General features: G+C 39.6%; 3 protein-coding genes and 1 non-coding gene across 4 annotated transcripts; 2 read left to right on the top strand and 2 right to left on the bottom strand.

The window, feature by feature from the left end:
- Positions 1 to 4163: 4163 nt before the first annotated feature.
- Positions 4164 to 6417, top strand: LOC133798233 (uncharacterized). The gene is made up of 4 exons (XM_062236458.1): positions 4164 to 4828; positions 4929 to 5090; positions 5214 to 5581; positions 5663 to 6417. Exons 1-4 carry the CDS (start codon positions 4192 to 4194, stop codon positions 6125 to 6127), a joined length of 1632 nt encoding a protein of 543 aa, XP_062092442.1. The 5' UTR covers positions 4164 to 4191; the 3' UTR covers positions 6128 to 6417.
- Positions 6418 to 29666: 23249 nt separating this feature from the next.
- Positions 29667 to 61786, bottom strand: LOC133798215 (uncharacterized). The gene is made up of 15 exons (XM_062236435.1): positions 61418 to 61786; positions 56061 to 61005; positions 55787 to 55972; positions 55369 to 55483; positions 52459 to 53512; positions 51703 to 52150; positions 51466 to 51519; positions 48481 to 51337; positions 48275 to 48388; positions 47952 to 48082; positions 46746 to 46838; positions 46267 to 46536; positions 45502 to 46162; positions 30663 to 30738; positions 29667 to 30579 (listed from the first exon to the last, which is right to left on the bottom strand). The coding sequence occupies exons 1-15, from the start codon at positions 61663 to 61665 to the stop codon at positions 30480 to 30482; spliced, it is 11352 nt and encodes a 3783-aa protein (XP_062092419.1). The 5' UTR covers positions 61666 to 61786; the 3' UTR covers positions 29667 to 30479.
- Positions 61787 to 66395: 4609 nt separating this feature from the next.
- Positions 66396 to 66502, bottom strand: LOC133813392 (small nucleolar RNA R71). The gene has a single exon (XR_009884406.1). It is a non-coding gene; the product is annotated as a small nucleolar RNA R71 (small nucleolar RNA).
- A 1095-nt stretch (positions 66503 to 67597) lies between these two features.
- LOC133822546 (uncharacterized) lies at positions 67598 to 68092 on the top strand. Its single transcript, XM_062254920.1, has one exon. The coding sequence runs from the start codon at positions 67598 to 67600 to the stop codon at positions 68090 to 68092; it is 495 nt and encodes a 164-aa protein (XP_062110904.1).
- Positions 68093 to 72089: the final 3997 nt, after the last annotated feature.

The following is a 72089-nucleotide window of genomic DNA, read 5'->3' as shown; positions in this document are numbered from 1 at the left end:
TGGTTGTGAACGGGACTGAGGCTCCTAATACTTGAGTATGTGTACAGTGTGATTGTACGATTGTTATGTATATTGGAATGAATGGCCTAAGAGTGTCAGGGCTGATGATAAGCGTACTGAACGCAGCTCGACCTAAGCGAGATGGGGTCAGCTAGATAAATAGAGGGCTCGACCTATGTGTGCCAACCCTGAATATTTGTGTAACTCGTTAAGATATGAACTTGAGATTATATGATTACCTTTGGTTAGTTTAATGCTTGTATCCTGTTATATAATTGAATTGGTTGTGTTAAGATTGATTGAATAATATTATTGTTATATGTGCTTGTTGTTTATGGTTTTCTTGCTGGGCCTTGGCTCATGGGTGCTACATGGTGCAGGTAAAGGCAAGGGGAAATTGGACCAACCATGGGTTGGAGAGCTCTGGGGGTGAATTGTACATAGTCAGTTGCTCGTTCGCCACGGTCGAGGGAAAGTACAGGGACAGAACCCTAAAACTTGTATTTTTCCATTAGAATGGCTTTTGGTTGTATTAACTTTTGGGGATTGTAAATTACCACTTATATCTTGTTTTTGGGATCCCATGTATCAAACAACTGGTTTAATGAAAATTAACTGTTTATGATCAAAATCTTTTAACCCTAACTTGATGGTTGACCTTAGGATCACATTTTTGTTCAAACGACTTGATTAGCAAGTCTTGCACTATTTCAAAATACACAGTGTAACGTTCTTGCTTATCCAGGGCATTACAACTTAGTATGAGAACCATCTAGGTTTAAGAGTTCCTGAAGACTGGTTGGGCATGTACATTCGCCGGTAAAGACAAGCTCGACTCAGGGTTTGGTAACTGCATTTATGTGATTGCATGCTTAAATTCTTAAATGAAATGTAAATGTTTTAATCTGTATGATTAATAGGGAGCATGAGATACTGACAGGGTCTGGCCCTTGACTGTTGTGTTATTATGATGAGGCATGATTGTTAGCATTGTTGCTGCATGAGAATGAATGTTTAAATGCTTGTTTGCATTTTGATTACATATTGCTGGTTGAGTTTCAATGGTGGACCATGGAAAGAATGTTAACCTGCCATCATTGCCTGACTACCGATTCATTGATTGTAGATAAACTTTGATAGTTATGCGTCCAAGGGGATCAATACGACTAGTCGGCACAGGGGTCGAGGCTAGAAATGATGAGCAGGGCCAGAACCCTTTGCCAGTCCCTGAGAACTGGCAGCAGATACTTGCTGATATGCAAGCCTAGTTACAAAGTCAGGAAGAATAGATTCGCCTTCTGAGACAGCAGGCTCCTTCAGGGAGTGCTGCATCTATTATGCCACGTGTTGTGGCACCAGCTGTACAGCCACCTGAAGTTGGGAGCAGGTGGGAGCCACTCTATGAACGATTCGGGAGACAGCATCCTCCAACCTTTGAGGGAGGACCAGATCCACTGAAGGTTGAATAGTGGATGAGTATGATCACCTCCATCCTGGATTTCATGAGGGTGGAAGGTAATGATAGGGTGGCCTATGCCACCTATATGCTTTGAGAGGATGCTCGTATTTGGTGGGAGGTGGCATCACAGACCCAGGATGTTTCCACTTTGAGTTGGGAATATTTGTTCAACCAAAATTATTATAACGTTGCCAATAAGGCTGCAAAGGTGAATGAGTTTGTGGGGTTGGTACAGGGCAGTATGTCAGTTACAGAGTATGCCCTGAAGTTTGATAGGCTAGCGAAGTTTGCATCAGACTTAGTGCCTATAGATGCGGTCAGACAAGACAGGTTTGTCCGAGGGCTTAATGCTATGATAGCCCAGGATATGAGGAATATGTCAGTACCTGGGCAGACGACTTATTCCCAGGCTGTTGAGAAGGCTCTTACTGCTGAAGAAGCAGAGAATAAGGTCTGGAGGGAGAATGTTGCGAGATAGGATGTTCGCAGGGCAGTGACTCCATACACAGGGTCTATTAGGGACGAAGGCCCCAGTGATTTGAAGATTAAGACCCCTGACGCTTCATCCGCTGCTGGTCCTGATAGGAGGGGTCGAGGTGTTCATGCTGGCCGTCAGGGAGGCGGTGAGACATGGAGAAGTTATCTAGAGTGCACGAGATGCAGGAAGCGCCATCTAGGCGAATGTCAGACAAAGGCTTGTTATCTGTGCGGGGTGGTGTAGAGGTGATTTCCTACAATTGATTAGATGGGCACCAGCAACCTGTCAATAACAAAAAGAAGAGAGACGAGAGTTCAATTGGGAGCACCGGTGGGGTGTCAGCCAAAGGGACTCCGACGCTCAAGTCAGTCGGGTTGTAACGAGAGCTAATAGAAAGTAATAAAATTAAGATATAAATAGTCGAAATGATGATGGATGAAGGAGTCGTAAAATGGTCAGAGTGACGGTGGCGATGACGGAGGAGTCAAGCGACTAGGTCAGGTCCAATCAGACTGACTAATTAGTCTTGCTTGACTGGATTGCTCAGAAATAGAGTAGCCTTCGTTTCAATTAGAGAGTAAAGAAAGTTCAGTGATTATTTTATGCCTTTTCTCAACCTCTGATGGTCTTATTTATTGTCCTCCTCCTCGTTCCGTCCTCCTCCGTCTTTCTCCTTCGCTTGACTCGCTCCAAGTGGTTTTATTCCGAGATTCTTGGCGAACGTGATGGGAGCCTTGACTGTTTCAAGGTCCCTGGCTGACTGAGTGTATCCGAATTCGGGTCCGGGTATGGTTTTGGGTAATTGGATGGTACTTTGTATATGCGAGCCTATTTTACATGGGCTTTGGGCCTTCTTGGCTAGTTAGATAGCTTATTGGGCTGACTGACTGCTTGTTGGACTATTATTTTTCAAGTATACGAATTTTGTCCACTACAGTTTGTCCCTCACTCTTTGGTATAGAATTCATTCTTTTATCAAAGAGTAAAAAAGAAATTAATTCCATCAGAATTTATCCATTTTCCCAATAGTTACAGAATATGCATTGACTCAATTTACCTTTTTCAGAAATTATTCACGGGGGTCTCGCTGTCCGAGTGGATTGCGGATGCGCGCGGGCCTGGTTGGCCGACCGGCTGCTTGGGCCGACTGGATGCTTGGGCCGAACGGCCTTCTGGCCTAGTGGTCCACGGGGTGGCCCTGAGGCATGGCCGAGTGGGTCACATGTTGGCCGACTGAATGGGCTGCACGAGCCGAGTGTTCCTCCGGGAAGGCCGAGTGTTTCGTTGGCATGGCTGATTGCTCCCCCGAGTGCTTTACCGGGGTGGCCGAGTGCTTTGTCGGCATGGCCGAGTGCTCCTCCGGGTGGGCCGAGTGCTTCGCCTGGGTGGCCGAGTGACTCGTGTGTTTGGGCCGAGTGGTCTGCCGAGGAGGTAGTGTGTCCAGGGGAGATGGCCGAGTGGGCCTAGTGCGCTCAATGTGAATTTTCATTTGTCTCTGAGACTTTAAGTGTCCTTAGGAAGTTAAATCCTTTTTGGTAGGGCCACCTGATGGTTGACACTTGGCACTAATCGGGTGGATTTGTGTGCCTATATAAGGGTGGTTTGTTTTTACTATTGCATTCATTTGAGGAAGGCTTGGAGAGGAGGTGCAAGGTGTGGAGTAAAAGAGCTTCTCAAGAGGTAAGTTTTCTCTCATTTGTTTTCCTTTCAATGTCCCTATGCATGTTCTTTGTGTTCTTCGTGTTCTTCATGTTCTTCGTGCTAGGTTAGTTTATTCAACTGTTATTTTTGTTTGATCCTGTAGATTTTCTGTTTGCGTTTGATCTGATTGCAATGGTGGCATATGAATTTCTGTTGTTTAGGCGTATGTCTAATTCATGTGTTTCTGTTCCTTGAGCTGAGTGGTATGTCTGACTGATTAGTAGAGACTTATAGGCTGACTGCTGTTTAACTGAATACTTTGTAATCTAATTTGATATAGTAGTCTGTTTTGCCTCGTTTAATCATATGTTTTTTATGTTTGGTCCGTCTGACTGATTGATTGATGAGTCGTCCAGCGCTTCTTGATTGTGTATCGAGCTAAATATTCTTCATGTCTTTTTTGTGTTCCTTAAGGCTTAGCTGTTGTTTTGCTCTAGGTGATCAGCTCATTATGTCTACAAGTAGGTGTGATAGTCACGCTGATTCAGTCTGTCGACTGTCTTGTTCGTTCAGTGAAGAAGATTTTAGTTCTCTCTTTCAAAGTTCTGCTGAGATGGTTGATTGCAACCGAATTACAGTAGTAGAATTGGGGGGTCGTCCTTTAGGTGATGTTACTGGAAGGGGAATAGATTCTAACGAACCTATTGATGGTGGTATGCCGGGTTCTGGTAGTATGCTTAGTTCTAATCCTAGGTCTTCCATAAGTTTAGGTGAGTTGACCTATCTTCGTCGTCATTATGAGATCCCTGATACCATCAGTCTGCATGCTCCTGCTAAGGCGGAGCGGCCTGACTGGCACTTACCTGGTTGGGTGTGTCTGTATGAACTTCCCTTCAAAGAAGGGCTTCGGTTTCCCATCCCCCGATTAGTCGTTGAGTTGTGTGAGTACCACGAGATTTCGCCCGGACAACTAATGCCAAATTCATGGCGGATTTTGATGTCTCTCGAAGTCCTTTGTGAAAGGCACAAGATAACACTTGGGGTGGCTGACTTGTTGAGAGCTTACTACTTGAAGGCACACCTTAATGACAAAGGTAGGTACCAGTTAACAACTAGGGGGAAGGACCCTCCTTTAATTATTAGTTTGAAGAGTGGAGATAAGAGGTGGAAGGACCGTTACTTCTTCGTCCCTTTCGTCTCGTTGGGGTTACCTGCTGATAGTAGGATACCTTGTTCATGGTCTCCTGCATGTGAGTCTTTTATGCTTGCCTACTAATCCGTTTCCTTGCATATACATGTTGTTGTTGTTTTTATTTTATTTTGTGTGCTGATACTTCTATCATTTTGCAGGTAGGCTTCGAGTTGAGTACCTTTGGGATTCGAGGGAGTCTTCTGGTCGACTTAAGAGTATTCTTGCTATTCCTGAGGCGGAGCGTGAGTGGAGTGATTTGCTGTCTGAATCGAGTCTTCGTCAGAGTTCTTTGTGGCGCTCTGTTGAAAAACTCCCTGAAGGTATTCCTCTTCTACAGAGTCCTGATAATCCTCGTGTTGTGTTTATCAAGAAAAGTTTAGAAGTCTTGGGATATACTCCCAATTTTTTGACTGAATTGACGACAAGTGAGCGGTTGTTTGCAGACGTAGCTATGTCCCGACCCTTTACACTTCCTCTAACCGGTTCCAATGCCTTGGAACGTTTGCGTCAAGCAAAGAAATCGTCCGTTGGGAGCTCAGAAGCTGATAGAGAGGTTGTTGTGCCTCCGGCTGATCCCCCTGTTTTGACGCGGAGTCAGACGAAAAAAAAGAAGAAGGCTGTGCGGGATGATTCTTCCGACCCATTTAGCGACACCGTTGCCCTTTCGTTCCCTTCCAATGCTGCGGCCTATAGTGAGATTGGGCCTCACTTAGGAGAGATTGATAAGTTGTTGTGGCCCGAAGATGATCACAGAATGGAGCAGGTTGGTACGGATGGGTCAATTGATACCACTGTTTCTCATTTGTTCCAGGTACGAATATTTCATTTAGTTTTGTTTGTGCCGACTAGCTGATTTCTCTTGTTGTCTTACATTTTCTTTTTTATGTGTCAGGGTTTGCAAGGGGTCATTTGGCTGAAGAAGAAAATCAAGTCCTTAATGGCAACTCTAAAGGAAGTAAGGAGTCAGAGAAATGATCTTCGGGGTGAAGTTAGTCGGCTGAAAGATTCCAAGAAGGAGTCTGATCAACTCATAGCTGATTTGAAGGCTCAACTAGAATCCAAGGAAGCTGATGTCGAGAAGCTGAGAGTGACTCTTGGTCAAGTTGATGATTTGAAAGCCGAGGTTGCTTCGTTGGAGAATCGGATGTTGGTCATTGGGCTGGAGGCTGAGATCCAATGCCGTGGCGTAATGGCTAGTGAGTTTCGGGATGGTAAGGCTGATAGCTGGGATGTTCCCAAATACATTGCTGATCTTGAGGAATTGGAGAAGATGAGGGCTGAAGAGATAACCCGGGCCGAAGAGTTAGCCACTTCTTTTGGCATCATGACTACTAATGATCTGGTTGTGGATGACTGATTCCTCTTCTACTCGTGTTCATTGTCGTGGGATAACAGAGTTTGTCGGTCCTTTTCTAGTTGTAGTATGAACTTTTTCTTATGTAGTATTGTATCCTGATCTAACTGACCTAGTTTTGTTGTATTATGGCTTGTTGTAGCTTTTGTTAGTGTTGTTTAAGTTATTGTTCTGGTAGCTTTTGTAGTCCTTGTATCGGATGCTGATTGGCTGAATGACTTATGGAGTATTAGTGTCTTATTCCCCCAATCTAAGTATAAAGTGACTTAGTCAATTTATATTTAGATTTGTTATTGAACTGTTCGTAGTATATATATAAAGAAAAAATGGTTGTGATAGGGGGCTGCGCTCCGTGGAGCTGCCTACATACCCTTTGCAGGGATCAAGCCCAAATGTAGTTCTGACACTTCCTGCATTATAAGTGTCAGTATGTTGCTCGAATGAAGATCTTGTGAGAATACTGATGAAAGAAAATGAAAGTAGACTGGGTTAAGTTAAGAGTGATACAGTCTCAAGTGGATAGCATTCCAGCTGTTGTTGATATCGCGTCCCTCCTTTGTTTGTAGCTTGTATGCTCCATGTCCGACTACCTTTGTGATGAGGTAGGGACCTTCCCATGTCGGGGCGAGCTTACCTGCTCCAGCTTCCTTAGTGTTCTGGAAGACTCTTCGTAGAACCCAATCTCCTACTTTGAATGTCCGAGTGCGGATGTTCTTGTTGTAATGTCTGGCTATGCTCTGTTGATAGGCTGAGACTCTTAAGAGTGCTTTGTCCCTTCTTTCGTCGATGGTGTCGAGTTCATGGCACATGTTTTCCCAATTTTCTTCGTCTGTAGTTAGCTCATATCTGGCTGTCGGAACTTCGCTCTCAGTTGGGATGACTGCCTCCATCCCGTAAGCTAATGAGAATGGTGTCTCCCCTGTCGCAGTCCTGGTTGTGGTTCGATAGGACCACAGGACTCCTGGCAACTCGTCAGCCCATCTTCCCTTAGCTTTTTCGAGGCGCTTCTTGATGTTGTTCATGATGGTCTTGTTGGATGACTCTGCCTGTCCATTTGCTTGGGGATACCTTGGTGTCGAGAAGCTGAGCTTGATGTTCCAGAACTTGCAGAAGTCTTGGAAGTCGAAACTGATGAATTGAGAACCATTGTCTGTCACAATTTCTTTTGGTACTCCGTACCTACAGATCATATTCTTCCAAATGAAACCCTTTACTTCTTTGTCTCGGACTTGGTGGAATGAGTCTGCTTCGATCCACTTGCTGAAGTAGTCGGTCACTGCAAGCATGTACATTTTCTGTCCTGGTGCGGTTGGAAGCTTGCCTACTATATCCATCCCCCATTTCATGAATGGTCAAGGGGACGTGATTGAGATGAGACGCTCCGGAGGTTGGTGGGATATCTGAGCGAACCGTTGGCATTTGTCGCATCGTCTGGCATAGTCAGAGGCATCAGCTCGCATGGTTGGCCAGTAGTAGCCTTGTGTTAGGGCACGGTGCGCCAAGCTTCGTCCTCCAGAGTGGTTGCCGCACTCTCCTTCATGCAACTCAGCCAGTACGTATTTGGCCTCTGCAGGGTTAATGCATTTCAAATATGGACCAGAAAATGAACGTTTATATAGTTTACCTTGTATAATAGTGAAGCGGGCTGACTGAGCCTTGACCCGACGTGCTTCGTTCTTATCTTCGGGAAGTATGTCATGTTCTAAGTACTCGACTATTGAAGTCATCCATGTTCGGTTGTTGGAGATGTCATTAACTTGCTCTTCTTCATCTTTCCAGACAGCTGGCCATTGGAGATATACTACAGGTATTGTCTTGGGGTCGGTTGTTTGGATGGAGGATCCAAGGTTTGCTAATGCATCTGCATGGCTGTTCTCCCCTCTTGGTACTTGGTTGATAGTGAACTCGTCGAAGACTGACTGCAACTCTTTAGTCTTGTTGAGGTAGGCAGTCATCTTGTTATCCCGGGCCTGGTAGCTACCTTGCATTTGGTTGACTACCAATTGAGAATCACTGAAGACCACGATCTTTTTTATTCCCATGTCTTTGGCTAGTCCGAGTCCTGCTATCATTGCTTCGTATTCAGCTTCATTGTTGGTAGCTTTGAACCCGCATCGGACTGCTTGTTCGATTATGTCACCTTGGGGTGAAGTCAGGACGAGTCCGAGTCCACTTCCTCTGGTGTTACTTGAGCCGTCTACTTGCAACTTCCAGATTCCGACTGATTGTCCCTCGGTCAGACAACAAAGTTCTTTTTCTGCCTGCACATGCATGTTAGGTGTAAAATCTGCAATGAAATCAGCTAATACCTGAGATTTGAGGGAAGTTCGTGGCTTGTATGTTACTTCGTACTCGCTGAGCTCTACCGCCCACTTGGTAAGTCTGCCTGACAATTCTGGTTTATGGAGGATTGTTTTGAGTGGGAAGGTGGTCAAGACCGTTATTGGATGGCACTGGAAGTATGGGCGTAGCTTCCTTGCTGCGTGGATGAGTGCTAGTGCAAGCTTCTCCAGCTGGCTATATCGGGTTTCTGCATTAAGCAAAGCTTTGCTTACATAGTAGACTGGAGACTGCTTGCCTTCCTCTTCCCGGACTAGGACTGCGCTAACTGCCGTCTCGGATACTGCTAGATAGATGAATAATGTCTCATTGTCTTTTGGCTTTGAGAGGAGAGGCGGGCTGGTCAGGTACTGTTTTAGCTGGCCCAGTGCCTCTTCGCATTCAGCTGTCCACTCGAAGGTTTTTGATTTCCTTAGCGTGTTGAAGAAGTGGTGACATCGTTCTGAAGACTTTGAGATGAATCGGCTGAGTGCTGCAATGCGTCCAGTTAGTTTCTGTACGTCTTTTATGCACGTTGGGGAAAGAATCCTTTGGATTGACTCTATCTGTGCTGGGTTTGCCTCGATTCCCCTTTGGGTTACAAGGTACCCAAGGAACTTTCCTGCAGTCACACCAAAAGAACATTTAGTTGGATTCAGTTTCATATTATATTTCCTGAGAATGTCAAAAGATTGTTTTAAATGGTTGATATGGTCCTCTGCAATGAGGGATTTGACGAGCATGTCGTCAATGTAGACTTCCATCGTCTTCCCCAGTAATCCGGCAAACATCTTGTTGACTAGTCTCTGATATGTTGCTCCTGCGTTCTTCAATCCGAATGGCATGACCTTGTAGCAGAATATGCCTAAGTTGGTCATGAAGGCTGTCTTTTCCTGGTCGTCTGGATGCATCAGGATCTGGTTGTATCCTGAGTATGCGTCCATGAAGCTTAGGAGTTCATGACCGGCTGTGGCGTCTACTAGCATGTCTATGTGCGGTAATGGGAACGAGTCTTTTGGACACGCCTTGTTGAGGTCTGTGAAGTCAATGCAAACTCGCCATTTGCCATTCTTTTTTTTCACAATGACTACGTTAGCCAACCAGTCGGGATAATGCACCTCCCTCACGAACCCATTATCAATAAGCTTTTGAACTTCTTCGTTAATGGCTTTGTTCCTTTCAGGGGCAAATTTTCTTCTTTTTTGCTTCCTTGGTGGGTAGTCTGGATCAACCTGCAATTTATGGACAATTATTTTGGGGTCAATTCCAGTCATGTCCGCATGGGACCAAGCAAAACAATCATAATGGGCAGATAAAAAGTCAATGAGCTTAGTTCTGATGTCAGGATCCAATCGTGATCCGATTTGGACTTTGTGATCTGGAAAGTCCGGATGTATCTGGACTTCGTCCAACTCCTCCATGTCTGGTTGGTTCAACTGGGAGTCAGTCAGTCTGTCTTCCTGTAATTGCTATAACTGAGCGGGTTTGGGTTTCATGGTAGTCTGGTAACACGCTCTCGAATCTTTCTGTTGGCCTTTAATTTCTTTTACTCCCCACTTAGTTGGGAACCTTAAAACTTGGTGGTATGTTGAAGGGACTGCCTCCATTTCATGTATCCATGGTCGTCCCAGTATCACGTTGTAAGCAGACGGAGAGTCTACTACCAGGAATCTTGTGCATAGATTGACTCCTTCGGCATAGACAGGTAGCTCGATCTCTCCTAGTGTGTTCTTTTGTTCTCCACTGAAACCGATGAGGATTGTAGTCTTCTTTATAATCTTTGATTCATCTATCCCCATTTCCCTGAGAGCACTTAAAAATAAAATGTTAGCTGAACTACCATTATCAATAAGTATACGTTTAGTAAGACAATTAGCAATGTAAAGTGCAATGACAAGAGCATCATGATGTGGGTTGAGGAGTCTGGTTGACTCTGTTGTTGAGAAACTGATGGTTTGAGCTGGTAGGTTGATGGTATTCTTCTCTGTCTCGTCGGACTCTCCTTTGACCCAGTTGGTCTGCCTGGCATGTCTTTTGGCTGCTGAATGGGTGACTCCGCTTACCTCAGAGCCACCAGTTATTACGTTCACCGTCCGTTCATGAGTAGGTGGTTTCGGCGGGGTTACTTCTCTTCGGACGACTGACCTGTCTGCCTCCTGCTGGAATGTTCTTTTGCCTTTGTCTGTAAGTAAGTCAGTCAGGTGACCACGCTTTAACAGGTTGGATACTTCGAGTTTTAAGGCAATGCACTCATCCGTTCGGTGACCGTGGTCATTGTGGAATTCACACCATTTTGCTTTGTCTCGCTGGTCAGACGGAGTCCTCATCCTTTCCGGCCATTTCACTTTGTCTCCGAGTCCTTTCAGTACGCCAACGACTTCAGCTGGTGAAATTGAAAGATTGTATTCTGGTATCTTTGGTCCATCTCGCAGACGTGTCTCGGACGACCGGTTGTACTCCCTCCTTCTGTTCTCTGATCTGTTGGGATATGGGTATGGCTCGGATCGTCTATCACTCTGCCGTCTGCCTGCCCTCGAGTCTCTTCGAGTGTCTTTCCTCGGAGAAGAGTGATAATAGTTAACTTCATCCTCCTCCCACTTGATCTGTGCCCAGGCTTTGGCGAGAACATCTTCCATCGTCTTGCAAGGATACTTGGTAAGTTCTTTGTATAGGTCTGAGTCGTACCGGAGTCCCTTGCGGAAGGCTGAGATGGCTGTGTCCTGATTACAATGGGTTATAGAAACCTTTTCTTTGTTGAAGCGGCCTACGTACTCTCGTAAAGGCTCACCCCGTCGTTGAACTATGATGTAGAGGTCTTCTGCAGACTTTTCAAGTTTCCTGCTACTAGCAAACTGCTCAACAAAAGTGTCAGTCAATTGTGCAAAAGTAGAAATAGAATTATTAGGTAAATTAGTATACCACTGGAGGGCTGGTCCAATCAGACTAGAACCAAACCCCTTACACATGCATGCTTCCCTCATATCACGTGGGATGGCAACGGTGAACATCCTCTGCCTATACTGTGCGATGTGATCATCCGGGTCAGACGTCCCGTCAAACATCTTCATATTTGGGAAGTTGAACTTCTTTGGCATTTCCACTAGTGCAATGTCGTCTACGAATGGAGAGTCCGCATAACAGCTTGCTGCACTCTTCTTAATCGGAGCCGGCATCCCAGGAATCCGTTGAATGAGCGCCTCCATCTCAGCTAACTTTCGAGCCAACTCAGGATCTTGGATTGGAAATGAGCTTGTGGTTGCTCGGCGGATTGGCTCGCTCAAGACTGGGTGATTAAATCCGATTGCCTGTTGCTCAGGTATATTCTGACCAGCTCCAATGATGATCTGGCTGGCTCCAATGGTAGGCTGACTAGCACTTGGAACCTGCTGCTGTCCGGGTCTAGTGACTGGCTGACTGGCTCCTGGAATCTGTTGCTGTCCGGGTCCAGTGGCTGGCTGACTGGCTCCTGGAATCTGTTGCTGTCCAGCTGCACCGGCTGGCTGACTGGCTCCTGGAATCTGTTGCTGTCCAGCTGCACCGGCTGGCTGGCTGATTCCCGGAATCTGCTGTGATCCGGGCGCAGATGAATGTCCATGTTCAGTCATGGTTACCTGTTCGCCTGTATTGACAACATAATTTTGAATGTTAGACATGGTGGGTGGAGTTTGATAATTCCTTACCGAGGGTGATGGAACTGTCTGATTCGGTCCATCACTGTTAGAGATAGGAGTGAGGTCTCCCAGAGGTTGCATAGGGCTGACTGGGCCTCGGAAGCGGGATGGCTGAGCCTCGGTGGCTTGAGAGGACATGGCCTCCATTCGTACGAGCAGGTCAGCATTTTCAGTTTCGAGCCTCCTCATTTTCTCGCGTTCTTCATTCATCTGGGCAGTAAGAGCAGCGAGTTGAGCAGACAGATCGGGTGTCTCAGTCACGTCTGACATGGCTCTCAAGTGAACTTTTTGATCTCTTTGTTGATCGTTTGATTGCTAGGGCCCCACGGTGGGCGCCAAATTGTAGAGGTGATTTCCTACAATTGATTAGATGGGCACCAGCAACCTGTCAATAACAAAAAGAAGAGAGACGAGAGTTCAATTGGGAGCACCGGTGGGGTGTCAGCCAAAGGGACTCCGACGCTCAAGTCAGTCGGGTTGTAACGAGAGCTAATAGAAAGTAATAAAATTAAGATATAAATAGTCGAAATGATGATGGATGAAGGAGTCGTAAAATGGTCAGAGTGACGGTGGCGATGACGGAGGAGTCAAGCGACTAGGTCAGGTCCAATCAGACTGACTAATTAGTCTTGCTTGACTGGATTGCTCAGAAATAGAGTAGCCTTCGTTTCAATTAGAGAGTAAAGAAAGTTCAGTGATTATTTTATGCCTTTTCTCAACCTCTGATGGTCTTATTTATTGTCCTCCTCCTCGTTCCGTCCTCCTCCGTCTTTCTCCTTCGCTTGACTCGCTCCAAGTGGTTTTATTCCGAGATTCTTGGCGAACGTGATGGGAGCCTTGACTGTTTCAAGGTCCCTGGCTGACTGAGTGTATCCGAATTCGGGTCCGGGTATGGTTTTGGGTAATTGGATGGTACTTTGTATATGCGAGCCTATTTTACATGGGCTTTGGGCCTTCTTGGCTAGTTAGATAGCTTATTGGGCTGACTGACTGCTTGTTGGACTATTATTTTTCAAGTATACGAATTTTGTCCACTACAGGTGGTAGGGCACCTCAAGAAGGATTTCCCAACAGCGAAGAAAGAGGAACCAGGGAAGGAAGACATTTATACTCCAGCTCGAGTGTTCACCTTGACACAGGCAGAGGCTAGTCCCTCGGTAATGACAGGTCAGCTTTCTAGCGCTGGCTCTTCATATACTATGTTGATTGACTCTGGTGCTACACATTCATTTGTTTCTAGTAAGGTAATTGATAGATTGTGTAGACCTAGTGAGTATTATACTGCAGGGTTTGGGACTATACTGCCTATAAGGGAACTGGTAGTTTCTAGGAGATGGATTAGAGCACTGCAAGTGATGGTAGATAGTAGGGAACTATCAGTAGATTTGATCGAGTTGAGTATGGATGATTTTGATATGATTCTAGGGATGGATTGGCTGGTCATATATGGGGCTACTATAGATTGCAGTTAGAAGACGGTGACCTTTGAGCCTGAGGGTGAGGATCCCTTTGTTTTGATGGGTGTTGTGCATGGACCCCGCATACCCATGATATCAGCATTGAGGGCTAGGGACCTATTACAGGGAGGTTGTATAGGCTTTCTAGCTAGTGTGATGGATACCACCAGAGTTACGCCAGTGGGGCTGGGAGAGACCATGTTGGTATGTGAGTTCTTGGATGTGTTTCCTGAAGATATACCAGAATTGCCGCTGCACAGGGAGATTTAGTTCGTCATCGAGTTAGCATCGGGTACAGAGCCAATGTCGAGGGCACCATATAGAATGGCTCAAAAAAGTTAAAGGAGTTGAAGATACAGTTGCAGGAGCTTCTAGACTTGGGGTTTATTAGGCCTAGCTTTTCGCCGTGGGGTGCTTCGGTTCTATTTATGAAGAAGAAGGATGGGACTCTGAGAATGTGTATAGACTACAGGGAGTTAAACAAGTTGACCATCAAGAACAAATATCCCTTACCAAGGATCGATGACCTGTTTGATCAGCTGCAGGGAAAGATGGTATTCTCGAAGATTGATCTTTGACCTAGTTATCACCAACTGGGTATCAAGGACAAGGATATTCTGAAGACGGCCTTCCGAACGAGGTATGGGCATTATGAGTTCTTGGTCATGTCGTTTGGTTTGACCAATGCCCCAGCAACATTTATGGATCTGATGAACAGGGTGTTCAAAGAATTTTTGGATCAGTTTGTGATCGTTTTCATCGATGACACTTTGGTTTACTCCAGTTCAGAGGCAGAGCATGAACTTCGACAGGTATTGCAGAGGTTGAGAGAGCATCGGTTATATGCTAAGTTTAAGAAGTGCGAGTTCTGGCTACCAGAAGTGACATTCCTTGGACACATTGTTGGAGGAGATGGGATTAAGATGGATCCAGCTAAGGTTGTGGCGATTAGCGATTGGTCGAGGCCAAGGAACACCTCGGAGGTTAGGATTTTTCTTGGATTAGTGGGATATTATAGACGGTGGAAGGTTTTTCGAAGATTGCTGCACCGATGACAGAATTGACATGGAAGAATTTGAAGTTCGTCTGGTCAGACAAGTGTGAGAATAGCTTCCATGAACTGAAGCGACGGCTGATTACTGCTCCTGTGTTGAGTCTTCCTTCAGAGGGAGGGAAGTTTGTAGTATATTGTGATGCATCGAGATTGGGATTGGGATGCGTGTTGATACAGAATGAGAAGGTTATTGCTTATGCATCATGGTAGCTGAAGGAGTATGAGCAGTGGTACCCTACCCATGTTCTGGAGCTGGCAGCGGTGGTATTCGCACTGAAAATTTGGCGACATTACTTGTATGGAGAAAATTGCGAGATATACACCGATCATAAGAGCTTGAAGAATTTCTTCACCCAAAAGGACTTGAACATGAGACAGAGACATTAGCTGGAGTTGGTGAAGGACTATGATTGTGATATCCTTTACCACCAAGGGAAAGCCAATGTAGTGGCAAATGCGTTGAGCCGGAGGGGCCCAGGACAGTTATTTAGCTCTACACAAATATCAAAGGAGTTGGTAGAAGAGATTGATAGAGCAAGGATAGAGCTGATAGTGGGCCGGTTAGCCAACATTACCTTACAGTTGACCCTTCTAGAGAGGATAAGAGAAGGTCAGATGGATGATGCACCATTGCAGGAGGTTAGAGAGGATGTCCTAGCTGGAGTGGCTAAGGATTATTCCATTTTAGAGACAAGTTTACAACGGTATAAGGGTTGGATTGGTATCCTGACAGATGTGGGTATTAGACGAGAGATAATTGATGAATCTCATACTACAACATACTCGCTTCTTCCAGGCACCACAAAGATGTATTAGGATCTACGGACTTTATATTTGTGGCCTGGGATGAAGAAGGACGTAGTGGAGTACGTGGCCAAGTGTCTAACATGTCAGCAGGTCAAGGCTGAGCATCAGTGGCCAGCGGGGTTACGACAACGTTTGGGTATTCCCGAGTGGAAGTGGGAAGACATCTATGGATTTTTTGGGAGGTTTACCAAAGACAATGGGGCTACATGACTTGGTGTGGGTGATAGTAGACAGATACACCAAGTCAGCTCACTTTCTACCAGTGAGGACGACCTATACTGTGGATCAGTACGTGGAGTTGTACGTGAGGGGGATTGTAGGTCTCCATGGGGTTTCTAAATCTATAGTATCAGACTGGGATCCCATATTTACCTCCAAGTTTTGGGGTGGTTTGCAGAAGGCTATGGGGACTCAGTTGAAGTTTAGTAAAACTTTTCATCCTCAGATGGATGGACAGTCTGAGAGAATAATTCAGGTGTTAGAAGACATGCTTAGGGGGTGTGATGTACTTTGAGGGGCCTTGGATTAAGTACCTCCCGTTGATTGAGTTTCCATACAACAACAGCTATCAATCAATGATTGGAGTAGCTCCATATGAGATGTTGTATGGAAGAAGATGTAGATCGCCCATTCATTGGGATGAGATAGGTGAAAGGAAATATTTAGGACCGGAGATAGTTCAAAAGACTAATGAAACTATTGAGAAGATCCGAACTCGAATGCTCGCTTCGCAGAGCAGATAGAAGATGTAATGCCCCAAATTTCCTAATAAGGTTTAGGACCTTGATTAGGAGGCCAGGAGGGCCATAATTGATTTATTATAGTATTTAATGATTATATGCATGTTTACGTGAATTATATTACTATATGATGGTGAATGCATGCATATGGGAGTATTTACTATTATAAGGGTATTTTGGTAATTTGGCCACTGTGGGCGTAATTGTATATTTTGGGTGCATGGTTGTGATTAATTAATATAGCCACATCATAAGGTGGATTGGTTTGAGCTATTCGACATGAAACGATCATGAGATGTAAATGTTCGGTCTAGTCATAACGGGTTTAAGTTCAGGGCTCGGGGTGAGTCTCAGGGTGAATTTAATGATTAGAGCATTACCGGGAATTAAAGGGTAATGGGATATGATTTATTGGTATTTGGGAATATTGAGAATAGCGGGAATTGGAGAGCGTTAATTATAATTAACGAGATAGGCGGGAAAGGACGGTTTTACCCTTGGAAGCTTTTAAAGGGGTTTATTTGGCTTAAGGGCATTATGGTCTTTTGACCCTAAGGATTTATATCAGCTTTTAAGTTTTTGGAAGGCTGTGGATTGATATTAAAACAGAGCCATCCTCATCCTCTCTTCCTCTCTCTCCCGTGCAAGCTTCTCCCTTCACTTTTCTTTGATTTTTGAGAGCCCAAATTGAGGAGTTGAGCTAGGAGATCAAAGGTGGGAGTTAGGGAACTTGATTCAGACATTTAAGGGGATTCAAAATCGTTTTTAAGGTGAGTTCTAGCCATTGAATTCAGGTTATGCTCTGTTTTCCTTTTGGTTTTCAGCTTGTGATTTTTGGTGTAGAAAGAGGGAATCAAGGGGAGTTTTTGTGTTTCTTTGGTTGGGTTTTGATGAGGGGGAGTTATGGGTGATGTTTAGAGGTTTAATTGTGTGTTTGGAGAAGGTTTGGAACTGGTTTGAAGGCTTGGTTCTAGGGGAAAATGCAGGGGAGGTCGAGCTGGTGCGTTGCTGATTTTTGGCTGATCTGGGTAATGAGCCGCGGCCTGGCTTTTGTGTGCCGCGGCCTAAGGTGGATTCTGAGGCAAATATGCCTCTGTCAGGGTGATGAGCCGCGGCATGGCTGTGGTGAGCCACGGCCCATCAGGGCAGATTTGATCAAAACTGTGTTTTTAGCTTAGGGATGCTTACCATAGGCCTCGGGGTTGATCCTAGTACCCGGTTAAGTGGGGATTGATGTCCCGGAGGCTAGATATTGATTTGGGAACTTAAGTTGATCATTTTTATTGATGATAGCTTATATTTAGTTATGACTAGGTGACCGCTAAAGGACTAAAAGTTGATCGTTCTCAAGGGTCGTTCTTTTAATCGTTCTAGCTCGACTTTGAGGTAAGAAAACTGCACCCTGTGTATATGTGACATGCATGGCTGTTATTGGTGCATGTTGGTTGATTATTGAGTATGACATTCATGGCTATTATGATGCATGTTGGTTGATTATTGAGTATGACATGCATGGCTATTCTTGATGCATGTTGGTTGGCTATTAAGCGTGACATGCATGGCTGGTATTGATGCACGTTGATTGCAGGATATATTGCATATGATGCATGAGAAACATGTGATTAGGGCATGCTTTGTATACTGGGTATGATATTGTTCAGAGCTTGAACCTCTGTGTTTATGCATAGTCCTAATTGTACTAATACCTGTTAAGTAAGCATGCTGAATACCTTGTTTATGGATAATAGACATGTGATATATGTTTGGTGGCATGGCTTACCTGTGTATGGCGCTGACTTATTAGTCAGAATCGAAAATGGTGTCAGATCCGTCTGTGAAGCTGTGACTTATTAGTTAAGTTCACCACGGGCTGAGCACTGGTCGTGTTTCACCGACCCAAGGGTCAGAAGTGGCAGTGCGTTGTGAACACCGGGCCAAATAAAGATTGGATCCAATCAAGGTCGGGATTGAATGACTCATATGGGGTATTAATGCTGGACCGACTGGAAGGTCAATGAGAACTATAAGCGCTTGCTTGGTCTATGACCAGATGTTTATAGCCAAGGTATATGACCCCGGTGACCGTTTGTCACATGGCTAAGGGACGTTGTCCATAGTTTCGACTCTAGAGTCGTGAGGAAGGTTATGTTGGTGACTAATCACCTTGCACCTGTCCTAATCAAACTTAAGAAAGAATCACTTATCAGTTAAGCCCTGGTGACCCTATCGTCACATGGCTAGAAGGAGCGATGCTCATTATTGTGACTTTTGGTTATTGTCACCTATTTGCTTGGATTGATAGTCCTGAATGGTTATTATGATTGTTGTTGATATTATATCATGCTTTATTGTGTTTTCTTGCTGGGCTTTGGCTCACGGGTGCTACGTGGTGCAGGTAAAGGTAAGAGGAAGCTGGACCATCCTTGAGTTGAAGAGCTTAGGTGATGATGTGTACATATGCAGCTGCTCGTCCGCCACGGCCGAGGTTTAAAGTGGAACTAGGGTTGAACCCTGTTTTGCCGCTTAGAACGGCCTGTTGTAAATATTTTCTGTAATAAACTCTGAAACTTTATTTTCGGGATCCCAATGTATATATTAAACGTTCTAGTGAAACGTTACCTCTTAACCAAAATGTTTAATCCCTAAACCGCTAATCATACTTAGTTCACGATTTTGGCCAAATGACTCGGTTAGAGAGTTTAGCACTGTTTACAAGGCACACAGTAATGGTCCCTGGAGTTTGGGGCGTTACAGAAGAGCTACGTTGATCCTAAGCGTAGGGACGTGGAGTTCCAGGTGGGGGACCACGTGTTTCTGCGAGTGTCACCACTACGAGGGGTGAGGAGGTTTGGGAAAAAGGGCAAGTTGAGCCTTAGATTCATAGGACCTCTTGAGATCTTGAAGAGGATCGAGCAGGTGGCCTATAGATTGGCACTGCCACCATCGTTATCAGGGGTTCACGACGTATTCCACATCTATATGCTTTGGAAGTACGTCTCATGTGTTGAGATATGAGGATTTGGAGTTACAGATAGATTTTTCATATGAAGAGCGACCCGTCCAAATCCTAGACATAAAATATAAAGTTCTAAGGAATAAGACGATTCCTCTAGTCGAAGTGTTGTGGAGGAATAGTAGGGTTGAGGAAGCAACATGGGAGCTTGAGTCAGCTATGCGGGATCAATATCCCGAGTTATTCAGGTAAATTTCGAGGACGAAATTCTCAGTAGGAGGGGATAGTTGTAACGGTCCAAAATTGCTAATAGGGTTTGGTGCCTTGATTAGTGTGCCGGGAGGGCATAATTGGTTTATGTATGTGTTTAATTGGTTAAATGCGTGACTATGTGGCATGCATAATTAATATGATTATGTTAGTATATTATATGCATGTTTATGAGTATTAAATGTGCATATGGGCCCTTTACTGTTCATAAGGGCATATTTGTAATTTTGGCCCATTAAGGGCATAAATGTGATTATATGTGATAAATGGTTGAGACCACATTATTATATTGATATATTTGCAGTATATGGCTCGAGATGGTCCTAGTGAGCAGATTAGCGAAATAGTCACAGCGGGGTTTAATACCCGGCTCGGGAGAGCCTAGGGGTATTTTGGGAATTTAGAAAATATTATGGGATTTATTGAGTAATGAATAAGTATTTAGCAATTAATTGGACATGACGGGGATTAATTGGTTAATGGTAGGAACACTTGAGGAATTAGCGGGAACTGGGAGAAATGATTGTTTTACCCTTAAGGGCAAGGAGGAGTTGATTTAGTCTAAGGGGCAAAATGGTATTTTATGGGTTAAGGATATACTTAGGAATTTTAGGAAGTGATCAGAAACATCAGGAATACTCTCACACTCTCCTTTTTCCCTCTCACTCACGTTCACTCCCTCTCTCCCTCTTCTGATGAGGCTTTGAGTTTGCTGAAGGAAAAGACTTGGTTTAAGGTGGGATTGGAGCTGAGTTTGGGATGGGTTAAACTGAAGAATTAAGGTTGGAAGTGGGCAGAGAATAGCTGGAGAATTCAAGCCATAAAATGAGGTAAATTTCAAATTCAATTGTTGAATTCTGTTGGAGATTATGCTAAAGTTAGAGCTTGCATGATTCTGGTTCTTAAGCTAATTTCAGGTGCTTAGGGGAGTAAGAAATTGTTTATGGATTGAATATGATGTTTAGGTTATAGGGATAAGTTTTCTGGGTTTGAATATGAGTTTGGTATGGATTTGGGAGTATGGTTAGAATGATTTTTTAGGTTATGGCTGGGTAGAATGCTGAGGAAACCCAGAGAATTCTGGGTTCGCGGGGGCGCGCCGCGACCCGCGTGCCTAGAATGCCCTAGGAGGGACAGAGCCCTAAAACTTGTATTTTTCCATTAGACTAGCTTTTGGTTGTATTAACTTGTGAAGATTGTAAATTACCACTTATACCTTGTTTTTGGGATCCCATGTATCAAACATCTGTTTTAATAAAAATTAACCGTTTATGATCAAAATATTTTAACCCTAACCTGATGGTTGACCTTAGGATCACATTTTTGTTCAAACGACTTGATTAGAATGTCTTGCACTATTTCAAAATACACAGTGTAACAGTCTTGGTTATCCAGGGCATTACAATTTCTGGGGGTGCGACCACACCAAGGGTAGGCATGACTGCGCCAGAGGCCCCGAAATGCTGAAATGCTGATTTTTAGGGCTAGGCCCGGGGGCTCGGGGAATCTGACTTGGGAGCCATCTTGCGGGCTCAAGGGACATTTTTAGCACCATTAACTGAAAAACCATGGTTATAAGAGTTAGAGTTCAATTTGGAACTTAGGTTCTAGGGTTAAGTCCTGATGAACATATACTTGTGTTGTGACTAAGGTTTCCCCCAAGCTCAGGTCAGGATTAGCGCTCGGGGTCGTTACATTATTCGCACAAGGATCGAGGTAAGAAAACTACACCCGATGCATGAGATGCATGATTGGGGCTTGGTCCAGCTATTAAATGTAATATGATTGGGCCTTGGCCCTACTAGTAAATGTGAACATGAATAGGGCTCGGGCCCAGCTAATGAGCATGATTATAGTTATGCATGTGTATACCTGTGTAAGTACATTGTAATGTGTTGTATCTATTATGATGAATGTATTCTATGTATGTCTGTTCCCGACTGGGAAGCTCGGCTTATAAGTCGAGAGTTTGTCTATTGCACCTAACTAAAAGCTCGGCCCGCTAGTCAAGGGCATATTTGGTTATAATGGCTCGACTTATAAGCTGAGGGTTTAAAAGGGCTCGACCTATGAGTCAAGGGTTTACAAGGCAAGACTTATGAGTCAAGGGTTTGAAAGGCTCGGCTTATAAGCCGTGGTTGGTATTATGTCCGCTGAGCGTAAGTCGTTATGGCTAGGCCACTCTGGGAGTGCATTATGCACTTGACTGGCTCAGATGCCACTTGAATAAATGGGAGTGGGACATGCACTTGTGTGACTCTATGGTCACTTACTTGTACATTGCGTATGCTTGGTTTCAGTTTATTACTGTTAAGCATGTTGTTATATTCTGTTGACTATCTGAATCTATTAATATGTTTTCTTGCTGAGTCTTTTGGCTCACAGGTGCTTTGTGGTGCAGGTAAAGGTAAGGAAAAGCTTTGCCATCCATGAGCTGGAGAGCGTTAGAGGCGATGTGTACATATGCAGTATGCTCGACCGACACGACCGAGGTATCGCAGGGGAACTAGGGTTGGACCTTGTTTTGCCGCTTAGGACGTCTTATTTTGTAATCCTTGAGTTTTAAACTTGTATTGTGGGATCCCATGTAAAGACTAAAGTTTTCTTTTAATTAAAATGTTTGTTCATTGACCATGATTTTTTAATACCTGAACCCTTAGTGGCTTAATCACATGTTATAGTCCAAATGATTCGCTTGGCAAGTCCAACACTAATTTAAACACACGTGGTAATGGACCCTAATTAGCAGGGCGTTACACAAGCCTTTGGGTAGGTCAGACTAATCTCAAATTAATTTTGAGACAATTCTCAAATCCATAAGTGAAAACTTAAAATCAATTATTTTCTCTTCTGACTTACGAACAACTGCTAGTTTGGTCAAGATTAACTAGTTCGCTAATAAGGCTAGTTAAACTTTGTGAGTGTAACAACCCATTATTTTATATTAATGACTTAACTCAAGAGTATGCCTTAGGGTTAGTCAAACTTGAAATACATCATTCAATCATATTCTTTAAAAAAGATAACATTGAATAATAGCACAGTCAGAAACCTTCCATAGGGAGACGCAAACAAAGGCGCCTCGAGGCCCATTCCATGAAACATTGGTGTTAACTAATAATGGAGACCATAGGGTTTATTGTTATGTCTCCTGCTCCCACTCACTATTTTAGAATATGTGTTTTGTCAAAACATCCTATGCTTTTTAATTAACCAAATAAATTTACCAAATGATATTATAATAATTACTAATCTTATTAAGCATTTAATCATTAAACAAAATTTAATCAAACTACTAAATAGGCCCCTAAACTATCTAGTCAATAAATGCTCTAATTATTAAGAATATTATTTGCCTATCTAATAAAATTAATTATCAAATATGTCTTGAAATTAACACTTAAAATTAATTTACCGCTTTGTTCTAGATTAATTATATGATTCATTAAATGCATATAATCAAATAGGACGTTCCTAATCAAAACATGTTTCTACTCGATATGAAATGTATGCTTTAATTAGATATTGTGTGGGTAATAGGTATGGCATGTTATAATGCATGACAATATTATTAAACATATTTAATACATTCAAACATTTAAATAAATAAATGCAAGCCGAGTGTTTTCGGTATTTCTAGAAAAATTACAACACTTGCAATAAATTATAAAATAAAACCAAGGCTTCATGTAGAAGCTTCATCTCCATCTTTTGGGCCTTCTATTATTTTTATGTCATCAATCCCAATTTTAAATTATAAATGACTTCAATAATTTTTAAACAATCTTATAAAAATATTGAACTTGGCTAATTAAAGCCCAATTGGTCATTTACGTCCATTTTGAACTTGGGTCACTTAATTCAAAATTTAATTAGAATTTTAAAATTCCAATTAACAATTTGGGCCAATCCCACAAATTCCAGGAAACCATCAACCACCCTAGGGCTCGGATAAGGAGCCAAGTGATTAGAGTTTGCAGTTTGTAGCTCACCTTGGTGGGGCGGCTCAAAGAGCCACCAACTCACCAATCTGCAAAGGTGAGGCACGGCTAGAAGGGGCATGAGGCACGGCAGGGGCGCGAGGGGCACGGCAGAGGCACACAGGGCTTTCTGGCAGGTGCACAAGGGTGCAGAAGGGGCACTCTAGTAGGTGCGCAAGGGAGCGGGGATTAGGCGCGCATGGGGCGCGGGGCTCAAGCGCTAGGTGTAGCTAGAATGCTGGGCAGTTGCAAGGCTTAGGTGCCTAGTGCGCAAGCAGCAAATTCCGAGGAAGCACCTAAGGGCTTGAGGCTGGATTTACACTTTTGCGAATAATTTTAAATTCAGAAAATGAAATTACAAAAAATCATATGCCCCATATGGCTTACAATTTTGTAGATCTAGAAAAAATAAGAACAATTCCTAAACCCAAAACACCATATAATTAACGATTATTAGGAACAAACATTCATCAAAATAAACATTCATTCATTCATCACATATTACAATAATATAAGAATGCATATTATACCGACACATTAATTAATGTATGTAGACATTAATGACTGCTTTGATACTAATTGTTGGTAACTGGTTTACCATATATGCAGCAGAAAGCACAGAGTGGTGGGCCTAGAGATTTCAAAAATAATTATTTAAATAACTGGATCCATTAACATGCAAAACATTAATCAAAGAGAAAGAAAAAAGACGATCAAGATTTACCAGTTGTGGAACAATCAAGAATCCTCGTTATCTTTTAGTACCTCCAACGAACATCCAATCCAAAGCAGTCTTTTGAATACTCAGACCAAAATCTTCCAAGATGTATCTCTACACCTCAAGACATGTGTGGGCACGTAGAGTAATAGTGAGAAAATTTATGATTCACAAGATGTACTCAACTCGTGAGATCTTGGAATATTAGGTCTAAGATAGTTTTCAGGGATAGGAAAAATATTACATTATATTTTTCTCTCTGTGAAAAGCTTATAATTTTCTCTCTAGAATATTCTCTCTATTAAGCGTATTATGAAACAATTTATATCTTATAGATTTATAAAAGAATTGATTAAATTCAAAATTTAAATTATAAACCAATTATTAAATAAATAAAAGAAATATCAAGATCCATTCTTGGACCTTGTTACACGCCAACTATAATGCATGCACTTTCTTTTAATAATTATTTATTCAAAAAATATCTAAACCTGATAACTTATCTTATCAGATTAATTAAATAATAAATATCATTTCAAATTCAAATCCAATTTGAATTATCATAAATATATTTTCACATTATTTAAATAAATAAAACTAATTAATTCAAAATTAATTATCTTAATTATTTAAATGTCATTTTTAAAATTGCCAATTAATTTAATAATATAATTTCAAAAATTCTTTTTTAATTAAAATACCAATTTCAAAAATTTCTATATTAATTAAATAATTTGTCTCAATTACATATTTGATCTTGAAGAATAAATTTCTTCCAAATGTCATTTCTCTTATTTTTCTCAATTTCAACTCTTACCTTGAATAGTGTTGATAAAGTCATCTCGAGGACCTATGGACCTATAATTTCAAGTTCCAAAAAATTTAGATTATTAACTAAATATCTTTAATATAATAACCTTAATTTATTAATCTCTATATTATCCCACTAAAAATATAAGACTGCACTCTTGTAATTATAGATATTTATTTATTGAGTACTTTTAAGTATAAAAAGTGTCCGTCGATTGAATCACTACATACAATTCAATCATCTATTAATAGTTCATAATTAACGTAGGAATTAATTACTATTTAACATCTTTAATTATATCTTGTTTCCTTAGGTACCATTAACTTTACAAGTGAATGTTAATTCATAAACTGATTTATGAATTTGAGCTCAATAACCTTTCAGTTCTAAAATTCAACCCTTAAAAGAACCATTATTCAATTCCATATTTGTATTTTATGTCCCCATCCATTTACATCAATGAGTTCCTAATCATTTTGACAAACTATAACGAGTGAATCAAAGAACTCATATGACATAAACAATAGTTCATAATAACTTCAGGATTAAGATTAATTTGTATATGATCATCTTATTGATATGTTTAATTGATACTTATAAAGTAAACAGTATTATTAAGTATTAATAACAAATTGGGTCTCGTTCATGTATAACCACTTTATACAAAATACATCCACTAAGATGTCCTACTACACCAGTAATCTGGATCTAGATTATATGTATTCATAATACTAGTGAACCGTACTTATAGTATTTAATCCAAAGATTCCATATAACTTTGTTTTACTGCAAACTATTTAAATTCGTTCCCTACAATCTTAATCATCTCGTACCAATAGAAGATTGTAGTCACAATAACGAATTTGGGAATTTTCTGATATTCATATAATATTATTCTAATAATAATAAACAATAAATATATGCTAAAAATTCATTTCATAAAACATTGTTCAACACATATGTTTTAAATGGCACTAATCCCAACATGCCTATACTCTATAAAAGTAGATGGTGTGAATCAATAATTTTCTATAAATTCACTAGTCTTACAATCTCATTGTCTTCATTCAACATCTCTAAATTCTCTCTCACTAACCATTAGTGTATTGATTCTTACTCGAACTATAGCCCATGTGTGTGATTTATTGAGACTATCTACTACATATGCTCTTCAGAAGGAGTATTGTTGCCTGGATGAAGTGTATTTGTAGTGGATAGCCTTAGTAAAATCATATACATGGGCCCCTAGTTCAAGAAATATTCAGTACACTACTTATTAGTGAGAGGGATTTGGAGATGTTGAATGAATACAAGGAAATTGTACAATATCATTGTCTTCATTCAACATCTCCAGATCCTCTCTCACTAACAAGTAGTGTATTGAATCTTACTCGAACTGGAGCCCATGTTTATGATTTACTGAGATTATCTACTACAAATGTTATTCAGAAGGAGTACTGCTGCCTAAATGAAGTGTATTTGTAGTGGATAGCCTTAGTAAAATCATATACATGGGCCCCTAATTCGAGAAAGATTCAGTACACTACTTGTTAGTGAGGGGGATTTGGAGATGTTGAATGAATACAAAGAAATTGTAAAGTTAAGAAAATTATTGTTTCAAACTATGTATTTTATAACAAGCTTCTGTCATAGGTTAGTGACTTTTTTTTTAACCATGTCGTTTTCAATGTTTATATTTATATTTCACACTTAATTTTTATTTTTTATTTTTTCAGGAAGAGATGACCCAAAGGCGAGCATCACAGACTGCGATAATGTCGATTACCCCCTCGATTTGGACATAGTCACTGATGTTTTAGGGCCCCGATCTCGTTATAAGAAAGAATATGGGGCGTTGCCTAGGCTGAAGGCAATTGGAGGAAAGTGCGTAGCAGCTTCATCTTCTTCTTATATGTCTACTGATCAACAGTCTGTTCCTGGGGAGACAATTATGAGAGAAAATGTGACCATCCACACCAAAAATGAGACCATTCGCACTGAAAATGAGAAACTTGAGAGAAATTAGTGCACCCAACAAGACATGTTGCATGTTTTAGTGCAACAAATGAGCACTATCGTACCGAGATTTGTGATGGGTGGACCACCGCTTGAGTTCGATTATGCTGCCCCGAGTCAATCACAAGCCAACAACGAGAACAAGGACGACAACAAGGCTACACAAGATGGCTGGTTAAATTAGATTAGATTAATTTAAATATTTCAAGACATTTGTAACTTTTTTTATTGTTTTAAATATAATTAAATTATAATCATATTATATATAATTATCTAGTGCATTAATTTTTGTCATTTTAATTTAATTTCATTGGCAAGTATAATAAAAAAATTAAATATAATAATAATCAATTATTAAATACTTTAACAAAAAAAACCTTTCCCATTTTAATTTAATTTAATTGGCAAAAAAAATAATAATAAATAAATATAACATAATTTAACTAAAAAAACTTTTTCCCAACGCAATGTTTTGCCGACAATGTTCAACCTTTGCGGGCGCTATTTTGCGCCGGTAATAGTCGACCTTTGCTAGCCTAATATTGCACCAATAACTGATGACTTTTGCCAGTGCATATTTACGCCATCAAAGGTGTGGACTTTTGTCGACACAAAATTGCTTAGGCAAAAGTCATTTCAACAACTACGTCATTCGATTTTTTCCCGACATCACTTTTTTCTCAAGGAAAAATTGCGTCGATGATGTCTCCTTTTGCCGATGCATTTCATTTTGCGCCGGCAAAAGTTGTAGTAGTGGCGGAGTTCTGATGATACCCTTTACCGACGCAATATCGTGCCGGAAAAAATCTCTATGCATTTCCCGTTGCCATTGGTATTTTTTGCTGGTGCAAAAAAACGTCAATAAAAATCACGTTATTTGTAGTGGCACCTAACAAATATATACACATAAGAAAAAGATCTGAGATAGACCTTTTAGGAAAGGGAGAGGAAGAGAGAAGTTTAGTCTTAAGGATGAAGAACTCACCAAAAAAATAACTAGAGGTGGCAATGATGAAGGCCCACAACAGTGGTGGTTGAGGCGGAGGGGCGGTGGCAGTGGTAGAAGCTTGGTGGCCGGTGGAGGTGGTTGTGGTGGCTAGAAAAATGGTAGATGGTAGAAAGTTTCTTGTTTGTGAGTGAAAATGAAAGAGAACTTTGTGGTCCAATAAGGGTAATTTGAGAAATTTCATAATAAAAATGAGTAAAAATTAACTAAATATATTTATGGTGTGTTTACTTATAGGATTGGGGAATGGATTTCATTACTCTTGTTACTTCACTAATTTTTGTTAAGAATGAGATATGTGGGTCCCACACTAATTTGTGATTGAGGAATGGGATTGGCAATTCCATGTTGTTTCCCACTCAAATTATAAAGTTTAACTTTAACCCTCATTTAAATTTTAAAAAAAATGAATAAAATTAAAATTTAATATATATATTTTATAGAATAACATATATAATTTCCCGAAATAAACATATATAATTTAGTAAATTAATAACTTGAATATTTGATATTTGATATTTTATTTTTTTAGATTCAATAAAAGATAATATAGCCATTAATTAAATATCTATCAATTTTCTTCCATATGTTATTTAAAATTTCTATTTTTTTTATTTATATTTTTTTTATGTGAAAAATAATTGACATCAAAAATTAATAGTTGTTACTTTTAAAATATTGTATATACGTGTATATATAATATAAATTTTAAATATTCATATTATTTTGTAAATATATTATTTTTAAAAATTAAAATCATTCATCAAAAATTTTTAGAAATAGATTTAACTTGCCTAACTTAACCAAGAATAGAATTGAAAATATATAGATTTTAATTATTATTTTTAAAGTGAAATTAATATTTATCATAAGGTTAGAGTTAACTATTTAAAGGTAAATATTAAAATTTTAAATAAGACTAAAATATAAAATAATTGAAAGTTCTTACTTGCAAAATAAATTGATTAACTATTAATTATACAAATTATAATTACATTATTATTATATTAATAAATAATTAGTTTAATTCAACAGCATGCTATAACTACCATACCATGGTTATGTAATTATTGAAAACTAATTTATATATATATAAAAAAATTGGTGGGGACATTACTTTTGCCCGTACCGTAGGAGCGTTTACTATTTTCAGCACTTGGAGAAATTATAAGTTTTTTTTGCATGATGGCGTGCATTGTGATTATAACGGGCATCCTGCCGATTTTCGGAAAATTTTGAATAATTTATGGTGCCGAATTCAGAGTTCAAACAGTTAATTGCACGTGTGCCTGATTTTTTTTATACGTGTAGGAAATAGACTATTTGAACTCTAATTTCGACACTGTAAATTTATCATAATTTTCTGAAAATTAGCAAGATACCTACTATAACTATTATGTACGTTGTCGTACAAAAAAAATTGAATTATAATTTTTCTATGTACCAAAAACAGAAAATACCCTTACGATTGCCACTATATATATATATATATATAAATATATATATATTAAAAAAAAAAAGAATTATCCCATGAGTTTATGTTGATATTTTCAGATTAGTTGATAAAGATAGCATTACCTAAAGTTCACAATTACCAAATGTCAATTGGAGAGCAGCAACTCGGCTCTCAAATCAATTTTTATTTTATTTTTCCCACTTGATGAATAGATTTGGACATATCTTTATAGGTAAAGATAACTTTAATTACGAAACAATAAAATTAAAATAAACGGAAAAAAATGAAAATGAAAACAAAACGTACATATAATTAACATTGGCAATTATCCAGTAGTTGAGAGGGGTGCAAAGATTATTGAATGGCGCCATACAGTTTTAACAACAGATTTTGCCCAAACAAGTGACTAACTCACAGTTTAGTTTAAGTAGCTTCAGGTCTCATCAAAACAAAAAAAAAAGTAGCTTCAGGTATACACAGACCAGACCTATACTGAAAATACGCAGATTTACATGTAATAACCTGAAATATGAAATTGTAATTCACGTACGTCCAAACAAAGTTTCCCAGAACAGATCATCACATTGCACGCTCTCCTGACTATGATCAGATTTAGTTGTTGGAAATGGCAAATTGGACGACCTCCAACAGCACTAGTACTGTGTGGCATGATTGGGCAAATTTGACACCATCACTGAAGTGTTCTTTCGCTCTCAGTTACATCTGGACTCAGTCCAGCGTCAGAACTATGTCTTGACTGTGACACTTCAGTAATTTTTACTTTCACATGACGCAGTCTGTCCTCTAAGAGAGCGCATGTACAGGCCAATAGAGCACCTGTCTACAGCCTCATCTTGTGAGAGAGAACCAGAGGACGTGAAGCTGAAAGTGAGAACAATGGAGCAGCAACCATCCGAACTTCCCAGTTGGGGGTTCATCTCTTTTCACCACAAAAGTGGATGGGATACCAGGCAAGCCTCTGCGGTATTGTAATTGTACCATGGAAATGAATGGAGCTATTCCATTACCTGACTGTATTCTGTTTAAATATTATTCAAGCCCATTGCTAATTCTGAATGTTCACCAAATGTACAAGTTCATATCCATGGCGTCCAACCTTCATACATGTTGCAGAGGTTGTCAATGCTAGTGGCTTGCTTAAGTAGATAATCCACCTGCTCCGAGATACTAATTTCTCTGGAAGTTTAATGTACAAACAAGGCTTAATGGCAGTAATTATACAAACTGAAGCTGAATAAAATTAAAAGACAATATGATACCTGTTATCAGAAATGTCTTGACCATCAAGTTTCATCTCTACTCGTCTCAAGACTGACATTGCATAAGGATTTTTGCCTACATAGAAAACAACTTTTATATAAGAGACAAAATAGTGGATACTATTTTTATATTCTATGCAAAAACATTTTAAGAACCAATATATAAAATTTGTAAGAGAAAAATTATTTTTCTTAATTCTGTATATATAATCGGTAAAACACAAGCCTATTTATATAGTTTACACTCCTAATCCTCTTAATTTCAGAATAAACAACAAATCATAAAGATAGCTACAAATCATCTTAAATAAAGAAACTATTAATTTACAGATATAACCAAATCGTGAGATTTGATTCTCTTATTTGTCAACACTCCCCCTCAGGCTGGGCTGTAAATATTGACGAGTCTAAGTTTGTTTACTAGTAAATCAAAACTCATTCGGATAACCTCTTTGTGAGGATATCAACCAACTATTGATCCGTCCGTACATATTTGATGCTGATAATTCTTTATCAATCTTTTCTTTGATAAAGTGACGTCTACTTCAACATGTTTAGTTTGGTCATGATATATAGAATTATGTACAATACTGATGGTATATTGATTATGACAGTAGAGCTGAATGGGAGCTTCATATTCAATGTTCAATTCCCCTAACAGGCGTTTGATCCATATTGCTTCGCACACTCCATGGGTCATGGCCCTATACCCGGCTTCTGTGCTACTTCTGACAACAAATGTTTGTTTTTTACTTCGCCATGTCACCACATTTCCCCATACAATTATGCAATACCCAGATGTAAAATTTCTATCATCAACTGACCCAGCCCAATCTGCATTTGTGAATACTACAACCTTTCTTTCGGTTGTCTTTTTGAAGAAAAGATCTTTTCCTGGTGTCTACTTGAGATACCTAAGAATTCTGTATGCTACATTGAGATGTTCTTGACATGAATCATGCATATATTGACTGACCAAACTTACTGCGAAGGCAATATCAGGTCTGGTATGTGAGAGGTAGATAAGCTTCCCTACTAGTTGCTGGTACCTTCCTTTGTCAACTGAACTTCCTTCAAACATTTTTTTTCTTGTCTCCGAGCTCGATAGGAGTTTTGTTGGGTTTACTGCCAAGCATTCCTGTTTCATTTAAGAGATCAAAAGTGTATTTTCTTTGAAATACAGAATTCCCTCTTTTGCTCCTAGCAAATCCCATTCCCAAAAAATACCTGAGTGCTCCCAGATCCTTGACTTCGAACTCTGTTGCCCACATTTCTTTGATCAGAATCATCTCTTAGTATGGTTGCCAATAACAATGATATCATCAACATACACCATCAGTATAGACATTTTTCCTGTTTCTGATTGTTTGATGAAAGAGGGTATGGTCTGTTTGGCCTTGCACGTATCCGAGTCCCTTTACTACTTTCAGGAACCGATTGAACCATGTTCAAGGAGATTATTTTAAACCGTAGAGAGATTTGTTTAGCTTGCAAACTCTGGTTGTATTAGGAGATTCTTCAAAACCCAAGGGTTGACTCATGTACACTTCTTCTTCCAGTTCTCCATTCAAGAATGCATTTTTTACATCAAGTTGATGCAACTCCCAATCCAAGTTGACAGCTAGCGAGAGCAATACTCTGATTGCATTGAGTTTGGCAACTGGAGCGAAGGTTTCAATGTAGTCAATTTTGTAGGTTTGAGTAAAACCTTTGGCAACTAATCGTGCTTTGTACATTTCAATAAATCCATTTGCATTGTATTTGACCGTGAATACTCATTTGCACCCTATTATTCTCTTGTCAGGTGGTAACTCCACTAATCCCAAAAATATTTTGAAACATGCATATTGAACATAATGGCATAGGCTACTTCTAAGAGATGACGATTTTTACTTTCGACTACTCCATAATGTTGCGAAGTATCTACACATGAGCTTTGATGAACAATCCCATTGTCTAGAAGATAGGGACCGATGGTGGAATTAAAATATTCAGTATCATTATCAAAACAAAGTGTCCGGATAGACGTTTGGTACTATGTTTGGATCATTTTGTGGAAATTTCAGAAGACTTGGCAGGTTTCAGATCTGTGTCTAAGTAGATAAACCCAAGTGATCCGCGTATGATCATCAATAAATGTGATAAACCAACGCTTACCAGAGGAGGTAGTGGCCTCTGACGCACTGTGAACAAGGGAGAAGGGGCTGGAAGGAGTATGTAGTTTTTGAGGAAACAAAACACGAGTATGTTTAGCAATTTGACAAATATCACATTGAAAATCAGCAACTTTTTATTGATAAACAAAGAAGGAAACAAGTGTTTTACAAATAAAAAACTTGGATTTCGTTGGATTTTGTGAATAATACTTCTAATTTGATTTTATTGATGAATAGTATGGCCTATATATAGGCTGAATACAAAGAGAAGGAAAAAATACAACCTAAACTTAACTGTCAATTACAACCTAAACTTAGCTGAAGGGGTGTTCATTGGATCACATCCAATGTTTTTAGGCCTATCCAATCCGATCTAATTATCCATTGGATGTTGAATTTTTAAAACTGATCCAATCCAATTAACTTGTCTCAGCCGATCCGATCTGATCCAATTATCCATTGGATTTGATCGGTTTTATCCATTGGATGTGTCCCTTTAGTTATGCATTTGATGAGATTGGATCATCCAATATTTTTTAACATTTATTTAGCTTAATTTGCTCAAATAACTCGTAATATTATAAATAGAAAGATTAATTTGTTCAAAATGATACAACACGATACATAAATTATAGGCATAATCCTAAATAAATAAATATATTTTTAAAATATACATACAATTGGATTGGTTCGGTTTTATTGGATTTTTGCATATATCATCCAACAATCGATCTGATCCAATTTGGTTTTTCAAAATGTGATTTGATACGATCCAATTATAATTAGATATCCAATTATTAGTGGTCGGTTGTAATTGGATTGGTCGGTTCTAATTTGGATTGGATAATTTTTGCACCCCCCTGGTTAGCAATACAAAATACTCTAGGTATTTACAATGATATTTCTACACTCTCCCTCAAGCTGAGTTGTATATGTTATACAAACCCAGCTTGAAATTGAATTCTTCAAAACTTGTTCTTGGTAGGGCCTTTGTTAGGATGTCGACAATTTGTTTCTTTGTAGGAATGTAGTTAAGTTCAATGATCTTTGAATTCACCTTCTCAAAAATGAAATGTTTGTCTATTTCAACATGTTTAATTCTATCGTGGTGAACCGGATTTTTAGCAATTCTAAGTGCAACTTGACTATCACTGTACATTTTAAAGGACTTGGGAGAGTCAAACCTCAATTCATTCATAAGCTTTTTGATCCACATCCCTTCACAAATACTTAAAGTCAAAGCACGATATATAGACTCTGCACTACTCCTTGAGACCACAGACTGCTTTTTACTGCACCAAATAACTAAATTACCCCAAACATAGGTGCAATAACCATTGGTTGATCATCTGTCGATCAACTCTCTAGCCCAACTAGTCTGTGTAAACTTCCAAGTCTCGGTTGTTGTGTTTTCTGAAGTGCAAACCAAGACCTAGAGTCATTTTCAGACACCTTAGAATACGATACACTGCTTCCAAGAGCTCCTCACAAGGACTGTGCATATGTTGACTAACAACGCTGACAGGGAAGGCGCTATCAAGTCTACTATAAGAGATAGATTAGTTTTCCTACTAATCTTTGATAGCTCCCCATCTCTACTGGAGTTGAATCATCTCTTCGATTCACTTTCAAGTTTGGATCCATGGAAGTGTCAACCGGCTTGCTCCCAGTCATTCCAATTTCCTTTAAAAGATCTAAAATATACTTTCGCTGAGATATAACAATTCCTTCTTTCAATCGAGCTACTTCTATACCAAGAAAGTATTTGAGGGTTCCTAGATCTTTGATTTCAAATTATGTAGCAAGAAGTCTTTTGAGATCTGAAATTTCTCTTAAGTCATCTCCAGTTAAGATTATATCATCCACAGACAATGAAAATTGCTAGCTTCCCTGTTGAAGAGAACTTGAAAAATAGAGTATGATCAACATGGCTTTGAATATATCCATGTTTGGCAACTAACTTTGCAAATTTGTCAAACCATGCCCAAGGTGACTGTTTCAAGCCATAAAGAGATTTGAGAAGTTTGTACACTACTTGACCACTAGAGTGTTTCTTCATCCCAAGTGGAATTTCCATATAGACTTTTTTTTCGAGATCCCCATTGAAAAAAACATTTTTTACATCCAACAGATATAAAAGTCAATCACAATTTACAGCAAGTGACTGTATTAAGTTCGGCAACGGGAGCAAAAGTCTCTTGATAGTCAACACCATATATGATTGAGTGAACCCTTTGGCAACTAATCACGCCTTGAATCTATTGATACTCCCATCTGAATTATACTTGACGGTGAAAATCCACTAACCAACTATCCGCTTTCCTTAAGGTAGCTCAATGAGAACCCAAGTACCATTTTTCTCAAAAGCATTCATTTCTTCATCGACTGCAATCTTCCATTTAGGATCTTTCAAGGCCTCATAAATGTCTGTGGGTGTAATGTCTCAAAATCCCTAATGTGATTTCATGCTTGGATTAGGAGGCCAGGATGGTTATAATTGATGCATTATGCAATTATGTAATTAAATGCATGATTATATGATGATAATTGCATGCATGTGGGTTCACTTATCATTAAAAGGACATTTACGTAATTTGGTACGTTGAGAGCACATCTGTATATTTATGTGCATGTTTATGATTTATAGATGAGACCACATTATAATGTGGATATGTTCGGCATGAGACGACCTAAGAATGCAAATTAGCGATTTGGTCATAACGAAATTAATTTCCGGACTTGGGATGAGCCTAGAGGTAATTTGATGCTTAATACATTACCGGGAATGATCAGGTAATGGATTATGATTTAATTATTATGAGAATAATGAGAATTGGAGGACATTAATTATAATTGGCGGGATAAGTGAGAAATGACTGTTTTGCCCTTGGGTGGCTGTTTAGGAATTAAATGGGCTTAGGAGCATTTTGGTCTTTTGACCAAGGGTTATATTTTAAACTAGATGGATGTAGAAGGAAGTAGGCTGAAAACAGAGACTTTTCCTTCTCTCTCTCGACCATCTCTTTTTCTTCTTCTTGGCTTGAATTTTGAAGCAAGATTGAGGGTTTAAGTTTGGGAATCAATGCTTAAGGTTTTAGGCTAGTGATCAGCCATTGGAGAGGATTCAAACCTGTGTTTAAGGTAAGATTTCAGCCATGGTTTTCTGGTTTGCTCTGATTTTGAGTTAGTTCTTGAGCTTGAGAGTTTTGATCTTAGAAGTGGTTATTTGATGTGGTTTGAATGGTTCAAAGCTTAGGTTTTGTTAGTTGAATGATGGATATGTTGTGGTAATGCTTGGTTGTGATTTTGGGATTTAATTGGTGAAGATTTTGGCTGGTATGGTTTGAGAAAATGAGCATGGGAGCTGGGTTCGCTGGGTCAAGTCACGACCAAGTTCATGCAAGTTGCGACTTGGACCCAAGTCAGAGCCTCCTCTGGGCTTTGTTAGGCAGGTGCGCCGCGACTTACTAGGCCAAGACGTGACCCGCCCCTGGTACCCAGACAGATTGCTCTCTATCTTGGGGGCGCGCCGCGACTCACTAGGCCAAGTTGCGACCCGCCCCTTCCTTTTGTGCCTAGGAGGAGTTTTTCAAGGGTTTAGGCTCGAGGTTTCATTTCCCAAGGCTCGGGATCGAATCTACTAACTGTTTTAGTATGACTCGAGGCCCCGGAAGCGAGGTTTTAGACTATGAACATTTTATTATTTATTTTTATTGATGGGATTTCATATTGGTTATGACTAGGTGACGGCTAAGGAATTTAAGGACCAATCATTCTCAAAGGACGTTCTTTTATTATTTCTCGCTCAAACTAGAAGTAAGAAAATTGCACTCAGTATGTGACATGCATGGTTATTGACAAAGCATGTTGAGTGCTCTATATATGTACATTGATTGCATAGTAAATGCATAGCAACTTTGTTTATCTGTGTATGGAACTGACTTATTAGTCAGAGAACGATAAGGGTGTTTAGTATTGATCGTGAAGTTGTGACTTATCTTTCAAGTTCAGCCAGCAGTAATACTGAGCATCGGTCGTATGGTATTGGCTTAAGAGTCAAGAACGGCATTAATGTGTTTAACACAGGCCGAAATGATTAGATCTAATGACCATGAGCATGAAATGCTTGACCAACCCTAAATTCAATGAAATCTAAAAGCCTTTGATTAGTCTAAAGACTAGTTACACAGAGCCAGAGCCAAAAGGCTCAGGTGACTGAATGTCACATAGCTTAGGGTGCAAAGCCTTAGAGATAGACTTATTAGTCATCTATCCAAAGATAGACTTATTAGTCATCTATTCAGAATATGACTTAATAGTCACTTATTTGATTAGGGTGCGAAGCCCAAAGTGTGACTCACTATCTAATTAGGGCTGCAAGCCCCAGAATGATTACCATAATCATTTATTGATATTACATACATGCAGTAATAAATTTTCTTGCTGAGCCTTGGCTCACGGATGCTATGTGGTGCAGGTAAAAGGAAAGAAAAACTCACCCATCCTTGAGTGGAGAGTTTAGGTGGCGATGTGCACATATGCGGCCGCTTAACCACCACGGCTAAGGTGTTTTTCAGAGGAACTAGGGTTTAATCATATTTTTGCCGCTTAGGTCGACGCGTTGTAATTTTTACACTGTAATGATCATTTTGAATTATAAACTTTGTAAACACTTTTAAGGACCCGTGTACAGTTTTATGTTTTAAATAAAATATATTCATTCATTTTGATCAAAAATTTTCACATTAGCCTATTAATAACACCTAGATGCACGTTTTAGCCAAATGACTCGTTTAGCAAGTTAACCACTGTTTAAATTTCACAGTAAAAGTCTTGGAGTAACCAGGGCGTTACAGTGGGAATCTGAATAAAATCAAGAGAAGAGACAAAAACTCGATACATAGATGTTAGTTTCTCATAAGCAACATACTTTTCAATGGGGTGATTGGTACAAGTTCTAACACCTTTCTGATGAGCAATAGGTATGTCGAGATTATCAATAGTAAGAGAAACTAACTCATGAGTCACAGAATCCTTACCTTCATGATTTCCAAGGTTTGGAGGACTTTGATGAGTGTTTGAACAGTTCTTGTCTTGCATGTTGACCTCTATATTCCCAACTTTTCTCCTGCTATAAATACGAAGTTCTTTGTTACCTATATCAAATTGTGCTTGAGTTTGAAGTGGTGGTAAGTTTGAAAGAGTGTTTAGATTTTCTGAGGAGGAAGGTAAGGTTGGATTGACTATAGAGAAGGACGAGTTGGATGTGTTTTCTGAACTGATATCTGGTTGAATAGGAAAAGAAGGCAAGGATTGATCTGGTTGGACAGGCAAAGACTGAGCACTTTGATGTTTGTGTGCCACAACATTGGGTTGAGGAAATGCAACTTGATAATCCTGAAAAGTTTCCCAAAGTTGATGTTCCTGTGAATGCTTCCCCTGAAGACCAGATTTGGGAAAGAAAGATTGATGTTCAAAAAAGGTGACATTCATAGTGTTATAGACTCTCTTTGTAGTTGGAGAGTAACATTTGTACCCCTTTTTAGTGTTGGAATACCCGATGAAAAGACACTTGTAAGACTTTGGATCAAATTTTGTTCTTTTGTGACCATAAACATGGACAAAAATTGTATATCCGAAGACTTTTAACGGAAGATCTGAGGAGAAGACTGAGATATGAGGGAATGTTGCAAGTAACAAATTTCTAGGGCTTTGAATTGTAATACACAGCTAGGCATATGATTGATGAGATAGGTGGCTGTAAGGTTTCTGTAACGACCCAAAATCACTAATATGACTTAAGGGACTTGATTAGTGTGCCGGGAGGACATAATTGGTTTATGTGTGAATTTATTAACTTAATACGTGATGATATAATAAGCATGCTTGTATGGTTATATGAATGAAAATGCGATTATATGTTATATTTGTGAGAACCACATTATTATGTGGGTAAATCTGCAGCATGCGATTTGAGACGATCCTAGGGAGCTAGTTAGCGGGAAAGTCACAACGGGGCTTAATACTTGACTTGGGGCAAGTCAAGGAGTATTTCAGGTGTTGGATGGTTATTTAGGTTATCGGGTTATGGAAATAAATAATTTGAGATATATTTGAGGTTAGAAAGCTTAGATGGGAATACTAGAGAATTTTACTATTCTGCCGTCGAGGACGTTTCCGGCACCCGAGCCTCGGGATTGACTTAATTGCTAAAGGATAGATGGATAAAACTTAGAAAACAGTGGAAACATCAAGAACTGACCCTTCCCTCTCTCTCTCCTTCTCTCTTCTTCCCTCTCAAGGAAAATCACTGAAAACTAAGGAGATTTGGCTGGGAATTCGGTGATTTGAGCTGAGGATTTGGAGGATTAACACAATGGAAGATAGGGAATCTAACTAGAAACTAAGGTGAGCGAATTACAGTTTTTGATCAGTTGATTATGAAGTTTTGGGGCTGAATTCTAAGAGTTCTTAGGTTCTTAACTTCAAGGTTAAATTAAGGCAGCAAGCTTGGGAATTAGCTCAGAATTTGCTTAGAGTGGTTCTGTAGTGAAGGTAAGCTCAAATTTAAGATTTAATGTTTGAATTTTTGTGTTTTCTTGACTGATTTTAGAGTTCTTGAGTGTGTGGGTTTCAGAAATCAAAGTGGTGTTTTGATGAGTTTTTAGATTAGATTTCTATTAGCTTAAGCTTCTGAAATCATGCATGAATGTTTGTGATGGTTGTGGTATATAATTGGGATGGTTTTGGATGGTTTCGAGTGAGATTTGAGAGTTAAAATTAGAGGTTTTTCTCGGTTCGAAGGGGTCGGGCCGCGGCATAATTCTTGGTGAGCCGTGGCCCTATGAAGCTGATGGGTGTTGGAGATGGAGGGGGGGCTGCGGCATGGTCTATGTAGGGTCGCGGCCCGTGTCTGGTTCTGAGCTTGGATGGGCTCTGTTTGGGGGCCATGCCGCGGCATGGGAGGCTTGAGCCGCGGCCCTTAAGGAAATTAGGGATTTTTGGATTTTAAGCATGGGAATTTAACCTAAGGTGCTCGGGATTGAATCTACTACCGTGTTTGGTGGAATTCGATGTTCCGGAGACTAGAACCTTATTTAGAAGCCCTTTTACAATTATTAATGTATCCCTTATCTTGGTTGTGACTAGGTATAAGCTAGGGGCTCGGGAAACGAATCGTGACAAGAGGCATCTCGCGTAACCAGTATATTTGGAAACTAAAGGTAAGAAAACTGCACCCGGTTGTGGATTTATAATGGGACTAAGGATTCCCTGTTTTGTATGCTTTATAGAGGATGGTATTATGCCATGTAAATAGTAGACAAACGGCCTAAGAGTGTCGGAGTTTACATTAGCGCACAGGGCGCAGCTCGGCCACTGGTAGCTGAGGACAGCATATTATGCACTGAGCTCGGTTTAAGCGAACCGGAGTCAGTGGGGTAAACAGAGGGTGCGACCTAAGGTGTCGACCCTGATTATCATGTGATTTGGTTGTTATTATTGATTGGTGGATTTGTCATGCTGAATAGCTGAGTGTTGAATGGTTGAATCTTTGGTTGTATCTACGTGCTATGTGATTAGTGTGGTATGTTAAGTGTATGAACATGCTTAAAAGGTTATTAAATTGTTAACATTGTTTGTTACATAAGGTGATGTTTTCTTACTGGGCCTTGGCTCACGGGTGCTTCGTGGTGCAGGTAAAGACAAGGACAAGCTTGATCAGTCTTGATTCGGAGAGCTCTGAGAACAGAATGTACATGAACAGCTGCTCAGCCGCCACGGTTGAAGGGAGACAGGAACAGGAGATCCATAAACGTCTGTTTTGCCTTTAGAGTGGCTAGGGGTTGTTTGTACGCTGGAAATTTTGTAAACTGACTTTCAAACGCTGTTCCTTTTGGGATCCCATGTGTAAAAATGTTTAGTTATATGAAAAGTATCTTTGGAGACCAAAACCTTTTAACCCTAGCGCATTAGTGATTTTAACAACACGTTTTTAACTAAATGACTTGATTAGCAAGTCCTGCACCTTTTTAAGTACACAGTGTAGCAGTCTTGGCTATCCAGGGTGTTACAGCTTCCCCCAAAACTGTTTAGGAACATGATTTGAGAACATGATAGATCTAGAAACTTCAAGAAAATATCTATTTTTTATCTCAGTCAATCCATTTTTTTGCGAAGTATCAGCACATGAACTAATGTGAACAATTCCTTGTTCTAACAAGTATGAACCAAGAATGGAGTTAAAATATTCCTTTCCATTATCAGTTTTCAGGATTTGGATCTTACGGTTAAATTGATTTTGAATCATGGATGGAAAAAATTTAAAATATAAGCAATTTCATATTTTTCTTTCATAAGGAATGTCCATGTTGTCCTAGTATGATCATCAACAAAGAATATAAACCATCTAGATCCACTAATATTTGTTATTCGTGAGGGTACACAAATATCACTATGTATCATCGAAAAAGGTTGTGAAGGTTTGTAAGGAAGACTGGGACAAGAGTTTTGAATATGTTTAGCAAGTTGACAGACTTCACAATGAAAGAATTTTGGTCTTTTGTGGACAAATAATTGAGGAATTAGATTTTCAAGATAACCAAAATTTGGATGTCCAAGTTGAAAATGCAACATGACGAAATTTTCATTTGAAATAGACACAGAATTGAAAACAGAATCTAAATTGGAATGGTTGCCACAACTTGATTTGTGAACTTGCTTACTTTTAGGAGAATCCTTGAGGACATAGAACCCATCATGCATTTTAGCACTGCCAACCACCCTCTCTAAGCCCTCAACCTAAAATTCACAAAGATTTGGATAGAATTTAATTACACAATTCAGATCTCGAGTAAGTTTATTAATTGAAAGAAGATTGCAATTTATTTTAGGGACAAATAGAACATATATAAAGAAAGGGTCATCTGATAATGTTACAGACTTGAGAGATCCATCAGCAAGTCTGACTGTGGGAATGAGCACATAGTTTGAAGGTGGTGAAGACTTGGAAATTACCCGTCATGTGGTCAAGAGCCCCTGAATCAACTATCCAAGTACTTTTGTTGGAAGCTGCAGTAAATGTGTGAGATGTAGAACCTTGATGACACACTACTGACATTTGCCTCGGTTGAGAGTGGGTCTAGCTGCTACATAAACTGTTGAAGAGGATTCGAATGTGATTTGAGAGGTGGCTGACTTTGGTCTTTTGAGAAGGGGCTGGTGTTGTGACAAATGGTTGATAGAGGACTCCCATGAATTTAAGAAAGATTTCTGAGATTTGGTGTCTGAAATGGAGTATGCATTGAATTTGGAAATTGAATTTTTGAGGATGATATTTCTGAGAAAAAGGAGTTGGCTAGAACAGCCATGAACTGAAATTTATTTATTTTTATGAGATTATGCAGCAAAGATAGAAAAATATTTTTCAAAAAAAAATTGATGCACACGTAGAAGAAAAAAAAAACTTAGCCAAAGATGCAACTTGTTGATGAAATCGTGCGAGAACCCCAGATAAAGAGTCACAGCCGAAGCAGGGAATGCCGAGGAGGAAGACGCCGGAGAAAGGTGGCTGGAGGCGTCACACACCTACATGCGCGCGGTGCATGGGAGAAGCCGCCGGAGGTTGAGGCGGTGCGTGTCACCCACGCGCCACTATTCTGGACCCCAAACTTTGGGGTTTTGCCAATCGAGGGTGGGGCAAGCTTTCTGGGCAAGAGGTGAGATTAGAAGACAACTTTAAAACGAATTTCTAAGATTGAGCCTCAAAGAACTAACCCTAATTTTTTTAAGAAGGGGCAGAAAAAAATTTGGAAAGATTTCCAATTTTGGACTACAAATGCTCTGATACCATGTAGGATTTTGTAAATAATACTTCTAATTGATTTTATTGATGAATAGTATGGCCTATATATAATCTGAATACAAAGAGCTGGACAAAAAATAAGGAAAAAATACAACCTAAACTTAGTTGTCAATTACAACCTAAGCTTAGCTATACAAAATACTCTAGGTATTTACAATGATATGTCTAAGTAGACAACGCCATAACATTATTATTCGAGAATTTGAATCAAAAACAGAATTAGAAATAGAACTTGAAGTCAAACAATGCAAAGAAGGATGTTCTTTCTGTCACGAATCCTAGCACTGCCAATCATCCTCCCCGATAATAGATACTAAACAAATTTAGAAAGACAATGATTATCAGAGATTAATTTCAGAACAAAGATTAAATTGCATTTTAATGAAAGAACGTGGAGTACTGATTTAAGAAGTAAATCAGTAGACAATTTTATAGTGCCAATTCCTGCAATAGGTGAGTGAGTACCATCTGCAATCTTAACACTAGAGGTAGTAGAGAAAGGACAATAAGAATCAAACAAATGAGGTAAATCTGTCATGTGATTAGTTGCGCCTGAATCGATGATCCATGGAGTTTGGAAAGTGGAAGAAAAATTGCAAGAATGTGCAACTGATGCACTATGAGACTCGGGACTAGACTTGGGTTTCATGGAGGATTGACTGAGGAGCGTGTATAAATGTTTGAGTTGTTCCTGACTGGATGAAGGGGCAGCAAGACCGCTCGGATTGGTACCACTCGCAGTCTGAGTCTGATAGGCTTTTTTGTCATTCTGGCGACGAGGAGTCCAATTTGGTGGTTTCCCATGAATTTCCCAACAAGTGAAGCGAGTGTGACCATGACGTTGACAATGATCACACCAAGGTCGGTCACCCTTACGATTAGGTCGAGGGTCAAGATTGGATCGGCCAAATGGCGATGGGCCAAACTTCGTGACAAGGGTTGAGCTCTCGACGGCTGGCAATTCTAGAGTGGTGAGCATGACGCGACGACGTGCTTCTTCACGTTTGACCTCAGAGAAAGCTTCTTCAGTGTCAGGAAATGGAGAACGACTAACCAAACGACCCCGAACTTCATCAAGGATACTATTCAACCCCATAATAAATTTAAATACTCTCTCCTTTTCTAATTGTTGGCGCTGGAGTATGATGCATATAGCACATAGAGTGGTATCCAGGTACAAATCGAGTTCCTGCCACAAGTCTGAGAAATATTGGGTTACAGTGTGATTACCTTACTTGATTTTTTTGAGTTTGGTACGAATCTCAAAAATTTGATAGGCATTCCCAAGGTCAGAGTACATCTTCTTCGGCGCATCCCATACTTCCCTAGCAATTTTAAAAAATAAATACCTGCAACTAATTTTTGCATCCATCGAACTAATAAGTCACGCAAGGACAATAGAATTCTCAGCCTACCATACCTTGTAAGTGGAGTCAGTCATAGGAGTAGGAAGGTCACCGGTGAAGTACCCCAGTTTGTCATGCCCACAGATGACTAACTTTGCTGACTGCATCCATTGTAGATAATTCCTACCATCGAGTTTGTGAGCTGTGATGTGGAGAGAGCTCTTATTATGACTGTAAATGGAGCCCATGGATCCACTAGATTGATGTTGGGCCTGAGTTTGGGCTTGAATTTGGGTAGGCCCACTTATTTGAGAAGAAATATCTTCACTGGTAGACATCGTGGCTCGTGCGGCTGTGAAGCTAGAAAGTTCATAGGAACCAAGGCCTGGTGAGGAGTGCGATTGAGGGCTACGTCGAGAGGAGCCAGTTCGAAGATGGGTCTGGTCGTAGGGCTACGCCGAGAGGAGCCTGTTCGAAGATGGGTCTAGTTGTAAGGCTACGCCAGACTGAGGCTCCTAACAGAGGGCTAGACGGAGGCTAATACCGAACTGGAACGGAGGTCACCTGAAGCAGAGGACATCGCCAGACTGGAATGACCGCCAAGAATACCGGAGGATATCACCGACACCTACGACTGTAGGAGACCCGCGACCGCAGCTGCAACTAGAGAAGGCCGGTGACTGGAGGATCGGTGCCTAAATGCCACCTGGAACCGAGGAGGTCGCCGGAAAATAAAAAAGATATCGGAGAAGAGAGAGAGTTGTATGGCTCTGATACTATGTAAATTTGTAAGAGAAAATTTGTTTTTCTTATTTCTGTATATACAATTGGTAAAACACAAGCCTATTTATACAGTTTACACTCCTAATCGTCTTAATTACAGAATAAACACAAATCACAAAGATAGTTGCAAGTCATCTAAATAAGAAAACTGCTAATCTATAGCTATAACCAAATCATGAGATTTGATTCTCTTATTTGTCAACACAACATTTACCCAATGGAATATAACTTCAGCAAGTATTTGAACAGGTAATTGTAGGGAAAGAACAAACAAGTTAACAGAACTATAAGATGCCTTACTAGTTACTAGTATGCAAGGAATCTTATAACTTGCCAATTCCAAACCATACAAGTAACCTACGTTTATTATTCTATTATTCTTGCATTACGTCGTCACTCATTAGTCATGAATTCCATGAATTGAAGTCCCCAACGATGATTTCTCAGCATTGCTAGCCTGCCGTTATAGTGTAGAGTGTAATAGTAGCAAATAATTAATTATATTCTTTTATATACTAATCAATTGGTGACTAATCCAAGGCCACAAGTAGCCTTCCCTAAATGATCATTTTCATCTTGCTTAGGTGTACAATTTGTGAAGCATATTGACCAAGAAAACATTGCTAAATCACAAGAAAGATGCAACAGAGTTTAGATCTAAAAAATTTTGCAGAATAATTATTCATACTCACCCCTGCCTACTCGAGCAGCAACGCTTGTATTAAGAAAAAGAGATTCATGATCTTCGTCTTTAATTTTAACCTTGTTCAGTGAAGTTATTTCATCTCTGCCTCCTAACCTTTCCTTTGTGTTCTTACTTGAAGAATGCAAAGCATCCGGAGCAGCACTTTTAGAATCATCACTTGGTGAAGCTATAGTTTTCAGATGTTCACTTGATTCATTAGTTGCTGAATTAAACAGACCAGTATAAAAGCCATCAATCTCTGCTATATTAGGCTGTGACCGCCCAGAAAGCGGAATTCCTTGATTGTCAATTTGAGTTGCAGGAACAGAATCTTGATAAACCGGCGACTCTCTCTTCCAAAGCTCTTGTGAAAGTTGTCCCATTTCTTCAGCTGGGTCATTAAAGCTATCTGGAAAACTTGCTTCAGGTGAGCTAATATCAGATTCACAACTGCTACTGCAGATACTATCTGGTGGAGATAACCATTCATTATCATCCAAAGAAACACCAGCAAATGCAGGAAACTCTTTGGTATTTCCAGAATTTGATATGGGGAGGTTTTCTCTCTCCTTGTCATCAAATTCAGTAGCATCAACAGTAAGATCTAAGCTAGACTGATCAATTCCTTGTGATTTTACTTCCTGACTCTCTCCTAGACCTTCAAGAGCCTGACAAATATGGGAAAGAAAAAGGAAAATTAATAGTAATTTGCTATTGCCAAAATTTGAAAATATTGATAAATAACAAAATATTATTTATAAAAAGGCTGCACCTTATGAAGATTTCCAGCATGGAAACTTGCGGTTTGAGCAAGCTTGGTCAACAGGGAATAGAGCCCCTTCACAGACAATCCAAGTGATGGTACCAATGGCTTCAAAGTTTGATAAGCGTCCTTAATTCTCAAATAATAAGACTGGTATATGGCTTGTCCGTGAATAGGAGATATTTCCATCTTGGTCTCTCCTTCCCTTGCCAGAGCATCAGTCATTGCAGCTACATCTTTAGACAACACTGTTTCAAGAGGAAGAAGTATTGTATTTGCCTGCCCAAGAATGAAATTTTCAATTTATATGGTCACACGCAGACTAACATTACATATTTGATCAGTAATAATCAAGAACAGTCCATTACCGCAGAACCATTTGTACTGAAAGCATCAAATCAATATGACATAATTTAATGACGGTGGAGAAAGAAATAGAGAGGGAGTGAGAGAAAGAGAGAGAACATAAACAGAGTGAAAAGAGAAACCTTTGAAAGATTTTCCATAAGAGAACGGTGTACTCCAGCTGCGTCCTTTCCCAGATTATGAACATCATGAAGATCTTCAGTTATTGCCAGGACCTAAACATATATTATCAAAACAAAAAAGGTTACACAGCATAGAGCACCAATAATACTAATCAGTATTGAAAATATTGCTAATAATAAAAGAACATTAAAGTGACATTAAAAAAACCACAATGCAATAGACAAAGGCAAATGAAAGCTTTTCTACCACATATCATAAAGCGGCCACTTCTGTCAATGACCTTGTTCTATAGATAATTTGGCCCTAAAACCAGCAGGGCAAATAAAGAACTGTTGTAATAGTTGCTTTAATATTTTTCTCAAAAAGTAAAGGAAACCCGTACATACTGAAACTACATGCATTTACTTCAAAGCATATTTCAACTTCCTTTACATGGTTAAAGAATTAAGACCAAAGAGAAATTAAAAATCTAGTAAGTTCTAAAGAAGAATAAAGACATTTTTTTATAGGATAAAAAACCTCTTCTCTGTTTTGACTTGAAGATTATCCACAAGTTTATGAAACATCCCCACAAGAACAAAAATACTCAAATTTATGTCAAATCTAAAAATGAATATATATTTTAAATGATGAATTAAAATACTTTTTTGTGTTTATTTATTAATTAATAAGGATATTTTTGTCTCACACCGTTTTCCTTTAAAATAAATTTGACTTGGTGGTAGATTTAGTTATAACTGAAATTTGATTGAAGTATTTTGTAATTTTCAAAAACTCAGCAGATTCTCAAATTTGCCAAAAAAAAAAAAGAGGTGAATTTTATCATCCCTTCTTTATTTTAGAACCATTATAAAGATCAACTGAATTAATGCTTCGACGCTAGAATAGGATGTTCAAAAGCTATTGAATGCAATGAAATAAACCTGGAATCAATTCGTAAATGAAAAGTGAAGATATCAAAAGAAAGATATTGTAGACATCAAAAGTCAGTGAAAGAATTTATGCTGGATGGACTTCAAATAACTTGCTGGGAACATACTCTGCTAAGATTTTATCATACACTCTAAACAAGAGACAGAGATTGAGGATAAATTACTTCAAATTCAAATGACTAAAAAGTCACACAGTACATGGGATGTCTAACCGTTACAGTACATGTGGAAATCAAACACTCCATGAAAATAGTGATAAGATATGAAACAGACCTCTTCAAGCATAGAACCACATTCAGAAGTCAAAGCAGTATGAGTCTTCAAAACACGTCCATATGCTGCTAGTGCCACACTGGTCCCATAAGCACTATCCCTCATTGAAAGAATGGTGCTCTGTAGATCACCTGTAAGAAAAAAGAAAATAAATAAATAAAATTGTGATTATTATCATAATCGTCATGAATTTGGTGATGCAGTAACGTGTACACAAAAGCACAACCGTATGTGAGAGAGAGAGAGAGAGAGATGCCAAATAAGATAAATGCATGTCTTAGCAAGAAAATAAAATGCCAAATGTTTCAGAGGGAAGACGGAACCTGAAGCTGACGTCACTTTTAGAGATGCAATACGAAGTTCATTGGTTGCAGCATATAAGCCATTGGAAGCAGCTTCCATGGTGCTTTGTGCAATCTTCCATTCTTGTTCAGTGCCTGATAAGAAGTAACAAAATGCATACATCGTTTATCATAGTTGGTAATACCAATGTTATAAATGAGTCGGTAACTGGCCTAAGTAATATTACGTGTGAAAGAATGGTAAGTGATATCTAATCTTGTCAGTGCAGTCATGTAAGCTTGCTGCCATGTCCTTCCATCTCCACCAGTCCTGAAAGGATAAAGCTCCCCAGGAAATCGAAAAATGCCATCTCTTGATGCTTCAAACTCCAAGATTGACATGGATATTTTAATAACATCTGATGCCTTTTCTCTAGCTTCCCAAAGCAGTTTCCGACGCCTCATCAGATGATCATGGAATTCAGGAGGTATCCCAGAAGTTTTACTTGAAGGATTTCCTGTCGTACTGGAATTTGGCCCGCCACATGCCCACCCCATTGCTCTCTCAAGCTGCCCTTCAGCAGCAAGTGATGTTCTCTCACAAGCTTGCAGGGACTCCAAAGACCTGGCTATTTTTGACATGGCAGAATGCATACTTTCCAGCAGCTTAGGTCTGCTAAGGTTCATAACAATAGAATATAAACTGTCATCACTAGCAAGAAACTTCTGAAATTTGATTCTGCTGTTATGTGAAGGAGCCAAAGTGACATCATTCATCCACTCCATCTGAAGAATCTCTAAACCAGTCTTGTGAATAGCATCCCTGAGCTCATTCACCTGCCTTTTCACAAGGAAAGCAGCTGATCTTGCTGCTCTTGCAGTTTCATGTGTATTACAGTATTCATCAAGCATAAGTTGCACCCTTTTTACAACCCCAACATCATTTTTCACTTGATCAAGAACAAGTTCATTCATTGCCTCTGTCAGCTGCTTCAAATTTTCATTTTCTTTATCTAAGTAAGCCAATAAAGTAGGAGTAACTCGTTCTTTCAAGTATTTACCGATATGTTCTTGAAGTTGCACCTTGAGCTTTCTCTTCAGCAGAGAAAAGAGTTGGTCAAACCCAAATTTTTTATCCACAGATGAAGATACGTCATGTATGCAGGCATCAAGAAAAAAATCAACAACGCCTACTTTCCAAACAAAGAAGGAATGGTTATCAAACAAGCTACCGAACTTCCATATATATTCAGATATTGGGTGCCCAGAACTCAACAAATCTGCAATTTCAGAAGTTTCATTTGACTGAGAAGAAAAAGCACCTCCAATTAAAGAGAAAGCTCTATCAATTGATTCTATTTCAGAAAAAGGCTTAACTAGGGTAGTTAATAGTGCCTTGCTTCCCAGGACATGAAGCCCACTCTCCTCCTCAACACTAACTAGAGACTGAAACTGTCGTTCAGACAAAATCAGGGCATTCTTTATATCAGCTTCTCTTTTAATGAGAGAAGATGTACGCACATCCCTCTGGTTCCACGTTTGACGAAGATGGTCCAGCTGAGCTCTACAAGCTTCTTCTTGCGAAGCAAGCTCCTCCGCCTCTTCCCAGGAGAGGTGATCCCTGCCTTTTAAAGCTGCTTCTTCAAGGGCCAACTGTTGCTCAGTAATGAGTCCAACTTTAATAAAGTAGCTCTGTTCCAGTTCAACTAAGGAGGCCCACTCCATTTTAATTTCCACAAACTGCTCTAGTGCCGAATCAACAGAACCCCGAATTTGTGAAATTGATCCAAATACATCCATAATCTCTGAATTTAAAGAAACAGCTGATTTCATTATTTCTGGAAGAACAGTTTCTATCATTTGCTCAATTAAGTTCTTACAGGATAGTAAACTTGATCTAAACATCGAAGCCCAATTTTGTTCAGAAAAAAATTGAGAATCATCTTTATCTGAGTCAAGACTGGGTAAACCAATCAATTGTTGTAGTTCACTTACAAACTCTGTTACCAGCATGCATTTCTCCACTTGCTCTTCAAACTCACAGAAAATAGTTTCAAAATCATATGGAAACCTATTATTTGCATTTTCTCCTCCAGTGCAATTACCGAAAATGTCAAGCAACCTACACTTGACGGCATTATACAAAGAACTGACAGCTATATTTAATACACATAATACTTTCTCCCTCTTCTCATCCAGTTCTTCTGATCTAATTACTTTTTCCCCATCATCTTTAGATTGTTTTGATTGAATTGGAAGAATTGCATCTTCTTTCCTTTCAAGACCAGCAGACTGCATGTATCTTATAAAAGCAGAGAGCAGATGGTCCTTAGCTTTTGATTTAGTCTCGAAGCCGATAGAGTTCTCTAGCTCAGCACACTCTGCTTCAACCTTCTCTATATCTGACATGTACTTCTCCACTTGAAGACACAGTTCTATATGGTTATGCTTGACAGAATCAAGATCAGCCCCATGAGTCTTGGCAAAATGATCAGCAGCCTGTCTCTTTGCTATAGAGAGGATATCAGAAGAAAGGGCACTAACAGATAACTGCAAAACTTGTGCCCAGCCATGCACTGCACTGGTTGTAAGGTAATTCAGAGGTAAAATTCTTTGCAAAGCCAAAGAATATACCTGAAGTGCTGTCAGCCCAGATGAGAGTCCAACATCCAGTTCAGACACTAGATCAGAGACTTCCCTGTCCATATCGTGGCATTGTACTTGCGTGGGCTCAGGAACAATGGTCAATGGAACCCCTGCCATCAGGACAGCAGATGAAAGAGACAAAGCTTCTTGCATGCTGCTTAAATTTATGCGGGCATCAATTTCTGGAACTAAATTGCTTCGTAAAGCATCAAGCATCCTTCCATGCTGTTCAATCCAAGTTGCTGCTTCTTGAGCTTTCTCAGCAACCACAGCCTTTGCTTGAGAAAATTCTCGGGACTGAATTTCATATGATGCACGAGTTTTCTCAAAACTACTAGTTGCTTCAGCAACAATTGACTTTGCAGATGTCTCATGCATCATTAGGTTAGCTCTCTCTTGGTCAGCTTGATAAAAGAGGGCAGAGGCAAGTTCATATTGTTTTAAAGCATCAGAAAACCTCTGAGAACATAAACTTGAGTCAGAAAAGAATAAAGAAGATAATAAAATATGCTCAGAAGAACACATAACAGCTGAAAAAAGAAGAAAGCTGAAGTGAGGTGGACATAGTAAATAATATTTATTCATACCTCAAGAGCAGATTCAACAGCTGGTAGGGTAGCCAACAAAAGATCATGATGTTCCTGGTTATTATTCAAAAAGATTAGATAATTATCAAATAAAAGAGCTGCAGAGGTGCTATTTATAAGATTATTGGCATGTTGCAGTTCCTAAAATTCATTCTTGGCGCTCAACAAGTAAAATTTCATACATTCTCTCACATCAAGGAGAAGACATATACAATGTCTTGATTCAAGGATACACACCTGTAGGGGCACTCGAATTTCCTGCACTCGAGAAGCAAATAAACTTAAACTAACAGCTAACTCCATACCCTTCCTTTCTTCACCACCAATTGCAGCATCATCATGGAAATCTCCTCGAGTCCATTCTACAAGTGGATCCCAAACAAACACTTCTAGTAACATTAATATTATATCTTTGTGCTTCCTTAAGACACCAATCACTGTTTCACAATTTGCCCTAAAGGTTCCTTCTATTCCAGTCAACCCCAATGCTGCTTCAATGGTCTGGGTAAGACGAAAGGGAACAATCTCTGGGACTTTAAGTCTCTGTCCTTTATCAAAACAAACATTATAGTCAATATGTACAATATCTCCACTGCAGAAATCAACCAGTATGTTATCAAGATGCCTATCTCCCAGGCCAAGAATGTGGCCCACCATGCTCATAGCAGCAACACTTCCAGAATACCTATGAGAAAAGAAAAGTGTTACTTTATATGTTCTACAGCTGTTCAAAAAAGAAATAGATTGTGCAGTGCATGCTAGTCTATTATAATAATGTTATCATTTTGTAGTACAATTTTCTAAAAGGTAATCATGATACCAGTAGCAGTTATCAGTCCATCTTTTGGTACCAAATTTCAATTAATAAAATCAACAGTGTTCTGGTAATCAAACATGCAATACCAAATTGTATTGGATTTTAAAAAGTACACAACAGAACTCACTGCATCAAACTGTGAACCAACTTTAGCTATTTTACGTTCTCAAGGATACCTTTTCAGTTTTGAGCTAAAAGCTCTGAAACCTTCACTGGCACACCATAATTCTTGATGAAGAAGCTGTTTAGGAGTTTCGTTCATAAGATCAAGAAGAACTTTACACTTTACTTCATGAGGCCAGTCCCTTCGTGAGATTACTCTCCTTATGCCTTTTTCTTTAAGTGCAGGTATAATTTTACCGTAAAACATATCACTTGGTCGGGGAACAGGTGGAGGAACAGAAGTTTTTGTATTGCCACCACCTGTTGTTGAGAGCTGTGCCAATTGATTGCGACTTTGCCAAGACTTAAAGAGTGTATATATACTTATTACATTATCAACCCACTGAATTAGACCAGCACGACCACTAATTGGAGTCACAGAATAATAGCGAATCCCAAGAGAATAACCATGAGTTTCAGGAGAGGAGCGCATAAAGCCCTTTATAGCTTGCAATAACTGCATGATTCTCGCATCAAGGCGTAGATCTTCCCTTCCTTTCAAAAGATACGTGTACTTTTGACCATCCGAACCCAGTATAACAAGTTTCTTAGGTTTAGTTTTGGTTGACAGGATATCCACTTGCTCCGAGAAAGAAGCAATTGTGACAGTTCCATGAAGATTAGCACTGCTTATGCCAGATGCAGATATTGTTTCATGCTTCTCAAGACCAGGCATTGGAACATCAGAAGATGATAATGTAGCAAGTTGTGGTGCAACTTCTCTTAAGGAAATTGATGACTTCCTTTGGTAAGATGCCAAGGATGCAGCAATAAGATCAAATGGTCGCCACACATCACTAAGTGCTGAAGCTGATGCTGGAGGACTCTTAAAGTGTAAGATGGCCAATTTTAACTGTTCTCTGTACTCCTCATGGAACCAGACCTCATGAGGCGTTTCCGGATATCGAGATGTAGAAGCCAGACGACGTTCCAAGGCCACAACAATGGGGGCCATCATAGCAGCATATTTAGCAGCATTAATCTTGTTCTTCTCACTCTGGCTGAGAGTAACATTTTCTGCAATTCTTGCAGCTTCCTCTTTCAATAAATTTATGCGCCGCATTACATCTGGAAATAATTAATTACACAACCTCATATATTATGTGATCAAAGAAAAACAAGATAGTAACAAGCACGAGGTAAAATCAAAGACAATGGTCCTAGCAAGTAATAGCAATAATATTTAAAAAAAACAGAACTAGGAAGGCCTTAAGACCTGTTTGTCGAAGGAGGGGGTGGAATTTTGTGGGACATATTTTGTTCTCTAAAATATATCTACAGTATATCTACAGAATACAAATAAAAGTGAAAATGGTAGTACCGTGATAGTGTTATTTTGAACAAGTATTAAACATAATCTTAAATCTAGAATTTGGATTATAGTCTCTCTTTCCCTTTATAAGAAGAATATTTTGTTCTCCAAGTCATTTTCTGTAGGCAGAAACTATGAAACATTGACAGAAAAAAAGCATCGTACACATTAATTTATCTTGAAAGAAGTGAAACCTAAAATCAATATTGACAGAGAAAGTCATTCTTATGAAATATTAAACCAATTTTCATACGGGGACAATGAAATTTAAATTGAAAAATTCGTGCACATAATGCATATATTATTTATATAAATTAAAAAAGGAACAACCTTTAGGGACAAGTCCCTAAAAGAAAAGTTCATGCATATAAATATTGAAAAGATGAATATCAAGAATAGCCAACTCATTAGTTTTGGCTGCATCAGCAAAATATCATTGTTCATATAGGAAAGAACCTCATCGAATTGATAAGATGAAACTTTAGGGATAAAAATAAACTAAACAATTCCATTATTCTAAATCATTTTGATCTGTGGTGCATAAAACATAAGCTTCTTTTTTTTTCTGAAGGGTAAGTAAGTCCTCCATTATATGCTAGACGAGGAAAACCCCTTCAGGTTAGTGGAGCCCTTGGTGCTTTCCATGGACTATTAAGAGGTACCAGACACACGGAAAAGAAAAGAGAAATTTAGTATATCATTTACCCACCAAAAATTCATTGGAAAAATCTTGATGTGTTGAAAATCCTATCAAAAAAGTTAGCTAGGAGACAAACTAGGAATCAGCTTCCCATCAAAGCACATACACAAAAATTTCCATTTGTAAGTCACAGGATATTGCACCTAATTAATTTAGGCCAGTACATGAGCTGAATTCCTTTCCAAGGGCAATTAAAATAAATAAACAAAAAAAAAAACTTATCAGAGCTTATACATTTAATGTCATAAAAAAATCTCAATCATTGAAAACCTATAAAAAAAAATAGATCCAAGTACCTAGATTTCAAATAGGAACCAGCATCCCATCAGAAACTATAATTAAAATACAAAATTACTATATGCAGATAGTGGCATAGCAATTATATTATTTAGGCCAGCAAGCACACGAACCTTATTCCTTTCCAAAGGCTCTACTTATCAAATGATTGCAAATAAACCAAGTATAACATTAAAGCAAATTAAACAAGTAGAACACTGCAATCCAAATATAAAAATTGCAGCTGCTCCTCAATATAACATGATAATAAAGTTGTTCGCTTTTACCTTTAGAAAGAAAAACAATAATTGAATCTGTGTTGAATAGGCCTAAGGAAAATATATTAATGAATGTAAAATAAAGTACATTAAACCTAAATAAAATAAGCAACAAGTTTTCCACTCGGAATGCTTGTGCAACTAGTTGAAAAAAAAAACTTAAAAGAAATTGTTACCAGCAAACATTAATAAAGTGACCAATCATGCCTCACAACCTGTAAGGTATGATTGGTTGTGATATTGACTGAGTTCAAGTCAAACTTAAGCCATTCAAATAGGGAAAGTTAAATTTTTCCAAATCTTTTTATAAGTTGGCATTACGCATAACAAAAAGCAAAATCAAGAGAAATTAGCTGACCTGTGTGGAGATCTTGGAGTGTGCTGAGCCACAGCTCCTCCCAAAGAACGGTAACATTTCCCAGCTCATTTATCATAAGTTGAACATCCTGGACCAATCTTGGATAAATTTTACTCTGCGTGCAACAAGACTATGCTTCAACAATCTTGATTCCACTTCAATTAGGCATGTTATAAATTGTGATACCAACTTCTTATAAATAAAATGATTCAGTACAGGACTTTTACTAAAGTGAAAATATTATTTCCCCAGTAAACGCTATTTTCAACTGTCAACCATTTAAATCAAAGAGGTTCATTGGTATAACTATAAAAATAATAACGTTGTGCAAAATCACCCAAATTATGGTCAATTGGAACCTTGATAAACAATAAGGCCCAGATGAGTAAAGCATATTAGTGAAAGGAACTCCCGTTACCAAACAATTGAGTATGTGTTGAAGTTCCTGTGGAAGCTCTTCATTGGCATTCACATCAACTAGAGTTGGGTAAACAATAGATGAAGGAGATTTCTTGGCCAACATCATCAATAAGCCCTCCAACTGACTGCGAACCACTTGCTCAGGATGAGTAGTTAGTCGAGCAAATAATTGTGGTGTAACATCCTACAAAAGATTCATCGTCACAATGTATTATTTATCTTCATCAAAAAAATTATGAGATGCATGCTAAAACTATGAAACACCCTCCCACCTGCCATGGTGATAGAGGAACAGTCGACAGAGCAGGTTCCAGTGTTTCTTTTAACTCCGCCCCATAATTGAGTAGAATATGCAAAATATACAGCGTAGCCCTTAAGGTATAGCTGCTTGATTTTTGTTTCAAAAACTCACCACCAAAGCCTGCTAATTGATTATCACAAATCTTCGCAGATGAATATGAAAGATATTGTATAAAGCCATGAGCTGCATGCCCAAACAATGAAACTCTTCTCTTCCTCAAAGTCCACCAAATTACAATTAAATTATTGACTAGAGATAATATGTCATATTCATCTAAGCCCAAATTTTTATGCAAGAAGCAAACTTTTAACTTAGAGGCTAGAGTGGCAGAAAAACATTCGTCGCCTGAGTTTTCTGCACCAGGTGCACCAGCTGAAGCTTCAATAATATTCACTACCTGCTGCACCAAAACCTTTATAAGGTTCTCATTCCTCAAATGCTCAGCAGAATTAGAAATTGTGCCACTTTCAAACTTGTACTGAAAGAGCTGTGTAATCAGAGATTCTATTCTTATGTTCTCCTCTTCAGTTAACTTAAATCTCCCAGGTAGAACTTCCTGGGTGAGGATAGGAGAAAACAAGCATGTACGGACGACACTTTCTTGAGGATTAAGAAGAGAATCTCTAGCTTGAGTTAAACACCAAGAAGCATAGCAAATCCAAGCCTTACCCATAGTGGGACAAAGATGGGTAGACAATTTTGTAGCTGAACCTACCATTTCCTCAATAATAGGACCAATACTTGGGGTACCACTTAAGGTTTCATCACTAAAGGTGGGTCTATCTGTGCCAAAAGAACTCCCAAAATCTGAAAGCATATCAGTAACAATCTTATCGAGCCTCAAGTCTGAATAACTCTGCCTCAACCAGTGTGAGAGTTTCAAGCATGCCTTCGCCTTCAAAAAACTGTCATCAGAGTTGGAATCTAAAGATGCTGAAGAGATCATGCAAGGACGCACAAATGACCAAAGGCCTGTGAGAGCATCTTCAAATTTCCTTTCAGCATGCATTAGCATGATGTCCTCAAACTGCAAAGATGAGACAAGGAAATCTTGGTAACCTTCTTCAGAGCAACTCAATATGTGATCTTTGAGAAATTTCTTTAGACGACTAGCCAACATTAGGTTGTTTTTCTTACGAGCTAGACCCAATAAATCTATACAGAGTTTTAGAGTGACAGGAGAAGTTGGTGAAATGGTTTGATAAACCCTCATTACTTTTAGCCATTGATTACAATCTTCATATATTCTACTTGATGGATATTGCATGGATTGAACATGTGAACTTAGAACTGATGGAAGTTGTTTGAATTTATCTTGGCTGTCTTTGAGCTGGTAACCATCTTCGAATACATAGATGCAATGTAATTGGATGGCATATGCAGCAGCCTCTCTTAACCCATCAAGAGGTAAAACAGCCAATGTTTCCTCCAGCATCAATCTGGCTTTATGCAATTCCTTAGGCACCTTTTCTTCATTTCCCTCATTTTGCAAAAGCATTGCCTGTAAGAGCATTTGCTCACTCCTATGCAAGCCCAAGTTAGGATCAAGTGTAAGTTCACTGCTACTTTTAGGTGTCAAATCAAGGAATGCCCATGTCGCCTGAAAATCTCCCTCATCATAACGTGCTAAAGCATGAATTGCATTAATTTCATTGCCTGTTGTGGTTAGAGCACCAGAGTAATTCTTCCCAGCATGCTTAGCACGAAGTGCTTGCAAGTCTAATAGCCAGGATTCTAGAGACTTCCAGTCACATACAGATGTGTAACTCTCAATCACACGTGCAATGACAAACTGTACACCATCAGAGCCTAAGGAACCAAGTGACTCCTCATTTTGTAGCAAGAGAATAAAGTGAGCAGCAGCCTTTTCATATTGACCTTCAGCCTGATGTACAAGTCCAGTAATCCATGAAAAGGGTCCCAATATTTCTCTATGAGTAAAAGATTGGTTTTCCTCCCCAAACAAGGAAGAGAACGTCATGGAAACCCATTTATGTAGACCAATCAAAGCCTCTGATTCATGACTCTTACAGAGAGCCAGTGCCATGTGACGCAAAACCTTCATGATGTCCATAGAAAATTTACTCTTGATACTATGGAGGTGATCAGCAACATGGGCCCTAGAGTTGTCCTTCAAAGCTAAGGTCACAACATTCCTGAGCTCCTGCAAACGTAGAGTACAGTATTGAATGGTAGCATCATGGCATTGCAAAGCCAACCCAGCATTCATCATTGGATCACATATTCGAGCAAACCACTCCTCACACACTTTTTTGTTGGCTCTAAAAAATAATGAACTTGAACGACTAGCCAATGGTAAAACAATAGAACCCTCATACGCATTGTATACATTTTTCTTTAGAGCTTCAACAAAATCCAGCAATAACCTCATTGGTAACAAGTGAGCACCAGATGCCCCAATCATACTTAAGTTCCCATCATTTTGCTCATTATCAAGTTGTAGTAGGTGTGAAATGTCCAAAAGCATCCGCTCTAAAGCAGCAAAAGTTTGGGTTGGGCCCCCAAGGTTAGTCCGAAGTCGCAAGCCAATACAATACCTAGCTGCTTCATGTATAGCCCACCAAACACCAGCCAAATTATTAACTGAGCAATTCTTCTCAAGAATATATTCATCCACTTTGACATCCAACCATACAACATTGGCACCAGAGTTTCCTGTTTCTTCAACTTGATTTGAAAGACTGTCTTTTGAACTCCGACAACTATTAATTAAGCGTTGTATCCAAGAAGAAAGAGGGACCTTCCATCTTTGTGAAATATAACTCAAGACAGAAACAAGTTGTTGTGAGTGAAGTTGTTTATAAAGTTGCTTCAAGGCAAAAATTTGCCTCCAATGCAAATTAGAATCATTGCCAAATTTAATAACACTGGACCACGATGATGTAGTTGTCTCAGAGTCATGCAGCCCGCATGAGTACATTGTAATTGGTAAGACATGAGCAAGCAACCTCACAAATACATTTTTTATCTCATTATCTGGATCACCAAGTTTGTCTAGGACCATTTCAGCTATATGATAAAAGTACAACGGATGTACAAGCCTTGCCTGCAGGAGCAGCTTCAAAACTAATGCAACATGTGACCTCACTCTTGATTCTTTATCTGATGCAGCATTCATAATAGAGAAAAGCACATTCCTAATAATCCCCACATTTTCAAAAGCTTCATCAAAATAAGTTTTTGGGTTTGAGTTTTTGTAAATAGCATTGATATTCTCACAAAATCTCTGGATCCAACCTAGAGTTACTATTTTAACTGCAAGAGGTGAAGAAACATGAAGACCTTTAACATAGAGAGGACTGTACTTCCGCAGATGCTCAATAATGGCAGCTGAATGTTCATTTATGGAGCTGTCACGAATAATGATTTTGTCAGCACTATTGTCCATAGATGACTTTCTGCAGTTGTGATTTCTTGTAGAGCACTTGTTCAAAAATTCAGCTTCAGATAACCTATCCAATGTCTTGAGAACACTAACTTGCAACTCTTCATCAGACTGACTGGGTAAATTAAAAGGATCTAATTTCTCGATAATAAACGAGAGTAATTCTTCAGACCTCTTAAGATATAAGGTTGCAATATCTAATTGGCCAACCAAACTGGCATTCCTACCCAGTAAAACACACGTCAACAAAACTTTCAAATCAAATTTAATCAATGCAAACAATTCAAATTTTGAATAGACTTTAGTATTTTCAACACTACCAACTCCATCTACTTGACCCAATCTTTTCACTAGCAGATCCTTCAGCAATTCTAGCTCTTCAATTAATGAAGTCACTGCTTGTTGAACAACTTCATTGTTTCCATGTTGAAGTAGAAAAATATATGTGGCTGCAGAACTCCCTGTAACTAAATGATTTGGATGTAAACGTAGCTGAGATATTGGTGCATCAAACTGTAGTATTTTCTGCACAGCTGATGTGTAAAGACCAAAATTTTGCAACGATAGCAACTGGAGGTTAGTTTTTAAAACCCCATGAACTTGATATGAGGTAATCTTTCCAGCTCCAACTGTTGGTGTGGTACACTTCATTTCCAAGCTTTGAAATAAGATATCAACTGTAAGTGTATAAAAAGTAGAAAATCTTTCACATAATATTTCTGCTAAAAGAGTTAAGCACTTCCATGAATCCCCAATCCATTCTGACCACCCAAACTTCTGACCAAACATAGATAGGCATTCCAACAACAATGGAACCATTCTGCTGAGTGGGTCACTTATCTGTTCCAATAAATTCAGTTCCAGTAACCCAGATGCAGTAGACTGCAAAACTACTGAGAAACAGGAAAGAAGAGCAAGCAACCTCCGAAACTGTTGTGGAGTTCCAGGACTTCCATCTTGAAGCAAAGCATCCATATCGCCCAAAAACTTGGAGATCAATCCAAGTGAAAATTGCAAGTTACCCACCCAATGTTTCTGAAATTGCAAGAAACTTTCCATGATGATTCGTCTATCTGATTCAGCAAGGTCTGGCACCAATGCCCAACCCAATAGCAGATCCACAATGTCAAGAAAGTGAGGCTGGAATGTTCTAGAAAACTTCAATGAAATCAGAGTTAAAACACTCAGAATCTGGTGCAACAAACTCAAGGAGGTTCTCTCATCCTCAAGAAGTACTTGGCACGCTTTTAGAATTGGCAAAGCAAATCTCTCAATTGCAGCAATGTCTCCCACATTTAGAAACTCCCTTAGGCTGTCCAAAGCCAATTCTGCGGCCCCATCACCAGAGATGACATTGCTCAGCAATGGCAATGCCCAACCAATGAATCGATCAACCAAAGTTCCAAGTAAAACATGGTTAGGTCTACCATTTGACGTTACAGGTGTCGAACAAATAACAGCACAAAGTGCGCCGTAGGCTACAGCAGCTTCCCTCCGAACTGAGTATGACCTGAAATCCAATATATCCAGAGATTACAAGAAGCCCAAATTCCAAAGAAATATATAATAATTATATAACTTATTTTACAAATCAAAGCTTTTCTTTATGATGTTGATACCCCCAAAGTGCAAATTACAGAGTCTACATGAAGCTAAAATTCCACTACAGAAATTTTACAAATCAAAGCCTTCTTTTATGAAGCGGATGACCCAATTGGTCTCTAAATTTTTAAATAAATATTTGATAAAACGCCTTCTTAAATTCCCGCTTTGTTACGTACATTTCGGATTGAAATTTTTAGTTTTACCAAAGAAAAAAAAATCAGGGGCAAGAAAATTCACCTAAATCGTATCTAAATATAGTTTGAAACAAAAAATGAAAAGAGAAAATAAAACTGGAATAGAGAGAAGTGTTTGTTTACTTGTCAGAAAGAAGCTGACAGAAGCCCTGGGCGAGGAAAGTAGCGGAGTGGGTGACGAGGAGTGAGTTGGGCGTGTAGAGAATGGCGCGATGGAGTGAGTTCAAGGCGGAGATTCGAGCGGCGTCGTCTTCTTCGGAGTTAGAAAAGGTGGTGGAGGTGGATGAGGAAGCGGGATCGTCCTTGGGGAGGGCTACAGAGAGAAGCCCAGCTAGTTGCTGCTGCTGCTGCTGGTGGAGTCCCTGCATCATTCATTCATATGCCGCTTCAATTCGAAATGGCATCTCTTATTTCTTATTGCACTGCTCTCAACCCATGACCGCCATAGCCAGAGAATAATGAGTTCCCTCCTTTTTCCGGTTTTCCTTTCCAGGACAAAATTAAATAAAATAAACCCAAAAGTCGAAGACTACACGTGGAGACCCGCTAAAAGGAGCTATCCCGGTAAGAGTAGTCATCTTTAACTGGTCTAATTTTTTATTTATTTTTTGGAATGGAATGTATCACAGGATAGAAAGTACAATTAGTAATAATGAAAAATTCAACTTATCGTGTAGCATGCTAAACTAATCTAGCTAATATGAAAAAGAGATAACCTTGAAGATTGACTTATTTTTCTTTGTCAAAATTTATTATTATTGATCCTTACTGTTATCCCTAAAAAATACTAGGATGATGTGACAAATGAGAATGCGACACGTGACATCACAAATCAGGGAAAAAATGATAAAGTATTGAGAAAAGACCGACGGACAAAAAAGATAAGTCCAGGACCTATGGGGAAGTCGACCAAGCCTAAACCCCCTATGGGTGGTTGGCCTAAGCAGGCCCAAGAGCCCTAGGGGTGGTCGGTCTAACCTCTACCCCAGGGGTGGTCGCCTAACCTCTACCCTAGGGGTGGTTGGCCTAAGCAGGCCCAAGAGCCCTAGGGGTGGTCGGTCTAACCTCTACCCCAGGGGTGGTCGCCTAACCTCTACCCTAGGGGTGGTCAGCCCCAGTGTGTCCAAGAGAGTGGTCGGCTTGACCCCTACCCCAGGGGTGGTCAGCCCCAGTATGCCCAAGGATCCCTAGGGGTGGTCAACCTGACCCCAACTCCTAGGGTGGTCGGCCTGACATGTTCAAGAACCACCTGGGTAGTCGGCCTACCTTATTCTTCATAAGGTGGTCAGCTCAAACCCCCAAGTACACTTTACTGAGAAATACTCACTCTCGTTCAAACTGAGATCAACAGGCCTAGCACCCAAAAGGTCACAAGCCTAGCACTCAGAGGATCAACAGGTCCAACACCCAGAAGGTCACAGGCCTAGCATCCAAGCTCGGGTCGTCGGGCTTAGCACCTAAGTCTCACATACCAATAGACTTAACATCTTCCCAGAGGTTTCTATCGTGCATTATCCACCACGATCTAGAGAAACAACGAGAAGACTCACGATCTCATAACCATGGGGAGGTGGACACGTATCTCCACTACCTGATAATCGTGTACCAGACAATGATCCCAGTATTACTGGTCATGTAACAACCCCTGGGTACTATAAATAAAGGACCCAGGGCTTCATTTCAAGGGATCACTTTTTCTGGAATTTGGAGATCTAAAGAACATTTGGGGAGAAATTCTGGGCAACTGAGAACGAGTGAATACTTTGGTTCAACAGTGTAATTGTCGAGTGATTCAATACTAAAATCTAAGTGGATTAGGTTATTACTATTCATCATAACAGGATTGAACCACTATAAAATTCATGTGTGTTTATTTAAGATAATCGTACTCTGGTGTTTATTCTATTTATTTCGTTCAAAATGTGTCGTATACTGTACATACAACCGTTGGCCAATTTCACAGGCCAACATTTTGGTGCTTTCATTGAGAGTACGAAATCAAGAAACACACTTTCATCAGTTTACAATGCCTCCAAAACCCAATCAGACAAAGAAGACTGCTCCTAGGGATTCCACCACCCAGGATCCCATAGATCCCGTTAACGAACCTCGAGTGGAGGTTGGAGATCAACTTGATGCGAAGGATCCACAAGACGCTCACTAGGAGAAGATGGCGCAATTTCTGGCGAGGTAGGAGGCCTTTGCTACAGAAATTTCCCTTCAAAGGGTGACTATGGAACGACAACGACAACGACGGGAGATAGATGAGCAGGTCCAGAGAATGATCCAGAGGGAGCAGGAAGCTGACCGGAGACACCAAGAGGCTGATGTGGCCTTGTATGCGGCTACTCAGATAGCCCGAGCTGACGCTGAAGCTGCTGCTCAGACGGTGAGGGAGGCTCAGGACAAAGCAACAGGAATGCGAGACAACAGTAATAGAGAGTCCTAAGGGAGGAGTAGGACCCCAAGGACACTCTCAGAACCACTTTCCTAGAGACAATATGAAGAGGCATAGTTCTAGACTGCCTCCTCCATGACTAAGAAGAATAACACCATCTTGGAGTAGGAGTATTACCAACCCGAAGGCCCCCTCCTAGGGGGACCAACGAAACGACGCAGAAAATGAGGGTCAAACATCTGAGAGGCGTGACAGGAATGGAAATGGCCACTCAAAGTCTCAAAGTCATGTAGGAGGAGAGGCTCGGGGACAAGGTCGCACCGACAGGGGTAAGGCAGACCTACCACCCCTACACCCTCAGTCTCGCAAGGGAAAAGAACCGATGAATAACATCAGTACTGTGTTCGATAGGCTAGGGAAAGATGCACAACCTTAGGATTTGAGGGAGGTCATCAATAGGAGGTGATAACTCTAGGATATAGAGTTATTTTACCATTATTAAACTAATATTTTGAGCAACAACTGTGTTTCTCAAGTGATTTATAATTATTTTAAATGTAGTTTTTGTTAATTTTCTAATTAGAGCTATTAATTGTTAATGCTTGTAAATTGATGAAAAGAGGCTCATAAATGTTATGTTTGTTTTTGAAGTTGGGCAAGAGATCTAGTGGAAACTGTAGAGAAGATTTGGAGTTTGAATGGAGAAGTAAATGATCAGATTTCTGCAGCATTTTCACAGAATTTCGATCAGGCAGCATTAAGGATTTTTCACATGTATTGGTCTGCCACTTCATAAATTATTGATGCCTTTGTATTTCATTAATATATACTTTGGGCTGAAGGTCGGGCTTTTATTAATTGGTGGTCCAAAAAGCTGGAGAAAGAGAAAAAGGATGGCTTGCACGTGAGGGAGGAGCCCTAGCTCATGTGACTCAAGATTATCATCATCTTCCTTTTTGGGAGGAGTGAAGGGACAGAAAAAAATAGAGCAGCCGACTGGTACAAAGAAAAGAATCCAATTTAGAAGCGAAAAAGAAGAAAAAAGGAGAGAGGATTCTAAGGAGGAAGACAAAAAGTTGGGGGACACTCCACAATATTCTTGGCTTACTTTCTTCCCCTTCTCTTAGATCTTAATTCTCTTTTGCATTTTATTTTAGGTTATGGATGATTATAAGTTGGGTTATTTTGTGTTTGAAGCTATGAACTAATTATCTTAAAGTTAGGATAATTAAGAAACTTTATTATGCAATTGTGGAACTTTGCTATTGATGTTTAATGTTAATTGAAGTTTATTCATTCAAATAAATTTCATGCTTAATATTTACTATTGCTTTATCACCCTTAGTAAATGATTGAAATAGTTGAGATTGCTGAAAATGATTATAATTATTGGACAAAAGACTTGAATGGTGCAAGATTAATTTCTTTGATTTTAATTTTGTAAGGGTATAGATATATATATCTTTGCCTTGCACAATCTAATAGAATTGGTGCTTGATATGAAATTCTTGAAATTAAATTGGCTTAGACATAAGTAATTTAATTAGAGAATTAAACCCATTTGATTTCGACGGAAACTTATGGCTTGATTAAAATTCTTGATTAGTAAGCTGTCAGTGTGCCACAGCATTTTCATAGCATTGTTTCCAGTAATTGCATAATAGGGGGAATTAATTATCCTAGCTTACCATTTTATTATCAACTAATTTTCATATTGAATTCCATTAATTTAGATTTTAAATTCAGTTGTTAGTTATTTTTAATTGCATAAAAAAAACAACTTCCAATTTAATTTGAGTTTGGTTCTTATATTTTTAATCATTTTGCTAGATTTTAATTTCACAATTTTAAGCTTAAAAACAATCATTGTGGATACAATATTGGGTTCTTATCACCTTATTACTTGTTGACAGTGTACACTTGCACTTAGTATCTATTTTACCTAACAAGTTTTTGGCGTCGTTGCCGGGGATTGTTTAAAGTCATTTATTGTGAAATTAAGTATATCGCAATTTGGTTTAAATTGTTTTTGTACTAACTTGGGTGATTCTCGTGCAATTTCAGGTTTACACAGTGTATGAACAAGAATCAAGACCTGAACTACTTCCCATTGATCCAGAAATCAAGCGTCAATTTAGAAGAAGGCGAAAGATACAAAAATAAAAAAGGGGAGTAGTGATGATGGATGCTGAGCAAGGAGCTCAACAGGGAACCGCTCAAAGGGCCGCAAATCAAGCAGGAGTCGCTAAAGAAAGAGTAACTCAAGAGAGAGTAGTTCAAAGGGGAGTAGCTGCCAATAATGGGCAAAATGCAGTGATTGTGGCTGATGACAGAGATCGTGCTATTAGGCAATATGCTCTCCCCCTCTTCAATGAGCTCAATTCGGGCATCGTTAGGCCAAAAATCCAAGCTACACAGTTGGAGTTGAAGCCCGTTATGTTCCAAATGCTTCAAACTGTGGGCTAGTTCAGCGGAATGCCAACAGAGGATCCTCACCTTCATCTTCGATTGTTCATTGAAGTGAGTGATTCATTCAAGCTGCCCGGAGTTACAGAAGATTCCTTGAGACTGAAGTTGTTCCCATACTCCTTGATAGACAGAGCTAGAGCTTGGTTGAACTCTTTTCCATCTGATTTTGTGACTACTTGGCAAGAGTTGGCTGAGCGGTTTTTGATGAAGTATTTCCCTCCCACTAAGAATGCCAAGCTCCGCAATGAGATTACTTCATTTCAGCAACTTGATGAAGAATCTTTATATGAGGCATGGGAGCGGTTTAAGGAGTTGTTGCACAAATGCCCTCATCATGGCATTCCTCATTGCATCTAGATGGAGACATTTTACAATGGTCTGAACGCTCATACTAGAATGGTGGTTGATGCTTCAGCAAACGGGGCTCTTCTTGCTAAGTCCTATAATGAGGCATATGAAATCCTTGAGAGGATATCCAACAATAATTATCAGTGGCCCACTACTAGATCAGCTACAGGTAGAAAGGCGATTGATATTCATGAGGTAGATGCCATCACTTCTTTGGCATCTCAAGTTTCCTCTATTTTGAATATGCTCAAGACAATGAACATGGGAATGAATCATTCAATGGGGCAGCCTATGGGGACATAAATGGGGCCCATGGAGAACATTTCTTGTGTGTATTGTGGTGAGGGTCATACTTTTGACAACTGTCCTTCCAATCCAGCAGCTGTGTGTTACATGGGGAATCAAAATAGGAATAGCCCTTATTCTAATTCTTACAACCCATCATGGAGGCAACATCCCAACTTCTCGTGGAGTAATCAAGGGGCTGGCCCTAGCAATTCTTTTATGCCTCCAAGACCAAATTTCCCACCGGGTTATCCCCCACAAGCACCACAACAAAGACCACAAAAAAAGCAATGCAATCTAGCTCTCTTGAGACCATGTTGAAGGAATATATAGTAAAGAATGAAGCCATGATCCAAAGCCAAGCTGCATCATTGAGAAACTTAGAAAACCAAGTTGGGCAGCTAGCTAATGAGCTTAGAAATAGACCACATGGTACATTACCAAGTGACACTAAGAATCCAAGAAATGGGAGCAAAGAACATTGTAAAGCCGTCACTTTGAGAAGTGGGAAGGAGTTGGAGAATTCCAAGACAAATTATGGGCATGAGGGTGAGCCCTCTTCAATCCAAATAAATGAGGAAATTCAAAAAGATGCTGAAATTCCTAGTGTAGAAAAATCTACCTCTGCCCAGAATGTTGCAGGAATGTCATAGCATCAGCTCCCAGACAGCTCAAGTACAAGGCAGCCACCTCCATTTCCCCAACATTTTCAGAAGCAAAAGTTGGACTCTCAATTTACAAAGTTCCTAAACATTTTGAGCCAGCTACATATTAACATTCCCTTTGTTGAAGCCCTAGAGCAAATGCCTAACTATGTGAAGTTCATGAAAGACATCCTTACAAAGAAGAGAAGATTGGGGGAATTTGAGACAGTGGCTCTTACCATGGAGTGTAGCTCATTCTTGCAAAACAAGCTGCCACCGAAGATGAAAGATCCTGGGAGTTTCACCATTCCATGCACCATTGGTAATTCTTATTGTGGCATGGCTTTATGCGATTTGGGTGCAAGCATTAACTTGATGCCAATGTCTATTTTCAAGCAATTGGGGATTGGAGAAGTTAGGCCTACTACAGTTACTCTTCAACTAGCAAATAGATCTCTTGCTCATTCGGATGGGAAGATTGAAGATGTATTGGTAAGGGTAGACAAATTCATATTCCTTGCTGATTTTATTGCGTTAGATTATGAGGCAGATAGAGAGGTGCACATTATCTTGGGGAGGCCATTTCTTGTGACAGGAAGAAATTTAATAGATGTGAAAAAGTGGGAGCTAACTGTAATGCCTCAAATTTCCTAATAAGGTTTAGGACCTTGATTAGGAGGCCAGGAGGGCCATAATTGATTTATTATAGTATTTTATGATTATATGCATGTTTACATAAATTATATTATTATATGATGATGAATGCATGCATATGGGTTCCTATGTTAATTATGAGGGCAATTTGGTAATTTGGCCATTGTGGGCGTAATTGTGTATTTTGGGTGCATGGTTGTGAATAATTAATATAGCCACATTATAAGGTGGATTGGTTCGAGCTAATCGGCATGAGACAATCATGAGATGTAAGTGTTCGGTCTAGTCTTAACGGGTTTAAGCTCGGGGCTCGGGGTGAGTCTCGGGGTCATTTTGATGACTAGAACATTACCGGGAATAAAAGGGTAATGGGATATGATTTATTGGGTGTTAGGTTGAGGTTTGGGACAGGTTTGAAGGGCTTGGTTCCAAGGGAAAACACAGGGAAGGTGAGCTGGTGCGAATTGAGTTTTTGGCAAAACTGGGTATTGCGCCGCGGCATGGCTGTGGTGCGCCGCGGCTCAAGGCGTCTAGCAGGGAGGGTAGTCTCTGTTTGAGGGGCGCGCCGCGGCACAGCTAGGGCAGGTCGCGGCCCTTGGTGACTTTTTTTTTACCAAAATGGTGTTTTTAGCTTGGGGATTCAAGCCTTAGGCCTCGGGGTTGAACCTAGTACCCAGTTAAGTGGGGATTGATGTCCCAGAGGCTAGATATTGGTTTGGGAACTTATGTTGATCATTTTTATTGATGGTATCTTATATTTGGTTATGACTAGGTGATCGCTAAAGGACTAAAAGTTGATCGTTCTCAAGGGTCGTTCTTTAAATCATTCTAGCTCGAATCTGAGGTAAGAAAACTGCACCCCATATGTGACGTGCATGGCTATGATTGATGCATGTTAGATGTTGAATGTGAACATTGATAGCACAATGAATGCTTGGCAATTTTGCCCATTTGCATATGGTTATTATTGAGGCATGTTGGATAACTAAGTGCGATGCATGTGATGCACGAGAAACATGTGATTAGGGCATGCCATGAACGATGAATATGAGATTGGTCAAAGCTTGAGTCTCTGTGTTTGTGCATGATTGTAATTATGCTAGGAACTATTTAGTAAGCATGCTGAATGCCCTATTCTTGGATAATTGGCATATGATACACATTGATAGCATTGCTTACCTGTGCATGGAACTGACTAACTAGTCAGATTTGGCAAAGGTGTTAGTATCAACTGTGAAGCTGTGGCTCACTAGTCAAGTTCGGCAGTGGTACTGGAAACTGGTCACATTGCGCTGACTCACTAGTCAGAACGGCCTTAGCGTGTATCACGCAAGCCATCAGAGATTAGATCTAATCGACTATCAGCATTGAATGACTCAAAGAGCATTAATGCCAGACCGACCTCAAGGGTCGATGAATATTATAAGCGCTTGAAGGCTAGAGGCTTACCCAATAGCCACCCTTCCAATTGAATTATTGAATCGCTTGTCGGTCACTCAGTATGGTTTACCAGAACCTCAAGTGCTGCGACACTCATCTGATTAGGTTTGACTTGATAGTCCTCCAATCAGAAGGCCAGGATTTCTTATCCTGGATACCTCAGCATTTGTTGGAATTTATTTGCATGCTGAATAGAGCTATGGTTGCTAGGCATGCCAGATATGATTTGATACCATGATATGACTGTTCATGAGCATATGAGTTTTCTTGCTGGGCTTCGGCTCACAGGTGCTTTGTGGTGCAGGTAAAGGCAAAAGGAAGCTGGGCCATCCTTGAGTTGGAGAGCTTAGGTGATGACGTGTACATATGCAGCTGCTCGTCCTCCACGACCGAGGTTTAAAGTGGAACTAGGGTTGAACCCTGTTTTGCCGCTTAGAACGGCCTGTTGTAAATATTCTCTGTAATAGACTCTGAAACTATATTTTCGGGATCCCAGTGTATATATTAAACGTTCTAGTGAAACGTTACATCTTAACCAAAATGTTTAAACCCTAAACCGCTAATCATGCTTAGTTACACATTTTTGGCCAAATGACTCGATTAGCGGGTTTAGCACTGTTTACAAGGCACACCGTAACGGTCCCTGAAGTTGGGGCGTTACACTAACTATGAGGGTCCAAGATGAAAAGGTGACTTTTAATGTTTTAAAGCTATGAGATTTCCCGATGAGGTAGAGGAATGCTCAGTGGTTTCAGTGGTAGATTCTTTGGCATCAAGGGAATTTGAGACTAGTAATGTTGGCGATCCATTAGAGAGGTTATTGTTGTTTGATTCACACAATGAGGAAGATGGGGAGGAGTACTTAGCTTGGTTGGAGGCTAATTCTCAAGGGTTAAGAACAAGAAACTGATTTGATTCATTGGAGTTGTCGTCTAGGGAGTTCAAAGCTCCTAAACCATCCATTGAAGAGCCACCTGAGTTGGAGGTGAAAGTCTTGCCATCACATTTGCGATATGCCTACTTGGGTCCATCATTCACTTTACCTGTCATTATTTCAGCGGAGTTGAGCCATGATCAAGAAGAAAAGTTGCTTGAAGTATTGAGAAAGTTTAAAAAGGCCATTGGGTGAACTATAGCAGATATTCGAGGTATTAGTCCTTCTTTGTGTATGCATAAGATCTTGCTTGAAGACAGTGAAAAATGTTCTGTTGAGGGGCAAAGAAGACTAAATCCTATCATGAAGGAAGTAGTGAAGAAAGAAATCATCAAGTTGTTGGATGCTGGCATTATTTATCCTATCTCTGACAGTTCATGGGTGAGTCCTGTACAGTGTGTACCTAAGAAGGGTGGGATCATAGCGGCGAAGAATGAAGACAATGAGTTGATTCCTACTAGAACTGTGACTGGATGGAGGATTTGCATGGACTATAGGAAGTTAAACAAGGCCACTAGGAAGGATCATTTCCCTCTTCCTTTCATTGATTAGATGCTAGATAGACTTGCTAGGAGGGAGTGCTATTGCTTCCTTGATGAGTACTCTGGTTACAATCAGATAGCAGTGGCCCCAGAAGATCAGCACAAGACTACATTCACTTGCCCCTATGGTACCTTCGCATTTAGAAGAATGCCCTTCATTTTGTGCAATGCTCCTGCTACGTTTCAACGATGTATGATGGCTATCTTTACTGACATGGTTAAGCAGTTTCTAGAGGTGTTCATGGATGATTTTTCAATCTTCGGGGATTCTTATGATGATTGTCTGAATAACTTGTCTAAGGTTTTGAAGAGATGTGAAGAGACAAACCTAGTCCTTAACTAGGAAAAATGTCACTTTATGGTTAAGGAATGTATTGTTTTGGGGCATAAGGTATCTAAGCAAGGGATTGAAGTTGATAAGGCAAAAATTGAAGTTATTGAGAAGCTACCACCTCCTAACTCAGTGAAGAACATTAGGAGCTTTCTTGGGCATGTCGGTTTCTATAGAAGGTTCATCAAGGACTTCTCTAAGATCTCCAAACCACTTTGAAATCTTTTAGAGAAAGATACACCTTTCCATTTCGATGGAGCATGTTTGAAGGCTTTTCAAGAGTTGAAAGAGAGATTAATTTCAGCCCCTATCATTGTTGCACCGGACTAGAGTTTGCCCTTTGAATTGATGTGTGATGCTAGCGATTATGTCGTTGGGGCTGTGATGGGGCAGCGAAGGAACAAGGTGTTTCACTCAATTTATTATGCCAGCCGCACCTTGACAGGAGCTCAATTGAATTAAACTGTAAATGAGAAGGAGCTACTAGCCATTGTCTTTGCTTTTGACAAGTTTCGCTCCTATCTTGTGGGAACTAAAGTGATTGTCTACACCGATCACTCAGCCATAAAGTATTTGATTGCCAAGAAGGATGCAAAGCCAAGATTGATTCGGTGGGTCCTTTTGCTTCAAGAGTTTGATGTTGAGATTCAAGATAGAAAAGGGGTAGAAAATCAAGTGGCTGACCACTTATCAAGAATGGAGCGTGAAGAAGATTCCAACTCTCTTGTCCCCATCAAAGAAACATTCCCC

The sequence above is a fragment of the Humulus lupulus genome, chromosome 1, assembly GCF_963169125.1.
Source record: "Humulus lupulus chromosome 1, drHumLupu1.1, whole genome shotgun sequence".
Classification (NCBI taxonomy): Eukaryota; Viridiplantae; Streptophyta; class Magnoliopsida; order Rosales; family Cannabaceae; genus Humulus; species Humulus lupulus.
The sequence above is the reverse complement of the archived record's forward strand: the minus strand, read 5'-3'. Positions and strand labels throughout refer to the sequence as shown.

Coding starts and splice junctions, on each gene's coding strand:
- LOC133798233 (XM_062236458.1), top strand. CDS start 4,192: ATGGTTGATTGCAACCGAATTACAGTAGTAGAATTGGGGGGTCGTCCT. Junction 4,829..4,928: donor TTGTTCATGGTCTCCTGCAT/GTGAGTCTTTTA, acceptor ATCATTTTGCAG/GTAGGCTTCGAGTTGAGTAC. Junction 5,582..5,662: donor CTGTTTCTCATTTGTTCCAG/GTACGAATATTT, acceptor TTTATGTGTCAG/GGTTTGCAAGGGGTCATTTG.
- LOC133798215 (XM_062236435.1), bottom strand. CDS start 61,665: ATGATGCAGGGACTCCACCAGCAGCAGCAGCAGCAACTAGCTGGGCTT. Junction 48,389..48,480: donor CACTTACCATTCTTTCACAC/GTAATATTACTT, acceptor ACTTCTTATCAG/GCACTGAACAAGAATGGAAG. Junction 46,163..46,266: donor ATGCTGGAAATCTTCATAAG/GTGCAGCCTTTT, acceptor CATATTTGTCAG/GCTCTTGAAGGTCTAGGAGA.
- LOC133822546 (XM_062254920.1), top strand. CDS start 67,598: ATGCCTAACTATGTGAAGTTCATGAAAGACATCCTTACAAAGAAGAGA.